The sequence below is a fragment of the Diadema antillarum genome, unplaced genomic scaffold (assembly GCF_040938485.1).
Source record: "Diadema antillarum isolate AM-2024a unplaced genomic scaffold, OU_Dant_1.0 seq00001539_RagTag, whole genome shotgun sequence".
Classification (NCBI taxonomy): Eukaryota; Metazoa; Echinodermata; class Echinoidea; order Diadematoida; family Diadematidae; genus Diadema; species Diadema antillarum.
The window spans coordinates 606,574-671,541 of NW_027272270.1; the positions used below are offsets into that span (position 1 = coordinate 606,574).

The 64,968-nt window shown below is 39.4% G+C and overlaps 1 protein-coding gene across 1 annotated transcript; it reads right to left on the bottom strand.

The window, feature by feature from the left end:
• Nucleotides 1-950: 950 nt before the first annotated feature.
• On the bottom strand, nucleotides 951-18,230 carry LOC139710546 (trace amine-associated receptor 9-like). Its single transcript, XM_071622481.1, has 4 exons — nucleotides 18,095-18,230; nucleotides 8,558-8,740; nucleotides 3,708-3,791; nucleotides 951-2,059 (listed from the first exon to the last, which is right to left on the bottom strand). Exons 1-4 carry the CDS (start codon nucleotides 18,228-18,230, stop codon nucleotides 951-953), a joined length of 1,512 nt encoding a protein of 503 aa, XP_071478582.1.
• Nucleotides 18,231-64,968: the final 46,738 nt, after the last annotated feature.

Genomic DNA, 64,968 nt, shown 5'->3' on the forward strand with positions numbered 1-64,968 from the left:
TAAGAATGAAATATACATACATATAGGGATCCATCGAATTTCCAAAAAGGTTCTCTTTTGGTGGCCCAGTTGGACAGTTAAGATTTGAAATAAATTTATATATTTGCTTTTATTTCGGGCCACCATGCAGAGAAAGACAGTGTTTAGCCCGGATGTATGTGTACATTATGTAATATATATATATATATATATATATATATATATATATATATATATATATATCATATTCATTTAATCTATTTATTTATATATTTGATATGTGTTAGCTATATAGCACGCACCTAATTTCGTAAAAGCGTGACTCACAAAAGATGATCTTATCAACGTATAGAATGAATGAAAATGAAAGTAATCTTTGAGCTGCATTGCTTACTTATACGTTAATTATTTCAAAGACCTCCCTGCAACATTATTATACATATGCTGCAGTTAGGTAGTATCTTTGCTAATGTTTTTAGAAACAAATCAGCGAGATTGATATATTGATATTATTCTTCCTACTTTTTAAACAGATATCATATGAACTTGGGTAGACACAATCATGATGCATATTGTCTATATATTAGTCATGTATGATCAATTGTTATATTATCATCATTTATGTTATTAAAACACTTGCTCACTGCATTTAAAATTCCTGATTAAGACTCTTAACCGTTCAATCTAAATATATGTGAAAGTATAAGTGTTTCAGTTTCATCAACATCTAACCATGTAAGAGAAAACAAAAATCATTAAGACTCAAGTGATGTGATGAATATATAAATATGCAAAATCACCATCCACTTGATTTGTATTGTGTTGATTCATAATGGTCGATTGTTCAAGTACATATCTTAGGGCCTGTTTTTTTAATTTATTTTCCTGTATGTTTGTTTGTTTTTGTTTGTTTGTTTGTTTGTTTGTTTGTCTGTTTGCTCGCTTTTCTTTTTTCCTTACCCCATGAGAGACTATGACTCCTTCATAAATACCGGTGTCTTTGAAGCTTCCTTGCTTCCGGTGAATAGGGCCTTAATGGCATTTCGAAACTGGCGGTGTTGAATGGTATAGATGATGGGATTTGCACAGGAGTTGCAGAAGGCAAGGACTACAAGTGCCCTGTCAAACGGACCGTACAGAAAGGATGGGCCGAGGAGACCCAGATTGAAGGCCAGATAGGCCGACTGGTTGGGGGCCCAGCAGATGATGAACGTGGCGTTGATGATGAAGAGAAGCTTGATGACTCTCTTCTTGGCGAGGATAAGACGGAAGGATGGCTGAGATTTCATCTTTTGCAGCGTCTCCCCCTGGAAACGCTTGGCCTCGACGTGGAGCTGGTAGGCGGTCAGACCCTGCGTAGTGAGCATGACGACGATCGGAATGACAAGGACCAGGAAGAACGACACGATGCCAAGCACTTCGCCGCCGTTGGCCGTAGGAAAGATGATGACGCACCGGTGGGCGTCCGCGTCCACGTGGAAAATGAAGAAGGCGAAGCTGTTCATGATGACAGCAAGGAGCCACACGATCAGAATGTAGGTCACCGTCAGCTGTCTGGAGAAAAGGGTCTTGAACCGGAACGGGTAGGCTACGGCTACGAAACGCTCCACAGAAATCAGGGTTAAAGTGAATACAGACGCGCTGACGGAAATCCACATGAAACGAGCAGTGTACATCACCTTGCAGTAGAGCTCACCCAGCCACGTAGAGGGTATGTTGATGACATCCGGAACGGGGACCAAGAAGAGAGAGGTCAGGAAATCGGCTACCGCCAGCGACCCTATGAGCTTGTCGGTCGAGTTCCGCTTCGCCTTCCTCTGGAAAACAACCAGCATGACGAGACCGTTGCCGAAGAAGCCTATGAATGCCGAGGCAAGCTGGAGTATGGACCACCACATGAAGGCGACTGGCTGCCATTGCCAATAATCTATCGAATCCGATTCCTCCAGAGGCATCGTAAAAGTGGAAGACTCGGTGTAGTTGCCATCTTCCGCGACGAGATAATCGACATCAGTAGCAACCGCTTCATTGGTGCTCGTGAGGAACGTTGTGCCGATGTCGATGTCTAACTCGGTAACTTCTGTCATGCATTGTTGGAGTAAGAGACAGGCGATGAACAACCCCGCAAGGTTCATCCTTGATCTGCAATTCAGCGCCATGTATACGTTTTCCAACGAAGTGAGAATTCTAGATAAGGTATTGGAAGACAGGTAAAACAATATCAATTTACCATAGACTGAGCTTTGAGGGATAACAAGCGATTGGAATGCTACTGCTTAGTTGTTATGGCTTCTTATGATTTGCAGCAATTACTCATAGTTTCATGATAATGACTAATTTCACTTATATCGTGAATCATAGCGTTCAGCAAACACAAAGTGTATCATGTCAATATGCGCTCAAGATAGGTAAGAGAAAAATGCAAGATCATTATCACAGTACCCAGTGTCACGTTTACTTAAACTGCACAGAAATGCGTTCTCAAAGCAGATTTGAATTTATGAATGTTGGGAATTGTCAGATAGAAGCATCACATAAAACTTATCGTTCTCCATTTAACTTTATTTTTCTGTTTAAGAAAAATAAATCTTTGCTTTCTGATTGAAAATTCTCTTCTAGTGAGTGAATTTGAAGTAGTGCTCTCGAACAATACCGAGCAAAGCAAATAAAACCATTTAATTGCTTGTAGAGATATCTTAAACTGTATATAAATTTGGACTGGAAGCAAGTGTGATATGCTTCTTAAAACTAGTGAATTTTGTTCATGTTTTTTAATTTTGAATAAAAACTCTTGCAGCATGCTGAGTTTTGCATAGCCTGCAATATCTATATCTGTTTGACCGGCAATCCACAGAATCCATTACAAAAATCAGCATAGCACATGAAGAAAGCAAAACTCAATCGTTCTGCTGTGTGTTTGATATCAACGATTTTTTTTTTTTGGACATTTACTTATTTTTTGTAGTAAAAATGAGGTAGAAAGGCATTTTGTCATTCAGAAAAAATAGATTAATTTCTACAATGTTTTGCTGCTTGAATTGAAGGAACATCTAAATCAAGATACTATTATGGATTTTACTAACCAAAAAATCAAGGAGAAGCAGAGATAGTAAATAATTCTGTTTTTGGCACTATTAGTATTGAACGAGTCCATTGAATATCGACTAATTCTCTGTCGCTTTGATACAAGGTACAACATGTGAGATTCTATCCATGACTTCAGAGCTTGTTTAAACTATTACTTGGGCATCATTCCCATAAAATTTCTTCTTCGTTTTCTAGGAATAATTTTACAAGCACTTGCCCTTTCTTAAGAATACGAGTAATACACTTTGGGACACTTAAATAGCAAATGCCTGACAGGAATATTGAATAGAATTTATGAAGACTAAATGTTTACCAGAAAATCCGATTATCAAAAAAAAAAATGAATGTATCGTAAAAATAACATTTGACTCGGCGCTTCTAAAACTATCCATAAATATTGTGATGCAAAATCATTCGTAATCAATCTGGAATTTAATGACTCAGTGAAAGAGTAACTTGATGACATCCAAAGCACGAGAAGGATACTCATTCCTACAATATTATTATATTATTGATGATAAAAGAAATGTAAATGTATATGTATGCTAATCATATGCATAAATCTAACAATTAAAACTCATTCTTAGAAAACATGCTTTTCTCGTAAAGTGAAATAGATATTCAAAATTGATATACTCTACCTCTCTTCGGTGCCTTCAGCGGCTCTGCTCCTGACGAATAAGCACTCCTGGCCTTTGACGCACTTTGATCCGGAACTGTCTCGGCTGCAAAGAAAAGATGGTTCAAGATGCTTCGACGAAGACGCGCATGCGAATTTGAGTGGGTTTCAGAGATGGAGGAGAGTCTTTATAGGACGATCATCTGCAAAGTTTTTGTAGTATTTCAATCGCCGTCCTTTCTGGTGCATTCTTCAGCCATTTCCGCCGGTACCGTGAGGGCGCTATTTTTTTTTTATTTTTTTTTTTTTTTTGGGGGGGGGGGGAGGGGTGGCGTTGACCTAGGACTGGATATGCTTTGTCCGGTTGACGCACATGCACAGACACGATGCTTTTATTTTTCTTCCAAATGATTCTCCCAGAAAGAATCACCAACCAGCAAAATGTGAAGAACAAAAGGGGATATAGTTAGCGAGAGTGATCATTAACCTCGTCAACCCATTCGCTCTTCCCCCATTTCGTCATCATGAGTCAATCCTGCTAATGATGCCCTCCGGACCATACCCCCCCCCCCCCCCTTCTCCTCATATGGCACTTTCCGCTCCATCTTGATATCTCTCCGTAATTTCATCCTTCAATTCTTTCCATTCTCATCTTCTTCCCTTTTCCTTCTGTCATTCTTTGCAATTGCTTCTCTTTTCCCTTCTTCACTGTTTTGTAACATAAACACTTCATGGCTGATCTCTGCAGCGTTGTACATCATTCTTTCTTTTAGTTGTATACATAATAATTATTGTGTGTCCATAGCAGGATAACGTGGGCTCGTAATTGTCTGTTTGCTTAAGTATGTTTGTGTGTGTGTATGTGTGTGTGCGTGTGCGCAAGATCCATCTCAAGGTTAGTGGTTGTTCTTCCTTGCCTCTGCCAGCTAAGTAATGAAATGGGGAGGGTGTATGGAACGACAGACAATAGAACCTGGAGCGAAATTGTTAGGTATTGAAGAAAAGACCTCCATCAGGACCTCATAATTATTACTCTATGATACACCTACTAATGCCCACCATCCCAATCCCTTTACTTGCGTGCTGCCAAGGCGTTTCTCTGTTGTCGTCGATTGTTGTTGTTGCTTTTACGACATTTTGACACTACCCTGTATCAATGGAAACACATGTTGTTGTTTGTTTGTTTTTTTCAAAATAAATTCTTCTTTTACAAATTAGGAGGCATAGAGAACATCCGCAGAACATCGCAGGCATCATGAAGATAAGGTACTTTGATATTGATTATTTTATGTCATAAGTTTACCAGGTTGGGATATCATTCTAGTCATGCTAGTCAAGCTCTGCTTACGAAGGTGTTTCTGCATGTCTAAATTTTATACAACATGTATATTAATTTCTCTCTCAAAACTTACTATTCGAAGTGTTCCCTTTGGTATAATAGTGTGCCTTGAATATTGCATTGCTTTATATTTTCCCCTCTGTTTGTTTTCCTCTTTTCGATTGAACTCCTTAACGTACATGGATGCGTAGAACAGTGAATACAATTTATGACATTAAATTAAATTCTCTTACTGTATTGAAAAGGGAATGAAAAAAAAATCGATGGAACTGAACACTATCTCTAAAGACTTCACAAGTTTTACTCTTCATTGGGATAAAGATAGTTATCCTATAAATAGATTTCATGTTATTTTTTTAAAGTTGTTTTGTGCTAAACATACTTTCTCGGGGACTCGACCTTCACCAAGTGACGTCATCAACAGATCCCAAGGCTACCACGTCGACACGGGTGCTCTATAATATGCCGACAGACTTTCTGATATTCCAACTGTCACGTCATTTGAAAGAATGGTATGATATGTAAATAGGTGAGAATTCAACTTTTAACTTTTTGAAACCACTTTATGAAATGTTAAAAGTCATTTAATTCTATTAAAGAGGAATTCAAATTTCATTGGATGAAAATTGTTTTTGAAATGACTGAGATATTAAAAAACAAAGGGAAACACAATGATTCTAATATTATGTCTGTCTCACCTTTTATCAGGACTGCTTTGTTTTGGATATCTCAGCCATTTCAAAGAGATATCAGGACTGCTTTGTTTTGGATATCTCGGCCATTTCAAAGAGGTTTCTCATTATCTTAAAAAAAAAATCATCATAAAAAAAGTTGTAAACCTCAATCCCCATGTCAACCGAAACTGTACTATGTCTGTAATATCGATATTTTCATACAATACGCAGTGGGGACCACAATCCTTACGTAAGGGCAGCAATGAAATCAAGGAAAGCATGCACGCGTACATTTGATATCCATTATAATTTTGTTGGTGGGTATTTTTTGTCTTCATTTTCCCTCTTTTTCTTTGCTATGTAGTTTCTAATGTCAGAAAGACTGCATTAGTGTTTTTTTATGAGTAAGGCAACAGCAAAATAGAGAGTTATAACCAATATTCAAGATTTCCTTATTCACATGTTTATAAATTTAACGAGAGTGATTAAACTGGATTTGGTGATGGATCGTCCAAGACATTCGCTCAATTCTTATCACCATTATAATTTTTCTTTTTTTTGGGGGGGGGGGCGATGGGGTGTCCCACTGATGCATTTCTATAGATAGACAGAACCTCATCAGAAAATAAAACCAGCTCAACGGTGTCCGGAATGGCGTTGAATTCAGATTCCATTTATCAATGCTGGGAAGACAGTCCTATGGTATCCAAGTGAGATGATCAAAACGCTTTGCGCTAATGACTGAAATTTCCTTCGGCGATGCACGACTTCATAGTCCACTGCAACACTGCATTCTAGCTGTATACAGCTCTTCTTTTTTTTTTTCACCCCCTCAAAAGAAAAAAAAAGTTTTATATTCTTCTCATTTCTTCTCTCCTTGTGTGTGTGTGTGTGTGTGTGTGCGCGCGCGCCGCGTTTTCAGTCGTTGTAACAGGCAAAGAAGAGCTACTTTAAGCGTACTCCGCTTTTTAGCCTCAAGACCAATGGACGACCCACTTATACATTTATGTCCAATGTTATAAAATAAAACGACATGTTCACCATAGGTGGACTGAAGAAAACGTTCCCACGTAGTAATTATAATTCTACAATAACAAGAATGAATCATTCTTTGATGCATTTCTATTGCTCTATCTATGTTTTGCTTCTTCTTCTCTTCTTCAGTAAAGGCCGTTGCTTCTGCAGAAATTTGACGAACATAGATCACAGTCACAAGCGTCTCATTGCCATCGGTTGTTGTTGTTGTTGTTGCTGTTGTTTTTGTTTGATTTGATGACCACTAAAGTCTGCCATCAATTTATTTCTTTATTATACAAAATGTTGCATAGACATTATTATCATTGAAATAAATGAGCTCAATTCGGATCATGATGTATCGTGGTGATTAGCTGACGATTATTAAAAAAACAAACAAACAATGACGCGCCTGAGATCAAGTTATCAAGACAATGGATTAAACTCGGCGAAATACAGCATATTCCCACTTGTGTAATGACGGTATACTTTCATTCTTCTGGGACAACACCCAAAAACTTATCGGCATCAAAAAGCATTGCACATTGTTTGGCAACATGCATTGGAGAAAAGAGGTGAATAGATTTTACTTCCATGCTAATTAGCGCGTCTCTCGCGAAACACTTGAGATCGCTCATCAGAGACGAAAAGTCTTCATAGATTATTTCCCTGTTCACTGTTTACTGTGTCACCACGAGTAAGTTTTTCCCTATTGTCTGTGTTGACAATAGTACCCTGATCTCTGTTGCGGTTCATTAGAGTCTAAGTCGAAAACGAATAGTCAGCCAAGAGGGAATAATGGTCCTAATGCATAATTTCTGAAAAGAAACACTCCATTGGGAACTAATTACTTAGTAAATCATCTCCAAACGAAGTTAGTTTCGTGAAGAGATAGGGAGAGAGATGACGGAGGAGTTTTACCTAAATGAAATACTGTGTAGTGAATCTTTGTTTTTCCTATTTTATATTAACCTTGGATCCTTCTTTTTACTTAGTTCCTATAATCAATATTCCCTGAGACATCGCTGTCGTAAGCAACATTAGTTCAGAAGCCAAATCAGCTTTTTTCTTCTTCTCCTCCTCCCCCTCCTTCTTCTTCCATTATTTTTTCTGCCTGTTCGTTATACTTCGTTATCTTCGGCTTATTTTTAATATTTTTTCGTTCCTCTTCCTCTTCTTCTTTTTCTTCTTCTTCTTCTCCTCATTATCATCATTATTCAACTGTTTCTCATACCTCTGCCTCTTCGCTTTGATGCTCCATCTTCTGCTTTTCTTTATTGTTTTCCAATTTCCTTTTCCTCCTCCTTCATCTCTTTTTTCTTCTCCTTATACCACTCTTGCAGACACAACTGCTATTTCTAACTCTTCCTGTAACCGCTCCTTCTTTGGTTGTCTTTCCTTCATCCACTCCTACAACTTCGTTCCTTGTTCTTCCTGCATCTTTTTTTTTCTTTCTTTACCTTCATCTCCGAGAGTTACAACTTACTTGACAGGTTCACCTTGGTGCTTCGGAGGTGACTGGTCAACGCCCGCATCACCATCATCATATTTTTCTTTCTTTCTTTTTCCTCTCTTCTTCTTTCTCTTCTTTAACGTGTTTCTATATTTCTTTCTTCTCCTTGTTGAATATTCTTCTGCTTGTGTTTTTTTCTCTCCAACGTCTTTTTCATTCACTCTTTTTTTTTTCAATTTCTTTTTTCTTCTTTATTCTCCTCCTCGTTATGAGGCCTTCATTGATCCTGATTCTTTTTCTGATACTGATGCCTATACAGTCTTATGGATTATACACTATAAACCGTAACAAAACTGTACGCTATGTCATATACCTGACGTCCTTATACTCACTCGCGTGAGAAGATGAATTGTCAAAGGTGACAATGAAGCTACTGAGATTGCTAACTACTTCTGAGGAGTGGTCTGGTCTCTGCATGACGTCCTTCATCTCGGAAATGGCTTGCACGAATGCAACCTCGTTATCAAAGCACTCCGCCTCGGAGGACGTTGAGAAATGATACACCAAAATGGTATCTACATTTGAATACAACGAAAGATCATTATACACAATGAGTATATGATAACCAAAAGATCTCTACTGTAACAGTTGAATAATCGATAACTGTATCACCTTGTATCGCGTATTTAATTTCATTCATGAAAGTAGAGAAATGATTGAATTTGAAGTGAATTGTGAAGGATTTCTAGTCTTCATTTTTCCCCTCTGTATAATGTTTCAAGTGATGCATTGTTTTCCTGCTTTGTATTCAATAAGGGGATCCTTTATGTATAAGGGGATTAAGGGGGAATCATTATCACTCCATCAGTCCATCAGCTTGTATTTGGAACCATTTCAGTCTCATCTCATAGAAATCGAGAAACAGCCGCATTGTGATATATAAATGTACGAAGTCGATGTACGACAACGATACGAAAAACGATAATTTGAGGATACCTGCAGAGACATCATAAACACATTTTTGTCTAAGGGTGCGTTCGAGCGCTCTAAAAGCGAACCAAAGCGAACTGAACTAAAGCGTACCGTACCGTACCATGCCAGTGTTGGAGCGTTCTTGTAGCGTACCCTTAGCCCCCGTTCCACTATGCCGTTCTCGCTACGATTTGACAATTTTCTCAGGTCGGGAAGGATCGGGTAAAACCTGAGCCGATCTGGACACAGTACGTTGTTAGAACGCTCTAAGTACGCTGCAGTTACGACTACCAAGTGCTTGCTACGCTCTTACTACGATGATCGGGAATTAGACATTGCGATCTCTGCCGCTGCCGGTACGCTTTAGAACGATGTAGCTACGCTGTTAGTGCGATGTTGCCGATGTTATCCGATCAATGCACGCTGTATCTACGCTCTGAACGATCTATACGATCTTATCACGCTGTTACCCCCGTTCAGAGAGCTGAAAAGTGCCCGATGTGCCCCGATGTACCCCGATTCGACTGTGGGTCAGCAGTCAGTCAACATATTAGCATGCAGAACCGAAGAAATATACTGTGGACCTCGAAGATTCATTCTTCTTTTTTTTTACTTTTGATTTTCAAAGTTGTTGTTGCTTCGTTATTCTCACTACTCTTTCTTCATCAGCGAGCCCGTGCTTCTGTGCCTCCAGTGCCCTGGTTATGACCCACCATTTCCCTCTCCTCTCCCCTCCTCCCCCCCCCCCCCCCCCTTGTCCACCTCGGACTTACTACCTTCTTCACTACTATATCTTTCTATCCTCTCATCAATTTTTTCCTTACAAGAGAGCCGCCATGTGTTTGTTAATGTGCGTCCGTATGTGTGCATGTATGTGTGTATTACTCTGTCTGTCTTTTTTTTTTGCTACCGCTTAGGGAAATTTGTTGTTGTTGTTTTTTGCAATTATATATTTTTCTCTATGAGGGGACTGCATTCTAATACTACAAACTCTGCTTTTTAGCAGTCCCGTCCATTTCCAGCAATATTTTGTATGCATTTACCACAGTGACGTAACTGTTATTTGTATCTCTGTTGATAATTTGCCTGTATCTCTTTTACAATGTTATTCTGTTCATCGCATTGTGGTACTGATTTCATGACGTCTGTGTATATGAGCGTTTCTTTGTATTTTTTATTATTTGTTTGTTGGAAGTGAAATAAATCAACTTGAACTTGAACTTGAAGAGCCTCCTCAACTCACGGTTCTTTTGCAGCAATGCATTGTATAAACGAAGACGTGCTGATTTTTCAAAGGATTTTTCTTGATGTCCTTGCTTTTATAGTCCGTCTTCCTCCAGTAAACTGTTGTAGATGATTTCATATTCTTCAAAATTCTGCTATGTCCTCTTCCTCCTCTTTCAGCATCACGTGCAGTCTCTCTTTCTTCGCCTTTTGGGTAGCTGCTTCGCTGCTTTCTTCTCTTCTTTTTCTTCATCTCTTCTTCTTCGAAAATTACAGCTAAAATTACTTCCCGTTCTTGTGCCGATGTTACTACGCTCAGAAAGACCTTGTTACGCTCATCCCGCTGCGTTTACGCCGTCATTACGCTCTCCCCGCTGCGTTTACGCTGTCACTACGCTCTCCCCGCTTGCCGTACGATTAAAAATATGTCAATTTTGATCGGGGAGATCGGGAAGAAATTTTGAACCGGTTCAAAATTTCTTCCCGATCTGAAAAACTGCCCGCTCCAACCCCGACCTCCACACGCTGCTGCTACGATGCTTCCGATCCCCGTACGCTTTTGCCGCTCTCTCCCGATCTGCTAGATCGGGACAGATCGGGGTCCAAATCGTGATAGTGGAACGGGGGCTTAAAGGTTGCGTTCGAGCTCTCTCCTAAAGCGAACCGTACCGTACCGTACCCATTGGCGGATCCAGGGAGGACCGCAACCAGACCGCAACCGGCGCACGCCCCCCTTTATTTTTTGTTGAAACAAAAGAAATAAACAGAAAAAAAATGGGGGAGGGGTGCGTGCGCCCCCCCCCCCCTTTAATTTTGTAAACGCGCCCCTCTTTACGGAATTCCTGGATCCGCCCCTGGTACCCGCGCCAGAGGAGCGCTCGAACGCTCCTAAAGTGTACCGTACCGTACTGTACAGAGCCAAAAGTGGACTACTCGTACTTCCCGATGTGCTCCAAAAGCGTACCAAAAGCGTACCAAAATTCCTTGTAAAAGCATGCGCGTATCATGCGCGTAGGTCACAATGCAAAGACATCATTCTCTTTGTTCGGGACAGCTGTATTAGCGCCAGGTGAATGACAGAGCTCAACTCAACAGAGCTCTCGAACGCTTCAAATCTGGCACAGTTCGGGACGGTACGCTTTGGTTCAGTTCGCTTTGGTTCAGTTCGCTTTGGTTCGCTTTTATAGAGCGCTCGAACGCATCCTAAGGTATCTCGGGTTTCATTTTCAGACGCATTAGGCAAAAGAATGTTACTTCTCTGTTCGCTCTGAAGGACTTTGCTTGCAAGCTGTAAACGAAGAAAAACAACACACACATCACACTCACACGCATCCACACACACACACAACACAGTCACACACACACAAAACACATTCACACACACAAACACACACACACACTCACTCGCACACACACAGCGTGCGCGCGCACACACACACACACACACACACTCTCTCTCTCTCTCTCTGACACACACAATCGCAATGGGTCGCAGGGCTCCAAGCGCTTTGACCTCGAGGACTCCAAAATGTGCTTGCGTAAAAAAATCTCGACTACTATAAGTAATCATGGTCGAGATGTCAGTATACATAGTGACAGTGAAGGTAACATCTGTAAGAAGAAAAAGAAGAGATAGAAAAGAAAAAGCAGAAGATGGCGCATACATTTCACTCTTATCTCCAAGCTATCTGACTATTAGATAATCATGACAGCATATAAGACCTCCTCCTCTCGCCCCCCCCCCCCCCCCATCCTTTTACGGGCAGGTTTGTCCTTTCATATTTGCTTTTTTTTTCCCCCAGGGACTTATGCTCCAGAGAGAAAACATGTAAAACTTATGACATAACGCGTGGAAAAAGTACCGAACAAACAACATTGGGGCATCTCCGAAAGCCATAGTCATATTGAGGAGTTCCTTTTATTGATTGTATTGGTCTGCTACACCGAACTTTTATTCACCATTTTTTTTTTCGAAAATGCTTGTGAAACAGAAGCCCAGCTGTGCAGTGAACATAGTAAGCAGCACAATGAACCTCATATGCTCCCTACCACCAAAAGACGAAAATAAAAGATAACATTTGACTTGAACTGTAATGTTTGCCTGTATTTTAAATCCACTGTCGGCGATAACTTACTTTTTTTTTCATGAATCATATTTCTTTCTATGCATTGTACTAAAGGATAGTATGAAATAGAAGAACACGAAATAGCAACTACTAAAGAATACCTCCTTCATATGCATTTTAGTTTGTCGTTGACAAGACAACCCCCGCGTTGTCCAACATCAAAAGGATACTTGTTGTCGATAAGATGTCCTTGCCGATTCATCACTTAAACCAGGATTCTTTACGTCATCTTCTACGTAGTCGTGTTTCTTCCGCGTTGCGTTTTCGAGACTGGCGAGTTTTCGCAAGCACGACGCCAGGCGGTAGTTGAGCGTGCCGTGTGCAGAATTTGCTTCTGTGCGTGATCAAATCACAGAATAGAGTTCTGTGGATCAAATCCGAGAAGCGTCCCGTCCTTTGGGGAAAACGAGTACGGTACTCGGCCAAAGTAGCGTTCGGTCCTGATGCTGGGCTAGTTCCGATGTAAAAAGTCACGGTGAGGTTTCAAGGAAGTGTGTATGTGCGCGCGCACATGATACTTGAGTGTCCGTTCGTGCGTGTGTGTGTGTGTGTGTGCTATTGTATATTATGGAAGAATGTGTGTTGAGGTGGTTTATATGCATCATAAGGATTTGTTTGAATGTTTGTTTGTGTTTGTTTATAAACACGTATGTATTTGCGGTGTGCATATGGCAGTTCGTTTGTGCTGAAATCAACTAACGATTGAGAAATTATTTACGGCGTGTCGAAATTATTCGCTCATGCATAAAGCATGCCAAACTTATTCTGGGACAAAGAATAGTGATATGGAAGTTGAAGTTAAGACTGATGGAAGAATATGACTGCAGTGAAAAAATGATCAAAGACAGATAACATTTAGGGAGGGTACCTCCCTTGTATGCCTTTTCTCTCGGTCTCTCTCTCTCCTAGCCCGCCTCACCGCTGAAATTGACACACCCATACTATTTTGAAATCAACGCCGCTGTGAAATATTGCATATAAACACGTGCTCATACACGTTGAAAGCATTTTCATTGCCACAGAAGAGCCTGCTGCTGCCCAAAAAGTTCGTTCGCACAAACATCAAAACACAAACACAAACAGACACACGAACGCACACAGGCACACGTATACACACAGACAAACAAACCACTACCACCATACAACCACTACACATGCACAGTTTCCACATATTGTATTATACTCCAAACACACACACACACACACACACACACACACACGCACACACACACAGCTATGCGCAAACGCATACACAAGCCGGTAATACGCACCTACATATCATACACAGCACATACCATGCAGCCCCCCCCCCCCCCCCCCACACACACATACGCATAACTTACTAGTCATACCCACCCCACCAAAGCATAACACCGGAGCAACCATACAATTCACAGTGCATGGCCGGCGACAATTTGTGCAGCTGCGTTTCATTTTGCCATCACAAATTGTCGCCATCGAGGTCAAAAAATTGGGAACTGCACAAGCATCACAAATTGTCGCCAGACGACAATTTGTGACGGGGAGACAATTTGTGATGCGAACTCCGTCGCAAATTGTCGCCCCGAGCCGGGGCGACAATTTTTGACGGGGCGACAATTTATGTCGCAACACACGGTGATCTCGCTACGGAAGTTTTGGACATGTATTGTTCAAAACTTGGCGGCGACCATGGCGATGGTGGCGACCTTCCGCGCTTCTAAAACGTTGAAGATACGATGGAGACGATTTAAAGCGATCAAGCCACGATCCGCCGCGCTTTGTCGGGTTTTGATGATCGTAGCGGGATGATCGAAGGGGGTAAAAAAAAAAGAAAAGAAAAAAAGATCTAGGCTCGCATTCCTACAACGCCATCAACGACGAAATCTTGCTATATTCTCCCATTGACTACTGTGTGGAAAGCAGGACGAAGACAGTCGAACTTTGAGGTCGCACAGTGGGCATTGGGCTTAAGTGTGCAGAGAACAGGACATGCAAAGAAAGATCATTAAAATGTAAATTTGTAAGTGTAAAATGCTACTAAACACGCATTTGCCAGTTTTAATCCGAAAGATATATCATTTAGTTGTTGAGACTTGCGAAGAAAACACTTACAAATTGTGCGCAAGATGGCTATTTAAAATGATCACTTTTTACGACGTTTTAGTATTCCCTCTTCCAGTCCTGAGGTATTAGTAACAAAAAGATCGGAAAAAACTGAAGGATTTTTTCCGTGTCACATTACCACCAAGTTTCATACAGGATTTTAATATCTTCTCTGCGATACAACTTCATTTAAGATCACAACCTTTTCTTTGGTCTCCATATCCAAACTCTAAATCGTATAGCAGCTTGGAGCATGGAATATCACAGCGAGAGAAATGCTTAGTATTCAGTTTTATTCTATTGAAGCTACGCATAAATTTGAACAAATTGCGAAGAGATTCCACTCCTTCTCAATACTTCCTGATCTCGAGTCGACTATCATTCTCATTATTAATATCAGCATCAATATAGCTATCAAATTATATTTTTCCAAATTTCTAGTGGCAAATCCCGGTCTCTTTCCATACGTGATCCCCATAATTGCTGATCTTATGTCTTCACTGTAATCTCGTGCAGGTTATTTTTGTTGGTGGTGGGTTTATTTTTGCTTTTTTTTTTCTGGGGGCTGTTTTGAATCATCATCATTAATTATGTACAACACAACAAAGCAAGCACTTTTCATATTGGCACCGTAGAATCATTCGATAATGAAAACTGCTTATGGGGCGGATCCACGTAATATGAGACTCGCCTCCAGCATTTGAACGCCGATTGAAATGTGCTGAAGTATAGCCAGGGAGGTATTAGAGAAGTGGAATCTCTTTCCAGTTTGTGCAAATTTGTGCGAAGGTTCTATGCATGATAATTAAATGCTTATGCCCAAGTCACATAGACATCCCGGATCATCCCGGACCACCCCGGATCTGAGCCGGGGTGATCCGGGGAGAGATCCGTGTTGACGCCTTGGACATCCTTGGACATCCGTGTATGTCCGTGTAGTTCCGGGGATATCTGGGAGGCCAACACGGCAACTTTTGGAGGTAAAAAAAAAAAACATCCGGCGTCATCGTGCTGGCAAGAACCATTTAGATAATGCCCCAGTCACATATAAACACGGAAGCTCAAGGATCTACACGGTGATCCGGGGAGATCCGGGGACGTCCGGGGAGATCCGGGGAGATCCGGGATTTTGGTATGATTGTACACACGGTATCAACACGGCAGCTACACGGATAAGGCCGGAAGAGCGCGGCGTCTACACGGACAAACACGGCATCTACACGGATCAACACGGCAGCTACACGGCAGCCACACGGACCACCCCTGATTGCTCTGCCCACACGGCAATCCCCGGATGACGCCGGATGTTTTTGACCGCCAAAAGTTGCTGTGTTGGCCTCCCGGCGTCAACACGGATCTCTCCCCGGATCAGATCCGGGGTGGTCCGGGGTGATCCGGGATGTCTATGTGACTGGGGCATTAGGATCACATGAATAGTCACACGTCACAGACGCGTATCCCAGTGAATTTACAAACCAAAATGCATGTTGGTACAATTGACCTATTTCTGCTCATGCGCAAAGTGGTTATTACGAACTGGCTTATTGTGGTATACATTGTATAGTTTCCAGCTGACTCGGCTGGTGTACATCTTGCAACCATGTCCTAACACGATAGGGTGACGTAACGTCCATCATCATCATCACCATCATCATCATCGTCGTCGTCGTCTTCGTCGTCGTCGTCGTCATCATCCTCATCATCATGGTCGTCTTCTCTTTTGTTGTTCTTCTTACTTTTTTTCTTCTCCCTCTTCCTACATCCCGGATACTGTTTATTTCTTGTTTGTTTGTTTGTTTTTTGATATTTGATTTTATCATTTTATTTATTTCAGTGATATAACTATTGAATGACTTTCCTAAATCATCACATTGTTCATCGTGAATAGTGGTTCTCATTCGGACCTCTCTTTCTTTGTTGGTTTTTTCATCGTAGTTTTTTTTTTTTCCAATACAGTAGAATTGCACAGAGATTGTCATTCAGCTGGACAATTTCGGTTTATGAGGATTGAGTCGTGGAGTGCATGTGCGCCATCTACAGTTGACTGTCATCAAAGCTTGAGGGATAACAATAGAGTACTTGTATAGCATTATGACTTCATAATATACGTCTACTGGGTGACGCCATAACACGAACAAGGATGAAGACGACTGTGACGTAGGCTGTACGAAAAATTGTTCCTACGATATTCTGCATTATTATATCTTTATTCCGCCATTACCACCTTGGTATCGCTCTGTGTTTAATACAGACGAAAACCGCTTGTGATTACCAATATGATAGAACTTAAAAGCAAAAACAAAAGCAAAAACAAAAACAGTGACGAACAGAAGTGGGGCGGTGCATTATCTAGCAAGTTATCAGCGAACTATCTTTTATTTTCACATTATAATCATTCCATGGGCTGAAGTTTAATGTTATATAGGGAGTTTGAGTCATACGTTCTCCTCAAAAAGTATTTCGTATAGCCGCTAATGACTTGTTATTTGCATTCTTTGTTAAAGTTCAATATCAACAATATAGAAAAGACATTGTAAATATTGCAGACTTCAGTGAAAGTAACAAATACAAATTCCAGACGTTGCAGTTTTCACAAAAATACGCACGTTCAGCATTTCTCATGGACAATAAATTACACTATCATAGTTTTCAGCGTCATTTAAACATTCCAAAATAATTGCTTATAATTATACTCATGCAGACAATATAATATTAAACTTATACAAGTTCATGTAGAATGAGAATAACACGGGAACTCGGCTTCCTCCATTGCCAAATTATGCAATTATGTTATAGATACACACTTGTGATTGTATATTGCGATCTAACTATGGATGGTAATAGTGGCATTTAGGGAAAAAATCTAGGCACACGGATGGCAGTAGGTTTCTTTTTTTTTCTGAAACAAAATTGTATGCCATCTTAAAATAAGCAATTTGCAGCAACACACTGATAGGAAAAAGGAAGTTAATACGCTATCATCGTGGATTATATGTATTTTTTTGAATGGAAGGTATGTAGGGTTACTACTCGAAAATTAGATGAGAGCTGAGAAAGGTTGTACGGTCAGTCGAAATGATATAACGAGTTTTATCAGTTTACAGACATTTAGTAAACTGATGTTTAAAAAAATAGAGAAGTTTGTCTGCTCAGGATCGAACGTGTTCTATATGAAAGTACAAATGGTGAATGAACGTCGTCTTTGATCGTTCTGGGGTTGCTATCTCAAACGAAAATCATACATGTGTGGCATAGAATGATTCGTATTGTGTTGAAGATTGAAGAATGAGTGTGTTTGTGTGTGTGTGTGTGTGTGTGTGTGTGTGTGTGTGTGTGTGTGTGTGTGTGTGTGTGTGTGTGTGTATGTGTGTAACAGTATATAAGAGCATAATATAAGGCTATTAAGCCCACATTGAAGAAACATATAAGAATCCTTGACAAGGGTTTTGGTTTCACACAGCCTGAGGCAGAGGGATGTGAAAGAGAGCTGTGGTCAGTGGTAACTGATAATGAAACCGTTACCATGGGAATGGAGCCTGTCAAGCGCAATCTCCATTACCATTGGCACCACGATCTCCATAGTCTTCACAGTAACTGTCACAGTCACAACTATGTCATTGTTATCATCATGGTCATCGTCACCATCACCATCAATCATGTCTATTCCATCGTCACTATCAACACAAATTCAATATACCAGCACTGCTGTTAACACCTACACTGTTGTTAACACCATCACTATCACAATAAACGTCATAACCACCACAACAATTATCACCACCACCACCACCATCATCATCATCACCATCATCACCATCATCATCATCATCATCATCATCATCATCATCATCATCATCATCATCATCATCATCATCATCATGACCATCACTATTTGTCACCATCCACATCAACATTACAAGCACCGTCGTCATGGTTGCCACCGCCATCCTCACCATCACTTGTGTCTATTATCATCATCACCACTACCTCTACCCATTACCACCATCACCATGTCCATACCCATCACTCTTTTTTATTGCGCACTTCTCTTTGCGATTTTGTTTCTGAATCTGCCAAAGAGTGCTGTGTAATATTTTAGTTGTTTTTCTCATCTTCTTATTTCATTGTGATTGATATATTGTGTATGTATTATCTTACGTTGATTGTATCACTGCTTTTGTACATCATACAGACTTATTGAAACACAACCAAACGGCTGAGTGCAAGTATTTTAACCCGTGTATAAATAAAACAAAACAATAAACATCCACCACCATCAACACTAAACAATTACCGTCACAATCACTGTCACCACCATCTAACATCAACATCGTCACTGTCATCATCTCTGTCACCCTCATCCCATCACCAGCACTAATGATCAGCCTCGGCGGAATCACCATCCTCATTTCCATCCCTATCACTATCACCCATCATTATCATCATCACCATTATCATCTCCATCACCATCACTCTAAAGAACACCATCGTCACTGTCGACATCACCATCAACTTATCAGCTTACCATCCCGTCTTAATCATCATTGTCATCATCTTCATTGCTGCCATTGCTATAACTGTCATCAATACTACGAACATCATTACCATGACTACTAACAACAACACCCATCACCATCATCAGCAGTATCAGCATCATCATTGCCTTCACTATCAACGAGGTGATCATTGCTACGACAAGGCCTCCATCATGACTTTTAATAGATCCCATCGACAAGGCGTACGTCAATGGACAAGATCTTTCAACCCACGTTGTCCCTCTCGAGCCATGTGTTAAACTGTGTACTGCAGTGGCGGATCCAGAGAGAACGCACGGGCAAACAAACAAAGAAATAAAAGAAGAAAATGTCGGAGGGGTTCGAGCGCCCCCTTTAATTTTGTAAAGGCGCCCCCTCTTTACGGAATTCCTGGATCCGCCCCTGGTATTGTACTTTGCAATGCTGGGGTATAGTCATTACGTGGCAGGGATCTCTGGCAGAACAAGTGTCAACACTGAAGAGGCAACCCTGGGTAAATAAGACCATATCATTGTCATAACATCTTTGTCACCGCCATAAGTCATGTCTGTTATACTTCATCATCTATGCCAGAATCTCTCCATCACACGGTGCAAAATCCTACACATTGCAGTTACACTGCGATTGCGAAACTACACTCAGACTTCCGAATAAAGTGGTAGAATAGAGATCTTGAAGAGGAGGGGGGGGGGGCATAACTTGCGAGACAGCTTGACCGAATAGAGATGGAGTCGAGATCGTGCCTCAACCATGTTCCTCTTCTGCCCAACATTTGGATACCAGTTTTACTCTGGAACCAACGATCAAACAAGTGTATTAACCGAAGGCTGGACGTACAACCAGCAATGTGTTTGCTTGGAGGAAGTGGTAGGGGAGGGGAGGAGGGAAGGGGGGATGAGTGGGATGGGGAGATGAAAGAGATGGAAAGACTGAATGGTGGAGCAGGGATTGGTGCGCACCCAGGAAAATTACTAGCAAATATGCGCAGTCACCGCCCCGCTCAATGGGAGATCAATAAAACATTAGAAATACGTGACTGTGTGGGTATCCCCGTACTTGGCAGTTCGAAATGGGTTAGGGATCCACCCTCCCCTCCAAGAGGCAGGATGCCACTGTGTTTAATTTCTCTTCGCCCTATCAACACAGGTGACAACATTATTTGTGGCGTCTCGTTTGCCTTGCGCATACAGACACAGTTGCCATTATCGTTGCTTGCACAAATATAAATTGTTGTGCGGCCTCTCGTTCACCCTAGAGTATTTGTGTATACAGTAAGCGCAAGCGTAATGTAAAGACGCGCCTATAGTTGTACTAGTAATCTGATCAAGCATTAAGTAACCAACGTATTTTCGGGAAAAGTGCAGTTGCCAGGAAAGAACGTGACTGTTCCTTCTAAACCAGTGATATTTTTATCCATAACCAGGACTCTGCTTGCAGTGTCGCTCTCGTTTTTAGATGTCGTCTTTACAATGGTTGATATATTAATCATCATTGCCACTGATATCTTTAACACACACACAAACACCCACATTATATTTAATTTAGATCATTAGATGGCGTTGATAGTAAAAAAAAAAAGATGAGTTGTTCATAAAAAAAACAAACACTGAGTTAACAAAAAACAAAGACACTGAGTGCCACATGGATCTGGACTGAATTGTAAGGGTTGCACACGATTTCTTTCTGCAGCTGCGAAGAAAGTTGTTAGTTATCTGTACATCTCGCATACGAACAATTTTAAGGGAATTAACTTTTGTTTATATAATATGTGTGAGGGTGTGTGTGTGTATGTGTGTGTGTGCGTGCACATGGGTGTGTGTGTGTACGTGCGTGTGCGCGCGTGTTGTTTGGAGAGGTAGGAAGATATGTCATTATCTGAGCGTCTTAATGTCCTCCCTATACCTATTGTGAAAAAACGCCATCTTCGGCAAGCTCGCGCAACCTCAGCCGAGTTAAAGGGGATGGCTAGTAACTGATCAGTGGGAATCAGCCCACTTCCGGGTTTCATGAGCTAACAAGCAAAAAAAAAAAAAAAAAAAAAAAAAAAAAAGAAAAAAAAAAAAAAAAAAAAAAAAAAAAAAAAAAAAGGTCCTCAGCTCATCTCTCTCCGTCCCCGCGTCCACTTCCGGGTTTCTTCAGCTGACAAGCAAAAAAAAAGGTCCTCAGTTCATTCTCTCCCCTCCCATTTTAGTGCCGCTTACGTACTTCCGGGTTGAAAAAAAGTGTGGGGGCCAAAGTGATGACACCTTATGTATTCCTTTGTATGGTGCACAAAAAGTGTGGGGGCCCGAGCCCCCACGGCCCCCACGGCTGCGCCGCCCCTGGGAATCATAGGGAATGCTGGGGGATGATTGTTCCAATCCTTTTGGGATTCATTTAAGAGTACATTTCTATTGTTGTGTGAAAATTATTTGCTTCAGAATGGTCTCATATTCAAGTAATGTGCAGTTTAATGTTTCCAGGTTAGCATGCCTGTACAGTGACAGGGCATTAAACTGCACATTACTTGAATATGAGACCGTTCTGAAGCGAATGATTCTCACAGTACACAACAATAGATATATAATGTACTCTTAAATGAATCCCACAAGAATTGGAACAATCATCCCCCAGCATTCCCACTGATTCCCACTGATCAGTTACTATAGCCATCTCCTTTAAGTTCCAGACCGTTTCGACTCAACGCCAGTCTAGCCAGTCTCGCCACCAATGTTTTAATGCGCGTTTGTGTGTTATTTATATGTTTGGTTACATACGTGTGTTCGTATGTAAGCATGCATATATGTACCGGTATGTATAATTCTATGTAGGAATATGCTTTTCGTTTCTCCACCAATTTTGTCTGTTGGTGTTTTTGTCATTCCGTTTAGCTCTTCTGTCTATCCGTCTAATTTCCTTCCTCATAGTGTCTCTTGGTTACCCACACCAATTTGCGGATCTCTTTCCTTCCCGAATTGATAAAGATATTTTTTGGTCTGTTCATGTATCCTAAACCTTGTGTTATTTTTTCTTTCAGCCAATTCCATTTCCTCCCAAAGTCGTTAGCGTACTCCGTCTCTCCGCATTGCCGCTGAGAATGACCATGTCCGCTCTTTCACACCTTCGCAAGATTCCATACACCCTTCGCTAATTAGTGTATACCAATGATGCCATCTTCATTTGTGTAAAATTCTATTTGTTTCAATCTTCGTTTGTCTTTGACGTCCATCGCCTCCAAAAGAGTGTGTTTTTCGTTGTAAAGCCTGAAATGCATCCTAACTGTATATGCGTGCATGCTAACTACAATGTTCTGGTGATCACCGTTTGATTTTTCCGTACTGTACGCGCGAGGGGTCCATCATTTCATTATTCAAATTTCGCAATTGCTATTACGCAGTGATAGCAATTCATTCTCATTGCTACCGGACGAAAGTTACGCTCAACTCACTCTTTATATAAGCACTAATTCAACGGATTTGAGGTGGCGTAAATGAAGAGAAAATCAGCACAGCGTGAGCCCCCTCTCAAAATGTTAGGACACAAGCTTGACTGGAAGTGAAAATATTTGTTGGGGGGAGAGCATCACAGCGTTATCACCATGAGTTAATGTGATAGCACGCATCTGCATCCATCAGTTAATACCATCAAAGCCGGCGCCGGCTTCATCATTAACTAGCCTTGGCGGAGAGACGCACGTTCCCGGCAGAGCGCAGTATTTTGCCTCTACTAGAATAACATTCTCCCACGAGTTCGTTGCCATGGTGACGAGAATCATCCCTGAATATCTAGTGGCAGGTATGAAGGATGCTGGGGCAGATTGAATCGCTAATGGCCATTTGAAGCTATTAGGTATAAGAGAATCGATCGTCTTGTGAAGATATTGTATTATTTTGAATACGTTATTTTTACTGCGATCATACCTTGATTTTGCATGATAACGGAATGTAGAATGAATACATAGGTCATAAACGAGAATTTATACAGAGTTGTCAAATATCTCCAGAGTATGAGAACATAAAGCTAACGTTTTTACTCATCCCGGTGAAAACGCAATGAAATAAACTATAGATGCACCTGCTGACGTTTCACTCATTCACAATTCAAAAATATCTTTTCGTCCTTTAACGTTGCCTTTAAAGGGGAAGGCTAGTAACCGATCAGTGGGAATCAGTAGAAATGCTGGGAGATGATTGTTCCAATCCTTATGGGATTCATTCAAGAGTTCATCGTATATTTATTGTTGTGTGAAAATGATTTGCTTCAGAATGGTCTCATATTCAAGTAATGTGCAGTTTAATGCTTCCAGGTTAGCGTCCCTGGTCAGTGGGCTACGGAGCATTAATCTGCACATTACTTGAATATGAGACCGTTCTGAAGCAAATCATTTTCACACAACAATAGATATACAATGAACTCTTGAATGAATCCCATAAGGATTGGAACAATCATCTCCCAGCATTTCCACTGATTCCTACTGATCAGTTACTAGCCTTCCCCTTTAACGTTTCCAATACAACGTTCCTTTCCCCCACCCCTTTCAATTCTTTAGCTCTCTCTTGTTCCGTTTACTGTCCATGTCAGCCATTGCAGCTAGAGTGGACATCGGTGAAATAAAAAGAAATCATAATGACTTTTGCAATTAGACTTACAGTTTATGTTGTTCTGTTCTTCAGTATAAATGCATAATAATGTTTAGATGTATTAGATGTATGTATGTGCATGTGTCTTTGTGTTCGTACATAATCATGCATCTGCGTTCCTTTCTCTCTACTTTGCAAACAGTCTTGACTTTTATGCGCGCTCTTTTCTTAATACTCTCGGGATTTCACCCAACAAAATTTCCCAACTTCTTTTCAACTGCCATGGTTATATTCCAACATTTGTTTTTATTCTGAACTACATTCTGCGTAATTCTCCTTGGGTGTTATGTTCTAAATTTTGCATCACTATCATAGAAACGTTTCTCGATGTAACTGTATTGCCCATCTCTCGATCACTGTTACAGGCGGGGTTGAACATGAGACTGTAGATGCGCTAACATACATGCCATTTGATCTCATTCAATATTGATATGGGCCATGTTCTAATCTCCTGGAATGTTGACGTCGAACAAGTCTAAAGGCACGAGGTACATGACCAATTGAACTTCTTCTTGAATATCAAAGAATGATATGGCAAAAAAAAAATGGAACCAAAGCCTGGATGAACGCCGAGACAGCTGTAGCAATACTGGGGCAGAGCAAAGGGACCAGCTAGTACAGTGCCCTCTCACGGCGAAGAAGTAACCTCCTTAAGCCTTCCCGCCGGTGAAAATGTTTTACCGTAACTAGCTGCTACAGGTAATTTGCTATTTTCGGCTGCGTCAACTTATAGGGCACGTAGTGAGTCAGCTGTGTGAGTAATTAAACGTACACGCTTATTTCAGTCACGTACGTTTTTTTATTTAGCAGATTACCAAACGTGACACCACACACGTGCATTTGTTTGAACTTGTAATTATTGTGTCTATACAATGTCGCGTAGTGCAGGTGATCTGAAATCCGACAATATCAGGAAGAGCAGTTAAGTTTGGAGTATTTGTAGACACTCATATTAGGCTTAAGGCCAGGAAATCCTGTCACAGATCGCATGCGATTAATGTTATAATTTTGGCGCCAGACAGGTGGGACCATTATTATTAGTTTTTAGACAAAAAAAAAATGAAATAAGCACACAACAGAGCAAAACATAACAAATACACCTGCCAAACATACACAGTCCAGAAATATTGTCGTTTAATGATTGCGATGAAAAAAAAAATGTATCCATGATATCAGAAACATTTGATGTTTGATCATGTAATTACGCTTGACATAATGGAAGTGACTATTCATCCCCTCACCCTTCTTCAGCTTAAGGTTTACTTACATACTCACATGTACTGTCTATTATTATATCACTCACTCTTCGGTTTACCACGTGTGTGCCAGAGTAGTCAGCGTGACATTACATTCTTGGAGATTGTTTCTTTGTTTGTTTGTATTCACTTCCTAGTCATATTAAAAAAAAACACATACAAAAATAAGTATAATATCAAAATCATGTACATCAAGATAAAATACGGAGGATGGCCAAATTTCAGTGATATTGTTAAAATACCACTGTTCTTCCTTGGGGTCCTTCGATTAGTTCAGTTTAACAACAAAAAGTGCATGACTTCAGACTTAGCAGGAAATAGAAAACAGAAACAAAAACGAAAACAAAAGTCGTTGGAGATTAAAAGATGGAATACAAAAAAGACACAATATAGCCTTTAATTTCTTAAAGAGCATACTCTAAAATTTGCCTTTACGCAACCCACCTGCTCGCCTCCCATCCCTCGAACCTGTTTTCGGGGTTTTTTCATACTACTTTAGAGAATCTGTTTAGCCTTGGGGTGCCTGAATTTTGAATATTTGTAGGACTTTGCCGAGAAAACAGTATAATGATTTATTTAAATGGATGAAAAGAAAAACCCGACCCACTCAAGCGTATACATATTTTCTTATATCTTCAAAGATATCAACGTGAAACCATTACCGACATTACTAACTGTGACGTTGGTGACTTTGAAAATTTAAAATGTGATTTTCCTTCCTGAGCATTTACCGATCACTTGTCAAAATAAATATTTTAAAGCTTCGGTAGCATGTGACGCTATCAAAACTCTCTTCAAACATGCCTACACTATAAACTTGCCTCTTGATATCCTACATTCCAGAGGATGCATACACACATGCCTATATATTACTTTATACATTATACACGCATTTATACTTATAACATTTCGATTTCAAAAAAGGTTCGAGTTATCACATTAAATTTTGATGCATATGTGTAGGTCACTTGTATCACAAAACATCCTACCATATTATAAAAATTTTGCAATAAGCCTGGAAAATAAAGAAATATCACCATTTTTCTCACTAAACCATAACTGTAGACTGTTTAGTCTAGAAACAATGTTATCATAACTATTGTTCACATTTTTTATGTTTAACAATACGTAACATTGATTATACGGATTAACTTTTTTACACTGGTTGTTTCTATTCCTCACATTTCAGAACTATTTTTAAGAACTAAAGCTGGGTTTTTTTTTTGTCTGCAAATGGTAAAAATTAATAATGCCTTCAATGCGCCCTTATAGACTCAGAGAGCTTCTATTTCGAAAACTCCCAACATGTTCTAGCTATCACTGCGAAGTGGGATTGAGAAGTTTTACTTCCAAGGGTACCGAGGAGACTCACGCGCCCTGTTATACAAACTCTGAAACCCGTACAAAAGCCACAAGACCATCGAGAGTGTCACGAGAAGTCCCGTTTAGTTACTGTGTACATAGGGGATTCAACATTGTCCGTTCCTCACAAGCCCTTATTTGGAGAATAACATACTTCGAGACTAATGTAAGGTGCACTCAGAGGCGTTAGGCACCACTCGACTGTGTCAGATACTTTAAAGCGGCATTCAGGTTTAGATACTTTTAAGTGATACTTGTCGACTTTGAATACCTCAAGCAGCTCTTTTTAAAACACTTTCAGTTGCCATCTCTAAAAGGTTGTGGCTACCCCATGAAAATGAAGAGACCCAACTCCCTTATATAAGCATGCGCGGTTTTTCATTTTGTTAAGCACTTTGTTTCAGAGGGGGTTTTGCAGCGTTTAAATGATTTTAGCTGCACTGCCAGACGATGTCAATCAGATGTCACAACACCTAATGGTCTAACATTATTTAGACTCTAGTTCACCTCTCCTTCTACGTACAAGGTACACCGGCACTGTCATTATGTAGAATGGTTACAGTTCGTTATTCCGAAGGTTCGTTATTTCGAAGGTTCTTTAGTCCGAAGGTTCGTTAATCCGAAAATGTGATAAGGTTTGTTATTCTGAAGGTTCATTAATCCGAAAATGCAATAAGGTTCGTTATTCCGAAGGTTCGTTAATCCGAAAATGAATCAAAGCTCGTCATTCCGAAGGTTCGCTACGGACCCTATTTCAATTTCGGATCAACGAACCTTCGGAATAACGAACCCTATTTCATTTTCGGATTAACGAACCTTCGGAATAACGTACCCTTTTTCATTTTCGGATAAACGAGCCTTCGGAATAGCGAACTCTATTTCATTTTCGGATTAACGAACCTCTAGGTATAGGGAATTTGTGTGTTTCGGATTAACGAACCTTCGGAATAACGAACCTTCGGAATAACGAACAGCACTCGTGTAGAATATATTGTTTAGGTGTGCCTTCTCCGAGCGCAGGATACAGTACTTCGTAGCCACCCTTGCAAAGTTACAAGCGCCCTTTTTCTATGTTTCATGTCAAGATACCTTCAATGATGATAATTAGAAATGACGAGTACTTTACGGTGTTAAATCATACCATCTTGCTGTTACATTCTGTTACAGTCTGCTCACAGAGTCACGTACTTCTCATCCAGAAAACGAAAGGCTTCCCGATAATCATAATGAAACTCACAACAAAGACAATAATGATATCATGATTATGGCATTGACGAACATGATAGTAATAATGAAAATGATCATATCATTAGTGAAAATGATATAATCAATGGTGATAATAATGACAACAGTAACAGTTATAGTAAGGAGATGTAGAAAAAGGAGAAAAGCAAAGGAATTGCGATGACAGTAACAGAACCTGACAGAGTAAAAATCAATGTGTGTATCCCTAAACAATGCGCAAAAAGCAATGCATCACCACTATCGAATGGTTCTCGACAAAACTGCTATGCTACATCATGCTGTCAATGTCCTGGTCCTGTCTCGAATACAATGATAATTATGCAAACGCACACTCATTCATGAACATATGTCGACGCACACGCACACACACACACACACACACACACACACATACATCGTGAGTCACGTATGTACTCACAAAGAGAGAGATAGAGAGGGAGAACAAAGAGAGAGAAAAAGAAAGAAAGACAGACAGACAGACAGACAGACGGACAGACAGAAAGGAAGAAAGATTGAATCGACAGAGTGAAGGAGTGTGAGGATCTACGGGAGCACAGAATATATCGCGGCCCAGGACGAAAGACAATACCACTGACTCAGGTTCGCCCCCCGCGGATGCGGGAGTTGCCTCAAGGACAGAGATGTGGCGCGCGCACGGAGGAATATAAATTTTGGACACATGGGGGACACACGATTTCTCCTCTCTTTTCCTGAGAGCGTTGCATTCACGGCGCACACCTAACCGCCGAGTGTGACACAAGTCCGACATAACCTTTGCGAGTGCGGAACGAAATCTTCATTACCTTCCTCCCGGCAAAAATTGAGCATGGTTGAGGTTTAGAATTGCTAATGAGAAGGCTCCTCTCCTCTGTTGATGCAACATGATAACATATGTATATTTCTCTTCTTTTTTTTTCCGAGATATGACAATGGAGAGGGAGAACCTTAACCCGTTTGTAACAAGTTTGCCGTGAAGCGGACCTGGTCTATGGGGGAAAGTGTGTCACCACAACCCAAGTCGTTTTCAGAGGGTTAAGAACAGACAAAAGAAACATAACTAGAAAATTCTGTGATTTCATTGTTGCTTTAATGCGTGATAGACATTTCAGGGTTGTTGTTGTTGTTGTCGTTGTTGTTTTAGGGAAATAATTCATTGTTAAAACAAGAAAATATATCTTTCTCAGTTTCACGAGTAGATCACATGATGTATGCCACACCATGAGATCAATTACCACCAAGAAACCCACACCCCCGACAGTCTTTGATGTCGCACGGTAATTTCTCTGTAAGACACTTCGTTGTGATATCAAAGCAAGAACATTTCAAATGGCAACAGTTAATGTCAAGATTGACCACACACGTATACACAAGCATTCAATCACACACTCCACATACACAAACACACACACAGGCAATGACACTTGGAGTAGTCAAGAGGAATACAATTTTCAAGGAATTTTCAAAAATCCTATCGACTATTCTCTGCCTTATGATTTGCTTCTACGTATGAAATAAGAGAAAAGATCAGTATACCGGTGTATGTCTCCGGGTGATTTCATATCTAAGGAAGAAGTGTATATATATATATATATATAGGTACTGGTCAAGAAAACTACAATGAAGTTCGATGAAGGCATTATACACGTATCTTTTTAAGAGTGAACAAAGCATTCACGGCTGAAAGAGAATGATGAAAACAACATATGGACTGACGAGTAAGCAAATCGGTTAAGCATTTATTGACAGTTAAGCCCATTGTAAATGTAATCAGTGGCGCAAGCCTTATACTGTTGGCGTTCATCGAACAGTTCCATTCATAAAAAATGCGACTTAAAGCTGTTTGTGTACACTTTCTTCATTTGTTTTGTCTCCGAAAAGTTCCGAATTTATACGGTTTTGATTTCATGTTCTCTCCGCAGCTATATTTAATCATGAACTAAGGATCCCTCAGAGGCAAATCAAATTAATTTCTTTCTTTACACAACCTCGTGAATGTGTTCATTATGTTGACATATGGACATATTTTCTAACACATTCCTCAGATGGGGACGACACGCATAAACAGAAATATCAAATTACGGGGCAAACAGAGCAAGGTACATGTATGTGTTCATGGAAAAGACAATAACAATGTACCTTGAGTTGTGTTCGATTGCTTCTTTTTCATCATCCAGCATAGTATGTGCGTATGCGGGCAACTGCATCATTTTGATCTGCCGCATTGCGTCTCCTCAGAAGATCAATACAAGATGAACAGTTCAACCCATCCTTACTTGTTCTTCTATTTCTTGATCTTCCTTCTTTTTTTTTCCCCTTGCAGACGTTCTCGATAATCTCTACATAATGACTCAAGAATGTGCAGGGATTTTTTTTCCGGGAAAAAGAGGATTCCATCCTTGAGAATAAAGGGAAGGGTTGCCATTGGAAGATTGTAGTGATTTTTGTTTTTAATTGAGGGGACATGTCTTTTTGGCAGGTCTTCTTTTTTTTTTCCTCTGACGAATAGCGCATCTACGACATAGGTTGAATGGCTGAGAAAGTATCCTGATTGATCGCACCTTGTCACCATTTATTTACAGTAATTCCAAACTTTTCTATTCGTGCCAAAGCAACAGCAACAAAAACAAAAACAAGAGTAAAATATCATAATTATATTTGTATGAGTGGCATTTATAAGGGTTTCATTCGGATGACAAAGTAGATAAGAAGTATAAAACATGGATTTAAATCTTCTCTTTCTATCGTGATTAATACAAAAAGAAGTTCGTCGACTACCCTCTAAATACTCTGTCTAAATTTCTGTAGCCAAAATGCTAAACAACATGAAGGCTTGGATATCGGACCCTGATCTATTATTTTTATTTGCCAACGAAACAACATTGGGATTCGTCTCGAGGCGTTACACAACACGGTGCACAAAAATGAGCACACCGGATGAAATTTGAGCAAATTCGGACATTTTAAGGACATTGCTGTTGTTTTTTTAAGGGAAACAAATCATCGTTTTTAACAAGAAATTGAATCTTTCTCAGTTTCACGAGTACATCACATGATGTATGCCACACTATGAGATCAATTACCACCAAGAAACCCACACCCCCGACAGTCTTTGATGTCGCACGGTAATTTCTCTGTAAGACACTTCGTTGTGATATCAAAGCAAGAACATTTCAAATGGCAACAGTTAATGTCAAGATTGACCACACACGTATACACAAGCATTCACTCACACACTCCACACACACAAACACACACGCACACACACACGCGAGCACACACACACACACACACGCACACACACAGATAATGACACTTACAGTAGTCGATATAAATACAATTTTCAAGGAATTTTCAAAAATCCTATACGACTATTCTCTGCCTTATGATTTGCTTCTATACGTCGTGAAATAAGAGAAAAGATCAGTTTACCGGTGTATGTCTCCGGGTGATTTCACATCTACGGAAGAAGTGGGTTAGTGTAGGTAACTTATACTGGTCAAGAAAACTGCAATGAACCTCGATGAAGGCATTATACACGTATCTTTTTAAGAGTGAACAAAGCATTCACGGCTGAAAGACAATGATGAAAACAACATATGGACTGACGAGTTAGCAAATCCGTTAAGCATTAATTGACAGTTAAGCCCATTGTTAATGTAATCGATGGCGCAAGCCTTACATAGTGTTGGCGTTCATCGAACAGTTCCATTTAAAAAAATGCGACTTAAAGCTGCTTATTTACACATTCTTCATTTGTTTTGTCTCCCAAAAGTTCCGAATTTATACGGTTTTGATATCATGTTCTCTTCGCAGCTATATTTAATCATGAACTAAGGATCCCTAAGAGACAAATCAAATTAGTTGGTTTCTTTCTTTTCAAAACTCATGAATGTGTTCATTATGTTGACATATCTTTTAACACATTCCTCTGATGGGGACGACACACATAAACAGAAATATCAAATTGCAGGAAAAACAGAAGAAGGAGAATGCATGTGTTCATGGAAAAGACAATAACAATGTACCTTGAGTTGTGTTTGATTGCTTCTTTTGATCATCCAGCATAGCATATATATATATATATATATATATATATATATATAGTATACATTTTACAGTAACTCCAGAACTTTTCTATTCGTGCCAAAACAACAACAAAAAACAACAAGAGCAAAAATATCATATATTTGTATGAGTTGCATTTACAATTAAAGGGTTTCATTCGGATGACAAAGTATAAAACATCGATTCAAATCTTCTATATTTGTATGAGTTGCATTTACAATTAAAGGGTTTCATTCGGATGACAAAGTATAAGACATCGATTCAAATCTTCTCTTTCTAACGTGATAATACAAAAAGAAGTTCGTCGACTCCTCTCTAAATACGCATTCTGTCTAACTTTCTGTAGCCACAATGCTAAACAACATGAAGACTGGGATATCGGATCCTGATCTGTCATTTTTTTTTACTAAGGAAACAACATTGAGATTTGTCTCGAGGCGATACACAACACAGTGCATACAAAATAAGCACACCGGATGAAATTTGAGCAAATTCGGATGTTTTAAGAACATTCGAAAGTTATCTCAACATGACGCCGTTAGACGCCCATGACTGTGACATTGGAAAGGAAGGACAGTTCAGTGTTTTGTCAAAACACTGAACTGTACTTTTTTTTTCAAATATCACTCTCATTTCACGGTTACCTTTTTCCCCTCACGGAGAGACAATGTTGCCATGATTAAAAAAAAAAGTAAAGAATATACAGTCTTTTAAGAATACTCCTCTCTGATTACAGTTACGTTTCCATTACATCCAAAGCTTTAAAAAAACGCTTGAAAAACAACAACAACAACAACAACAACAACGACAAAGAAAACAGGGGGAGCACACAAAGTGTTCGTGTTGTTAGAAGAAAGCACGTCGTTGGGCAAGAATGACATGTTATGCTTACAAGATTCCTAGTTTTTTATGATGCAGTCCTATTTAAGTGAAGATTAGTTTTCAGCATCACTTTTAGTTTCGTCTGCCATATTCCCTTTGGATTGTGTACCCATAATGTAAGATTCTGTCGCTAAGAATGATACTATATAGATATCATTTTCTCTATGAGAATCTCGAGACATATTTTTGTGTCACCACTTACATGCTCTCCCTTATTTCTACTTTACCTGGGAGCAGATTTTTATGAACAGAGCGTAAACAGCAGTTATCTTTTTTTCTGCCCTCAGTAAGACCGATATTTTGCCCATTTTTCTCAAAACAAGCAAATAGAAAATGTGAATATGTAACATACATGTGGTTTTGTCATTGCTCTTCGTATCAACGGATGAACTTTACAATTAATCCCAATCTACGGAGAGATTTCATGCCGACAACTTCGGGAGACTTGCCCGCTGCTCAAATGCCACAAATTATTACGTAATAGAAGAAGTCGATTGAGAATGATGAACATTGTATATACTTAGTATATGTTTGCACATTAATGTTTGTGTTGCGCAAGTCTGTAGAAACCGTTACAGTTGACATGATAGTTCTGTACTGATATTAATGTGCTTCGGAATTGCGATACAAATACGAGTCCATTTCTGTATCCCTCATTCGTGATATTGCTACCGTTGCTAATCCAGCGATTCAATAAAGCTTTAGCAACTTAATTTCTTCTCAGATTTCTCTCTTCTGTTTCACTATCACTCGTTTCTATGAGCGCAGTTCATCAAAAGAACCAACGCAGCATTATAACCAGGTTTGATAACGGACTGAAAATCTATTGCCCTCTATTTTTGGGAGCCGCCTATGACGACGTAGAGAACAAAATGATAGCAGAAATAATTCTTTACAAACAGAGGCGCCAGCTTTAATGAGACTTTGACAAATCACAATCACTAGCGTCATCGCTCAATTAGAATCGAAGGTATATATATATATATATATATATATATATATATATGATTATAAGTATGGGAACAGAAAGGTTGCTTACGAATCGAAAATAATGATAAATAAATAAATAGATAGCAAACATATCAAATATCAAATCGAGAAGTGGAAATGTGCGTTTCCAATATGATATTTTCGTGCAGATATATACACCCCGTTAAACAGGTGCAAGAAAGGTATCATAATATATTATAGTCCCACTGACTTGACTTACTTAAAAAGAAAGGTATCCTCTTCTCTTTCCTCTCTTTTGCTTTCTCTCTCTCTCTCTCTCTTTATTGTCCTGTTTATCACACACACACAAACACACAGTGTGTGTGTGTGTGTGTGCGTGTGTGTGTGTGTGTGTGTGTGTGTGTAACAGGTGGTAACCCCCTAGTACTTAAGTAGGCCTAAATTTCGACGGGAAAATTTTAGGAATTTTGTTTTTGTTATTACGATTCAATCTATCATTAATGGTGAAAAAAAAAATAACGCGTAAACATTATGCTGTATGCACACTTCTATACCACAAGAAAGAGGAAAGGACCGAATATAATATGCAGAGCTCGATAACAACGGTGACCCGGTGCCCGAAGACACTAAAAATTGATGTCGGTCACTAAATTTTCAAATGAAAAAATATCTTTTGGTGTCCCGATAGGACAACTAAAGTTCACAATGGATACATGCTTCCTTTTATTTCGTGCCGGCGAAATATCAGTTTTGAAGATTTTAGTGACCCAGTAGGGGCAAATGGTATATGTATATGATATGTATATCATTACGTGTATATAACACACACACACACACACGCACACACACTCACACACACACACATATATATATATTCATAGATATATATATACTAGTATACATATATACATATCTCTCTTTCTCCCTTTGTGCATTCACTCTTTCAATATGAGATTTACAAGACATATCCTTAGACACGTTAGATAAAAGATACTTTCTCGAAAAAATAAACACTGCGAACTCTTCACTACTAGTATCAAAATATTTCATTCACTTGATCAGTTCGAAAGCTTTTATTTCCATCAATCAAATCAAAGCCTTGCCCTTGGGAATCGAGAAGTCCCTGCATGTATACCCATCTGCAACTCCCGGGGAAAATAATATAACCATGTCTCGGACATACGTAAAGAAAGCCGTAAGCTCTGTTTGTTTTATTTTTCTTTTCTTTTTTTTTTTTCGCGTCGGGTCAATTTGTATTCCGGAGAGGGGGGGGGGGGGGATAGACCAGTTGGAATAAAGTATAGGGGTGCATAAAATTATGTATTTTGAACTTTCCTGTAGGTTGATAGGAGTCGTTGCCTTCTGTAGAGTAATTCATCATGAAATATACGCGATTTGAATACAAGAGGAAGGCGTTGCTGCAAATCTAAGTTTCTCATAGAGCCATTTTCCTTTTTTTTTTTCTAGAAGTCTGCCATGTATCTTTGGTTTGCGTGCGGTGGTAAAAAAGTACTTGTATAACGTTACGGGGTCGCGTAACCCAAGAATATGTGGCGATTCATCAACATACTTCAGGACGATCGTCCTGCAGGTTGCCAAAATGTATAGCTGAACTGTGTCCGTCCGGTCGCCTCGCTCAAGCGCACGTCCCAGGCGGTTCGCTCAGCGTTATCTCACCTGTCAAAAAAAAAAAAAAAAAACTCCCACCTTCGCCATTCAAATTCGAATCGCCAAATCGCCCGCAGGAACGCCATTCAGTACGAAGAGAATGAGATCCCAGGGGCACTTTCCACGAGATTTATATAAATTTCCTCTCCCTCTCCGATCCTTTTGATATCCCGGCAGCCATGGCGGGCGTTAAAGGCAGCCAGCATTATTTTTTTTCTTCCTTTGAATTTGGGGACCCAAGAGTCCGCGTTCCTCTCACACCTCCTGTCTACCCGACAAGCGAAACCTAATCTTGATCGATAAAAGTTTGTAATCTAATCGCGGCTATTCCATTTTGTTTTCAACTGCTGGGTGTCTGGCTTCCTCTATTTTTGTTCTTTCTTGTTGTTGTTGTTGTCCTTATTACAATCCTCCCATCTCTTTTGCACGTCATTGTGTGTGTGTGTGTTTGTGTGTATGTTATATGTTTATAATATGTGTGTGTGTGTGTGTGCACGCCTCTTCTTCGCTTACGGAAAGGGGGGGGGGGCTGACTGGTGGGATGCATATACTGTAGATAGAAGTGACTCTGTCAGCGTACGATAGGAGTTAAGTTCCAGCTTTCATTCCACTCTGTGCCTGACACTATACTCACGTATCTCCATATAACAACCCTCCCTCCATTTCGCCTGTTCTTGAATAAATCATATGAACCGCAAATTTTATCGTCATGGTTGCTGAGTGCGGGTCAGAAGTCGAATCATCTTTTCTTTTAAATGTCTAATGTCTCGCCTCTCCTTGTTTCCTCCGAAGTTTTAACCGAGTAAAAATAGCCACGTCCCCCTCATGATTAGAAAAGAAAAGTCCAGGTGTTTTGTTTGCTTCGACCGGTTTCGTCAAGACTCCAAAATTGTCGATTGCTCAAAAAATAGGAAACTGAAATAAGGTTCGATTATCTGAAAGCTGGTTAATCAAAAAATGAAATAAAGTTTGTAATTCCAAAGATTCGACATCAGGCAAATAAGGCCCATGAGTTCGACGGGTCTAGGGCAATTACCCCCTGGGCAAGTACCCCGGACCCTCCCCGTGGCCCTAATCGTAATCGTAATCCTGAACCTAATCGTAACCCTAACCCACACTCCTAACCCCGATCCTAACCCTAACCCTAATCCTTACTCTAACCGTACCATTAACCAGTATTTAGCCGGGGGGTAATTGTCCTTGGGGGTAATTGCCCGGATATGGTTCGACACTAACCCAACAAGGGACCGACGAGACCGACACATTAATCCCCGTGTTGTATCTGTCGAACTCGTGGGCTGTTTTTACCTAGTGTCGAACTCATGGGCAGTATGGCTCGTGGGTGTTGGTCTCGTGACGTGCACCCTTTTCTACACCTGTTGGCGTATATAGGAGGAAGATGTTGGTGTATATAGGAGGAAGATGTTGTTATGACCTCCACCCCTTACCAGAGTTAGTATCTCTCACTTGTGGAGCGATCCAGCCCAGTCCGCTGCATGCGCGATGATGATGATGATGATGATATTGCCCCCGGAGGCTCTGTTGAATGATTTCCGAAGATGTGCCAGGTATGGTTTGAGGATACATGAGCAAATAAATGTTGCCGCCGGTTTCCATGGGGTAGGCTCGTCCTTCACCCTGCATTGTTTGCTCAAGATCCTTCCGAAGCGAAAGGTCAGGCGATTTCTTGACAAAGGGGGTGCCGAATGCTTTCTGAATGTTCCATATACGGCTCCGCCGAAGGGGGCGAGCAGCTAGTATGTTTGGTTTAGGGCAGGTAATGGGCAAATGACACGTGTGATGATCAGAAACTGAAATTGAGTTTCACGTCAATCCCTTAAATCCTTTCTGTATGTATTTTGTCCTTTTGTTATCATCATCACTGGTTATGACTTCATAATATTCTGTAATTAACAATTCTGTTTGCTGTATTATTACTTATGTTTGGTTTGTTTCTGATTACCTCCACGCTTTTAACGTTACGCCATTTTTTAATGTTATTTGTATTACAATTATTTTTTGCACAGTGATTGATTTGTCTTATCTTATTGTTTGAGCATCATTTTTGAACTACAAGACTTTAATCATAAAGCACTCTAAGTAAGAGAAAAAAACTGTCTGGAAAATATAACGTGGTACTCACAAATCAAAAATAATATACATTCAACCCACTTGAAAAGAAACCAAAGCAATGTTATTACAAGCTGCAATACTGCACTGTGGCTATCAAAAAGGCGTGTTTTTTAAGTGTCTACGATAACGTGACATCTCGTGTATCTCCTGTCGGTGGATGGGGCTCGATGTTGTCGCAACGAATTAACCTATTTTTGCGTGAACACAGGACGGCCGCCGGGGCAGTCAAGTGTTTTGCTGGGCGCGTTGCCGGCAGACCCTTACTCTATCGATTATGCAGTCACATAGTTGGTGGCCCTGCGAAATACAGTATCATGTGCATACAACGAAGATAATTTTTCAAACAAGAGGTTATTTCTTTTTTTTTACAACTTTAAATCCGGAAAGGGTGTTTCCCCATATTGCTATACCCGTGACAACATGAAATTTGCTTCGAAAATGTACAGCAGACACGCCGCTGGGCATCCTCAGTTCAGGGGCGTCACCAGCTTTTTTTCAAGGGGGGTGCGTTTTGACACTAAATGTTTACGAGATTTTTTGGACAGACATTTGGAATATAGGAAGCTCTCAATCCCTAGACTTTTACTGTTTTTTTGAGGGAAACCAAGCGGGGAAAGGGCACCGGCGCGCCGGTAGCTATTAGGATTTCATCTTTGGGGGGGGGGGGGGGGGGGTAGTATGCGAGGGAGCGAGCAAGCTAGGGTGGGGGGACGGTGTGGAAGTGCCGGAGAGGGTTGTACCCCTTATGAATGGATTATTGAATGACGGTGTGAAACGACAATAACTCGCAGCGATATCAGGGGAATGGCATCACGACTACATGCGAGCGAGCGGAGCGACCGAGCTTGAAAATTTTGACATTTGACAGTCCAAAAACTGCCGTTTGTAGCCATATTTTTTTGCTTTGTAAATTAAGGGGGGCGCACCGGGTGCAACTGCTGGCAATTACTGGCAGCATCATCAGGTGAATGGCATAATAATCAAATGCGAGCTAGCAAAGAGAGCGAGCTTGGAAATTTTGACATTTTACAGTCCAAAAACTGCCGTTTGTAGCCATATTTTTTCGCTTTGGGAAATAAAGGAGGGGTGGGGCGCAACGGGCGCAACTGCCGGTAATTACTGGCAGCAACATCAGGAGAATAAATTGCATAACAATTAAATGCGAGCGAGCGAGCAAGCGAGCGAGCGAACGAGCTTGAAAATTTTGACATTTTACAGTCCCAAAACTGCCTTTTTTAGCCGTAATTTTTTTTTTTTTTTTTTTTTGCTTTGGAAATTAAGGGGGGGCGCACCGGGCGCATCTTACTGCTGGCAATTACTGGCAGCAACATCAGGTGAATGGCATAACAATTAAATGCGAGCGAGCGAAGAGAGCGAGCTTGAAATTTTTGACATTTTACAGTCCCAAAACTGCAATTTGGAGCCATATTTTTTCGCTTTGGAAATAAAGGAGGTGGGCGGGGGGGGCGCACCGGGTGCAACTGCCGGCAATTACTGGCAGCAACATCAGGAGAATTGCGTATAACAATTAAACGCGAGCGAGCGAGCGAGCGAGCTTGAAAATTTTGACATTTTACAGTAAAAAACAAACAAACTGCCGTTTGTAGCTATATTTCTTCGCTTTAGAATTTAAGGGGGCGCATCGGGCACAACTGCTGGCAAATACTGGCAGCAATATCAGGAGAGCATAATGATTACATTCGAGCGAGCGGAACGAGCGAACTTGAAAATATCACATTTAACAGTCCAAAAACTGCCGTTCTTTTCTTAGCCATATGTTTTTTGCTTTGGAAATTAAGGGGGGAGGGGCACCGGGCGGAACTGCTGGCAATTACTGGCAGCAACATCAGGTGAATTGCATAACGATTAAATGCGAGCGAGCGAAGAGAGCGAGCTTGAAAATTTTTGCATTTTACAGTCCAAAAACTGCCGTTCTTAGCCATATTTTTTCGCTTTGGAAATTAAGGGGCACGCACCGGGCGCAACTGCAGGCAATTACTGGCAGCAACATCAGAAGAATGGCATAAAGATTAAATGCGAGCGAACTGAGCGAGCGAGCTTGAAAATTTTAACATTTTACAGTCCTCAAATTGCCGTTTGTAGCTTTTTTTTTTGCTTTGGAAATTAAGGGGGGGGGGGGGACGCATCAGGCGCAACTACCGGCAATTACTGCCAGCAACTTCAGGAGAATGGCATTACGACTAAATGCGAGCGAGAGGAGCGAGCGAGCTTGAAAATTTTGACATTTTACTGTCCAAAAACTGCCGTTTGAAGCTATATTATTTTTTTTCGCTTTGGAATTTAAAGGGGGAGGGGGGGGGGGGGGGGGACGCCCGGTGCGCCCGGTGCGCCCATCTCCTGGATCCGCCACTGGTAGTCAAGGGTGTGGGTTTATGTTCATGACTGGGGGAGGTATGACCAGCGAGGTGGCGTCGAAGTGACCAAGCGGGGAAAGGATGTCCAAAATCTGCACTTTAGAGCATCCCCTAAACTAATTGTGCGTGTTTGTTTGCGTGTGTGTCTTATATGTACATGGAAAAGTTAGGAATTAGCCCAGGTCAGGTCTTTTTATTGGCAATGCAAGACATTTTTACATAGACTAGTATGTAAAGCAACACTGCAAAATCAATGATCTAGCTTTGATATAACGAAGCGTAAGGTACAAAGGTGTTCTACATCACATTGCGCAACATTGTAGCGACTCTTCGTTCGGATGTGCTGAGTACACTGCGCAAATCCTGCTTATATGCAGAATGCCAACCAGGAATCACGCTGAATCACAATATTTTGTCGGGTCCGGGCTTTTTGAACAATGTTTCACACTATATATACCTATCTAATTATGGTTAAAAGAAATCATAGAAAAATGTCTTATTTCTTGATCACCCTTTCATTCGAAAGCAGTTTACTAACACTTGAGGAATACTATTTCGGTAAGTCTTTTTTTTTTTTTTTACCAGCGGATTGGGAGGGGGGCGCACCCCCTCCCCCCCCCCCCCCGCTCCGTAGTTACGCCACTGCTTTTGGGTGAAATAATTGGACAGATTTCTTGAATTCTAAAAAAAAGCAAGAAGATCTTTTCATCGCGGATATTATGATTATGTGGGATGGGGCAAACGTGTATATATACAATGGTCATGCTCCGTATCGTACGGATTTACAGTACGGTCGATAAATAGTAAACACTATACTAATAGATATGTACAAAATCAGTGCTGCCAGAAACAGGGGTGCGAATTGATTTGTGTGTGTGTGTGTGTGTGTGTGTGTGTGTGTGTGTGTGTGTGTGTGTCCCTGGTGCAAAATATAAACAAAATTAGAAAAGAGTAATTATTTAGCGTCCGCCGTTGAGGTCGCTCGCAGACTGATTTTTTTTTTTTTTTTTTTTTTTTTAAGGATCTGAAGGGGGTGCGTTCGCACCCAACGCACCCCCCCCTGGTGACGCCCATGCAGTTGGTGTGCTTAAGCAGGCCGCGCAAATCAAGTTTGCATTGATGGCCAGCGACATGACTCGGTGTCATATAGTTGGAAATGTGTGCTTCAAGGGACAACATAACCAAAATTATGCCCCTCCCTTTATACCTCCCCCACCACCCTTCCTCCTTACATCTTAGCGCCGTCCCACACGATGCAGACAACCCGTTTTTTGTCTCGCGTATTTCCTTTCAGCTAGGTTCCTGCACAGTGGGAACTTAATGGAAAGTAATAGCTACAACGGGATTCATAATCTAGATTCTGACTCTCCATTTTTTTTTACAGTTGCCATCCCAGACATTATTCTCTCGACGTGTCCGTGCAACACCAGCCTAGTGTAAGCTCTTTAAGCGCACATGTTGTCCCCGATGAAAACGAGACTGGTAATCTCAGATTGCGCCGTAGCTTCAGACTTATTACGCTGGGAATACCAAGTACTCCTAAGAGCTTGCATTATTGATAGAAAAAAAAAAAGAATAAAGTCGAGAATCTAGAGTGAGGAATTTTGTGATTACAGAGCAACATGTCAGCATTGCTTCTACTTCAATATTCGATTGACCTACTCTTGAAAGTACACTGGTTGGCCGATCTACACGTCTAGCCGTGATTAAATGCTACTTTATGTGACACTTTCGTGCTAATAGGTCTTTGTGCGGAATTACGCACAAAGTATTTTTTACTTTCTGATAGTTCAGACTCTCATTTTCATGGGCCTTTAAAGCCTGATGTATTTTCTCTCCATTCGTTGTGTGTGTGTGTGTGTGTGTGTGTGTGTGTGTGTGTGTGTGTATTCTTTCTCTCTCTCGCTTTCTCTCTCTTCGCTATTTCTACGTGGCAACAGTCGTGCGATCCGTTACGAACGCAATGATTGGTCATCCGTATACCAGATCGTGGAAGTATTCCTGTATGCTTACATTATCACCAGGGAAAAGGAAGGCAAGCAGCAGCCAGACCAGCCAACCTCAGATAATCCCTCCTATAATCCAGAGAAAGATTATCCCAACTTTGACATGCTCCACGATTACTCCGCGATCAACTCCTCGATTTCAATAGTGGCGCCACATTGTTATAGTGTGAACGCAGCATTTCCGGGGGGGGGGGGGGGATGGGCTCCTCACCTTTTAAAGTTTTAAAACGTCGACGCTAATTTCCACGCCCAGACACCTCTGCAGAATTGGGGGATAGGAAATATGACATTGATAGACAACATTTACGGAGATGGTAAATTCAATCTCTGCGAGCTGCAGATTAGATTTATAAGGACGAGCAGTGAGGGTTCGTCATCTCAAGTCCTTGGGTATCCGTGCCCGGAACATTCGGCGCCTCGTAGCCCCGGCTGTACGGTGGCTATGATGTGTCAAGTTACGCGCCTTGGCGATATCACCCGACGTTGCGGCTGACACGCAATGGAATATGCCTCTTCTACACTGCATGCTAGTGTCATTTTTTTTTTCTTTTCTGATTTGCATGCCAGAAGAAATGTGTAAAGTTAGAAAAAGAACACTTGTGCTCCAACTCACTCCCCCCCCCCCCCCCCGTCATCCTTCGCGAATACTGCACACTTACGATGTTGGCCCAATGTGTCAAATCGTTACATTGCCCCTGTGTCGCCGTTAGTTTTCACTCTCGAGATTGAGCGAGAGAGAGATGAATTGCAGTCTTCGAGGAGTGAATCGTTAGAAAGAAAAAAAAAAATGACGAAACTGAACCCAGCGTAGGGAAAGAACTTCATTAATGTTCAGGGTTTTTTATACTATTCACGTGGAATGCCTTATAGCTTTAACTCTATATCAGTTTCTGTCTTTTTTCCCCAGTGCTCATAATTTACTTTTTCATATTTGTATCATTGTCAACATCTTACCACAGTACTGTGACATATCAAACAGACAGTGATAAAGGTCATACATTTAACATAATTAAAGGAAACGATAGATGAAGATCATGATTAAGCAACAGTCTTCGATACAATGACCTGTTTGCTAGCAAAGCCAGTGAAGGAAACGAAACGTTATGACAGCTATGTAAAGAGAACTTATACAGCAAGGGTATCTAAAGAGATATAAAATAATACCAGGTTTTAAAAGTGGAGAAATCATTGAACATAGAATGCTCCTATACAGTGAAGGATGACAAACAAAATCGGACAGCTGATTGACACAACAACCACAATCGGCTAAAGCGTGGAGTGCTGTTGATTGGGATTGACAAAAGCAACCACATAAATTATTTGGATAATATATAAGGCCCTACCAACTTAGAATGTGATTGGGAGCAAAGGTCAAAAATATCTGAGCGAATTTCTTAACTATCTCATGACCACTAACTCAAAGTCCCATCGCGCTTTTACATGATTCATCAAGCATCATAGCCCTAATAGCGTAAATACGATACTTTAAATACAGTACCCAATGCCATTCAGTCAATTTCTTCCTTATCGTTTTTACGGAAACATAAAGGAACTGCTGAATAACCAATATGTACAACAACAAAAAAAAAACTGGTTTATTTTGACTTACTTGACTTACTGACTTGATTGCATAGGACAGTGTGTCCCTTTGCTCTCCTACGATTGATCCTTCTCCAGTTTGGTCTTCCCTGGGCTTGATGTTCAGCCTCTTTCAGGGGAATGCCCAAGTCTCTTTCAATTTGGTCTCTCCAGCGGGCAGGAGGGCGTCCTGGTGGTCTTTTCCTGAGAAAGTTATTCTTGAAGGCTTGGAATGGGATCCTATGTGAGGGCATACGAATTACATGCCCAAACCACTTCAATCTCCTTTTGGTTACTTCATCACGGATGTTGTTGGTGAGACGAAGCCTCTGCCTAATTTCCTCATTCCTTATCTTGTCAATGAGCCTCACACCAAGGATTACTCGTAGGCATCTCATTTCAAAGGTGTCTAATCGACGCTGGTCGGCTTTGCGTAGTGTCCACGACTCAACACCGTAGATGGCAATAGGGAGGATGAGTGTTTTGTAAATTCTCACTTTAACCCGTTGAGAACGAGTCCCAAGTATACTCGGGCAGGTGTCTATGGGAAATGCGTGTTGTAGCAAAATCAAACCGTCCTCAACGGGTTAAGTGATCTGGGGATAATCTGGTTCGTCCATATGGTGCTTTTCAGTTTGCCAAATGCCCAGGCCGCTAATCTGGTACGACGATTCACATCATTTGCCACCGTTCTTTTAATCTTTCAATGTCTGAACACTACATACATTACTTGAATTTTCAAATGCGAAATTGAACCTGACTGCATAATACTTTCAGGGCCCCGTTTTATCAAAAGATAAAATCGATTTTGAATTTCCTTACCACACAGACTGCCATAGACTTACAGTTGAAATCAACTATATAATCAATTTTAACTCTTCATAAAACAGGGCCCAGGTCAAATTCAATAGGAGCACATTCGAATTCCTATCAACATAGGTCAAGCAATATCCACTTCTCCTCCCCCGTCCCCATCCCACCACGCCTGCCTTCGCACCGGCACAGTAGGATAATTATGAAAATTTTGATCAGTTCACTAAGCATTTATCACCTCACGACTGTTAGCATGGTTAGGTTTACAAGCAAAGCATTATTGTAATAATTTGAATGGTAGAATACAATATGAGTCATGTTAAATGTATCATGTTAGATTCATTAATCAATTGAGGTAGATTATACTGATTGGTTTATTTTTTTGGAGGGGGTTGTTTATTTGTCGTTATTTTGTGTCATGCAACGAATGGAGTGAATGTTACCTATTTTCTGTGGCATGTACTTTGTATGGTTTTCTTTTTGAAAATATTGCAGAAACGAATTGGCCCATGACAAGAATTTTTGAAGGGTGGGTTCAAAATTGAAAGTAGTGGACCTCTCTGAAGGAATGAAGAGCCAGGTAATGTCTAGGAAGGATGTGGCTATGTGCAGGAATTTTCTCGAGAGGGTGGCAAGAATTTAATGTTCAATCTTTGGGGGAAAAAAAATCTTATATCTAAGCGCAGTAACAATTGAAGATGCAAAACAAAAAAGAAAGAAAATAAATTCTTTAATTGTTGCATGATTTTTCTCCTGTACGCGTTCTTCTGGAATACTGTCCGAGTCTAAAGAGAAAGGGGTTTTGACAATCATTTGAGGGCAACTGTATATACATCTCAATATACATATAGTGTATACCAAAGCTATCCAGGTATTCATGAATTGATTTATGAATTACAGCCACATAATGTTATCATACATATTATATTTATACCTTTATAGCAATGAAAACGGATTTGACAAAAGCAATAAAAGAGCAGAAACAATGAAGAAAATATCCATAAGGTTCTCAGACTCTTTGGTGTCCATGACCTCGCACACTTGACGTAAAAGATCATCCACGCTTTAAAACAGAATGAGTCATAGCGGCGGCCAAGAGAAAAAGAATGAAGCGAGTTATCATGACGTCAACGATTTCTGACCCTGAAATATTATTAGACTACGTGAAACAAAGAATATCTCAGCATCCACACACAACAAACATAAATAAACAACGAACCCCCTCCCCCCCCCCCCTCTCAAAAAATAAAAGACCTCCGAAAAGCAGGCAGGAAACAATGTGACTGACATAAGGGTTAGAGATAGAACGAGGATAGGGTTTCAAAATTGGAATAAGATGAGGCAAGCGGAATGGAAGATCACAGAAAACATAAACACAAACAAACAAAAAGCATGATAGGAAAGTTACCAGAAGCGAATGCCCCCTCCCCCCCCAAAAAAAAGAATATGATATGTTTGTCACTGCAATTCAAGTCGTGAGCGTCAAAAATCACAGGGAAAACACTTTTGCAAAGAGAGACAGAAAAATGCATTTACCCCCTCCTCCTTGAAACTATACATTCTGGTGACTCTCTACGGCCAATATCGGAGGTAACACACACCTGATACATTGATGGGAGAACCGAAAGCGATGCGCATTCTATTACAGCAGGCAGGAACCTTAAAGGGATAACGAAGTGGGAAAACTATCCGAAATGACAGTCGAGATCATTGACTGTTGAACCGATGAACGTCCGGTTTGCTCTAGTGAAATGGAGCGATCTCATAACCGAAGATAACCACGTCCATTCATCATCCGCCATTACATCTTTCCTTCACTTTATCTCTCCGGTTCTATTGAACGCAACCCAATTTCTCTTTCTTTTCCCCCTTTCTTTTTTTTGTCGAATTTTATTTTTCACTCGGATTTCTAGCAGATCTGCAATTTTCCAAACTGAATTTAGTTTCGCGCTGCCTGTGTTTGATTATGTAATACATATGCATATAACCAATAATGCAGAGTGGATGCAATACAATCAATTGAATACGTTTGCATATGACTGCGTAGTATTTAAAGAAAAATAAATGAGAGTAACTACAACAAAGCTGCAGCGTATCACCAAGCAATGTTGCAAAATTTACAACATCATCATAGCGGCCTAAGCTCGTCTTTTTAAAACTTAAAAGAAGTGCAAACAAGTGGGAATCTATAGGGTTAACCAATGTGACCATTTCCAGCAATTTTGTTTACCTTTACCATAATGATATTGCATATATTTATATCTCTGTTGATAATTTACCTGTGTCTTTATCGCATGTTACTATGTTCATCACATTGTTGTACTGATTTCCTGACATCTGTATATACGAACATTACATTGTATTCCTAATTATTTGTTTTGTAAGAAATAAATTAAATCAACAACGTACATCAGAGGCTCATGCATACTTATACAAGTGATGGGGGGTGGGGAGGAAAAAGGTTTTAAGTGTGATACTAGGGAATTAATCATACTCCGTTGACTTGCTGCAGCTAATGCACCCATCTTTACTACTGGTGCTTGACTACTGCTTAATTGTTCCACTACTCTGCTTTACTCCAGTGTGACTATACTGCATCACTGCTGCCTTCATATTGCTGTACCGTTGCTTTCGTACTGCGTTACTTCTGCTTCCCTGTTATACTACAGCTCCTCTACTGAACAACTGCTGCTTTATTACTGCTGTTCTTAGCTTCTGCATTACTGTGGCTTCATTATAAATTATTCCTGTTACATTGCAGCAATACCGCTGCTCCTATACACCGTAACTATTGCTTTACTACTGCTGTTTCTCAAATGCGGCGAAACTACTATAACATAACTGCTTCTTCGTTACTACGCTATTCCTGTTCACTGCAATTGCTTCCCTTCTGTATCTTGGTATATCACTGCTGCGTCTCTAATGTGTTTTTGCTGCTTTACCAAGACATCACTCTTAGCGCTCAATTCGTCCCGCAATTTTTCACGAGCAGTGTGCCTTGCACTGAATAAAAGCAGAACAACCCTCCACTCCCATGCACATGATGCACGCACGATGCCACCGTCCCGTCACGAGAAATAGAATGCTATCGGAAATGACCAGAAATATTTACGGGGTTGGGAGTCCTTCATTTTGTCGTCAGAATGACACGGAGTTTGAGGATAGTGACATGTCGTAGAGGTGATAACGTAAATGAGAGAGAAAAACAGATATATCTTTAGAATACGTGATATTGGCTCTCAACACACTTCCAACGGTCATGGGAGGAGAAGCTAACAAGTTCACTTATCATAACAGGACGAGATTGAAAGCATCGCGAGAGTGCAGTTCAAAGGCGTTGTTTATTGCTAGATATTGGGAGAAGAGAAATCGGCGTGTCATGACCAATTTCGGTTTCCTTTCATCATTGTTCACATTCCAAAATTATTTCTGAATTTTTTCTGAACATGGCGCATGAAATCAAACGCGGTAGAGGGTTGAAAAAAAAACACCTGTCTACAAAATCTTGGTAGGGAGGGTTTGACAAGAAATTTAGTTCATCGTTACTTAAAGCAGTAATTCATGTTGCAAATCCTGTGTCTGTACTGATAAAGATAACAGGTCATCATTTAATATTTACTTTAAATCAATTAGACACGTTGATCTGCAAAATGATAGAACGCAAAGTTGACACGCAAAAAAAGGTCTAAAACAGCTATATTTCAATATTTATGTCATAACCGATATCGTATCAGCCGTTCTTGTTGTTTTGTTTTATAACCACTGGCAGATATCTAAAGCACTCGAGACGAGAGAAGAGAGAGAGAGAGAGAGAGAGAGAGAAAAGAAAACTTGTAAACCAAACCTTAGTGGAAGAAAACTCACGCTCTGCCCACGTTCCAACTTTCAACTTCTTTATTCCCGTCGTACAAAAGGCGATACATAATACAAAATATATAAGTAAAGAAGTACAGTTTTCAGGGACAAAGTTTTAGTTCGCATGCAGCAGGAGTAATGATTTGTGTTATGTGTCCAACTTATACTTAGTGCCACATCTTACCTACTTTTTGTAAGCTGTGAGTTGGGCATTGTGAACTTTCAATTTAAGTCAATTCGTATTTATTTCATTCAAACAGATTTAAAAAAATCAGACATAGGTACAGATATATAGATTCAAGTTGACAATACAAATGTAATAGAATGTGGAGACAGCAAGAAAAACAAAGTTTTATGAGCAGCTTCCACCATAACAAAAAATAATTAAATGAAAGTCAAATTAGGTCGAACAAATACATGAAAATCAAAACCAAACTAAGTAAAAATACACATTAAAAGAAATACAATAGGCACACATTAAAGAATACACACACACACACACACACACACATACACACACAGAGTAATACCCGAATGCGTAGATTACATTTCTTTTCTTTTTTATAATAATGATTTAAATCTTCGTTTGAAAACGTTCAAAGATTGACTCATTTTAATTGCCTGAGGCAAGTTATTCCAAATTTGTTCTCCTCTATATGAAATAGAATATAAACCAACATTCGTTTCATTAGGAGGTAAATGATAATAAGGATTTCTCAAACAAGACGAATGGATAGCACTGTCCAACCGAAACAAGGAAGAAAGACTTGGAGGAATGCAATTTTTAAAACACAAATACATAAATACACCAAGATTATAATTGTTCAATTCAAAAATATCTGAGACATTACATTTCATGAACTTGAACGATGTCAGTCAATTGGTCATCTTCAAGTATGTGTAGGCACATCGAAGTTCTTCCATGTGACCCTTAAAATTATGGCCGACCCCCTTAAAGATAATGAAATGTTACACCTTCCCATGTCGCACAGGGTCGACGAAGAAGCTTTTCTTTTTCGTTCACATGGGTCCCTGCTCCAAACCCAAGCCGCTGGTTTGTTAATGTCTTCCCTTCTAATGATTTCTGCTTTCCGGTGGGCAGATGAGTGCCGATGTTAATGTCATTAATACGCGCAGGTATCCTCTTTGGGTATAGACAAAACACGTGTTGACTTTTATTACAAGGAAATGCAGAAAGTGTGTTGATAGCAATTATCACTTATTGAGAACGCTATTAATAGGCGACTCGTGGGCCGAGAGGTATCCTGGTGGTATACGGTGGGTTTTGATCGTTTTATCATGCACGCCTTTCGAGACTTTGCCGACGAAGTCTCCGTACAGAGGCATATGAATCGATGGTACCTCTCCTGTTGTCGAAGGACGAACTGGTGATTAAGATAAATGTTTCGTCATTCAATATGTCAAAAACAAAGGAGAGATAAATCTAACATCCTATATAGGCACTGCTTATACCCACATCTGGGTTGCACATTTATTTCTGTATATATTGTACATCACGTTGCTAGAATTGGTTTGCCTTTCTACAGTTCGAGGTTTGGTCTCTGGTTAACGATGCCTTGGCTGGGCTCACTTCGCAAGGACAACTTTCAGAAGGACGGCAACAGGTCAGCAATACAAGCACAAGGAAACAGGACACGCATCTCTAGGATGACAAACCTCACGTTCTTAATTTATTGCGCCGCACCTAGTTGAGATATAACAGAATAAACAGTTAAGAACTTTTATTAAAGACCATTTTTTTCCTACACTTTTCTTTTCAACAGGTTTTACGATAAGTGATATAATATTCTGGATAAAACTTTTGAATTTACTGTTTTACATTTACATACCGGTATGCAGCATCGAGAGAGAGGGAGAGAGGAAAGAAAAGTCCAGTTTGCGGTGCCATCGATACTGAACGTATGAATTATACCATAGATAGCAAATAGCGCTATAAATGTACGGGAAAATTCCTAAAGGCTTCTTGTGTAGTACTGTTTCTCAACAGGGAAACTTATTACTTGTAACATAATACACGAGTAGAAGAGAAGGTTGATCATAATATGTATAACTGAAATAATGCATTTTACTTTCCGTAATTCATAATCGAGACAGGACAGAGTCACGTCAAACCCTCATAGTCGTAAGAATAGGTTGTTACATTACATTCTTCTTGACTAGTCGTTTTGATACAGTAGTGATGATTTCATAACTAAATGTTGCTTCAAATCGTGTATTTAGCCACCGTCTTACTCGGCAGCTCATGCCGCAAAGACACTCATCCAGACTTACCTCACAGTCTTACCAGTGTAAAGTCATTGGCTGAATATTAAAACGAGAACAGAACCTACATTTCCAAGGTTTTTGATAGTGAAACATTAATTTTTGTTTGAAGGATACTCACTTGACATGTACCATGTATGTCTAACTTTCTTACTATACCAATAATTTTCCCTGGCTATTTCTCTCTTTGTTTTGTTCTGTTAGGTGACCAGGATATTTTTAAACATTTTTTTTTTGTTTCATTCTCAATTATTCCCACCTTGATAACAATCAACCGACTTCTTTTCCTTCTTGAATATAGGGATGACCAAAAAAAAGGAGATATGCAGGTTGGTCGTTGATTCACAATTTTTGCTGCTTCATCTCAATATTCCTTCGTTTTGACGACTTCTTCTTTTCCCTTTTGATGTTGACCTGCTTCGAAATTCGGACGACAGATATCGACGTCAGTTTTTTTATCTATCTTTTTATGGGGGGGGGGGCATCCCGAAATTCATTTTAATGGCTTGCTTATTGATTGTTGTACATGGAGATACAGCCACACAAAAGGACGCACCAACCCACGACATTATCTCTCCGTATGGCAAAACTCGGTCATGGCGCTTATAAATTTCGATTTTTTTTTCTTTTCCTTTCATATAGTGCGGTTACTCCTTCAAAAGACCTGGTTGACATATCCCCAGTCCAGGTTCCCATGGAGTCAGTTATCTGTCCTCCGAGAATTTATGAGAACATTTTTTTTTTCATCAAAAGGTATATTGCAATTGACTTTTATGGTGGAAGTGTACGCCTACATGAATGTCTCAAAATATTTTCAATGATGCCGCATCTATATATAAACACTCATTTTGATCATTGGTGGATCATTGAATACATGTAGAAGTATGATTATTGCAATTACCCCACATGTGAGTCGAAGGAAAAACTAAGAAGAAAGGAGAAGAAGAAGAAGAAGAAAGATCATATCTGGTTATAGGGCAAAACACGGCTAAATTTTCCTCGATTTGACAGAACTCTCTGTTGATTTGAATGTTAAACATGTTGAACTTTACAAAAGGTCTAACAATTCTCAAGAGAGATATAAGGGGAAAAACCATTGGTTGCTGAAACATTACATAGTCAAACCTGTCTTAGCGGCCACCTGTCTTTAGCGGCTACTAACCCCTGGCTCAGTTTTCAGTTGAAAGCTCATAATGGCGCCCTCTTCGTAATCACTAAATAATTCAACACCAGTATAAATATGAACATCTAATCTTTTAAGGTAACTAACAATTCAATGTGTTCCTTTTGTGGTATTATACTAGGAAACAGCTGTTCCGAATGGTGCAACATTGCTGAACGATCCTCCAGGATAGCCTACATTTCCACCATCAAACTTTGGATTTTTTTCCTGAATCTGAGTCAAAACAGTCTATCTATAAAGTCTATCTAAATACGAGAGTAATGTCAAGCCTTCACAGGAAGCTGATGTCACCAAGCAAAGCTAGTTTCGTTCTTAGTTTAGCTGGTATTCCTGACTTTAAAAAGAAATCAATCTTGCATGCATGCTTTATTTTGGTATCTGTGATTGGTGTGCCAGGGAGGAAAAGTTTTTTTGTTTTTATCAATGGGTGCGAAGCTATAAACAAATCTACACAAAGTGAGAAGAATTTGATTGTCTATCCAACTGTTCTAGCCTTAGGCCAACCATGGTTTCCCTCCATATTTGTCGAATAGTCTCTCATTTTCTGTCTGGTCCACAGATCGATCCTTGAAATAAATTCTTGAAGACTTGACAGTACCAGGTCAAAATTTTGAGTTAATTGAACTAACCTGCGTAAGTTCTTGCCAGTTGTCTTGTTTATGTGATTACACGTGGAATATTCCTTTCCGGACAAGCCCCCAGAATATTACTATCTAGAATATGGACATCTATTGGATATTGTTACCCAGACTTATTTCTAATCTATGAATACTGTGCTTGCAACCTATACGTCGAATTTATTAGGTGATACGCTATCAGCGTATCACCTATTGTGATTGTCAAAATCTCTCTTTATTAGGTGATACGCTATCAGCGTATCACCTATTGTGATTGTCAAAATCTCTCTTTATTAGGTGATCCGAGAATCCTCTCGGATCACCTTCTGTATCTGTACTGATTCTTTGTTAGGTGATCCGAGTATCCTCTCGGATCACCTTCTGTATCTGTACGGATTCTTTCTTCTTTTTTTTCTTTATTTCTCCCCAAAAGTTGTGCAGAGGTTAGCTCAGAAAGTGCATTGCCTATCAATGTCAAACTTATACCATATATGTATGGTGACCCAAAGACGAAAAATCTTGTAAAATCATTGTGATCAGTCAACCGTGACGTCACTATGACGTCATTATATGAAAACACATTTTCATTCATATCTCATTAATGGAATTGAATTTTTCAATCAAATTTACGTCACATATAGTTCAAGTCAAGCGCATTCTACTCACATTCTCAAAATTCATCTATATCTTAAAACGGGCGCGTACGCGCGCGTTGAAATATTTGTATGCTCAAATCGAGCTCAAATTTTTTTTGCACACGTTTCAGACCATTTGGAGCATTTTTTGAAAAATTGAAAAAATTGGACGGACGCGTACGCGCGCGCTCATATACGCACGCACAGCCCATATGCAATAGAAATTTCCCGTTTTTTCACACTTATCGGCTGCCTGAAATGTCAAGGAATATTTCTACCAAGTTTCAAGTCAATCCGACTCAATATGAGGTCATACGGGCCCGTCAAAGTTGAAATTCCGCGCGCGCGTCAATGGCGATATACAGTACAACTATGCCAAAAAACTGCCAATTTTAAATCCGATTTTACTCGTCAGGATGGACGGTGACCCTCCATTTTCTGTACATATTTTGAAAGCTGATGAGTTGTACATGTCATTTCATGGGGTGGCAATGCTGACAAAATGATGAAAAGATATCAAATTTCTTAATAAAGTAAAAAAAGTAAATTTTCAAAATGACGTCATCAAATTTCAAGTTCATTCGAGCGTATCTCACTAGTCCTTTGTCAATTTTCACCCAGATTTCAGTATGATGTAGCTCATTTAAAGTTCTTTCAAACCTAAAATTACAATATTTTGATTGGATAACGGTATCACCTCGTAAAAATGGATTAAAAGTAATCTCGTCAAATTTAACCAGTTTACGTGTTATCTCTATGGGAGTGCAGTTTTTCTGGAAATGAAAATTGACATGACTATCTTTATCGAGCACTAGCTCACTTAAGCTTCGGTAAATTTCTCCCAGATTTTAATATGTTGTAGCTGAGACTTTACCCTACCGTAAGTGTGCCCTTTGTTTTTTCATACGATGTCGGAATCACGTCAAAAAATTGGGTTGAAATTCAGGCTTATCTTCGATGTATTGAGATATTTCTTTCTTTCTGCAACTTTCTTTGCAATAACTCAAGAAAAACGGCCTCTATCACTCCTATATTTTGCACATGTTTAGTTCATGTCACGTACATTATTTCATAAAATAACAACTACTTGATCGGATACCATCTAGGGTATGTAAAGTAGGGTCAAAGGTCATAAGTGTTTCACCCTGTATCTTAGTGAATACATGTCCTATCTTTCCCATATTTTGCACACGCAAAGACCATGTTACAAGGATCATTTCACAAAATAACCACTTTTTACTCAGATGCCATCTTGTCGTTGCAAATTGAGGTCAAAGGTCATATGTACTTCTTTTTGTATCTTCGTTATGACGTGTTATCTCTATGGGAGGGAATTTTCTTTAATGTGAAAATTGACATGATTGTCTTTATCGAGCACTAGCTCACTTACCCTTCGGTGAATTTCTCCCAGATTTTAATATGTTGTAGCTGAGACTTTGCGCTATCGTTTTGTTTCCTTCCTTTTTTCATACGATGTCGGGATTACGATAAAAAATTGGTTGAAATTAAAGCTTATCTTCTATGTATTGAGATATTTCTTTCTTTCTGCAACTCTCTTTGCAATAACTCAAGAAAAACACGCCCTATCACCCCCATATTTTGCATATGTTTAGTTCATGTCTCGTACATTATTTCATAAGATAACAACTACTAGATCAGACAACATCTTGGGTATGTAAATTAGGGTCAAAGGTCATAAATGTTTCATCTTGTATCTTAGTGAATACCTGTCCTATCTTTCCCATATTTTCCACACGTATAGACGATGTCGCGAGAATCATTTCACAAAATAACCACTATTTCATCAGATGCAATCTTGGGAGTGCAAAGGTGGGTCAAAGGTCATATGTATTCATTGCTGTATCTTCGTTATTCAGTGTATACAGAATTTGGTACCAAAGATGGCAGATATGACTCCCTTTTCTAAATGAGAATGCAAACATCACACGGCCAATGTCTCTAAACACAGATGAAACTTGTATGGTCATGCCTATTGCGATCAGGACTCGAATCATTGATAAAAGAAAAATCGGATCACCTTAATTTGTCAGTGATGACAAATTACAATCTCTAGTTAGGTGATCCGAGTATCCTTCGGATCACCTTCTGTATCTGTACGGATTCTTTCTTCTTCTTTGTTTCTTTATTTCTCCGCAAAAGTTGTGCAGAGGTTAGCTCAGAAAGTCCGCTGCCTATCAATTTCAAAATTATACCATGTATGCATCATGTCCCAAAGACGACAAATCTAATGTATCATTGTGATCAGTGGACCGTGACGTCACTATGACGTCATTATATGAAAACACATTCTCAATCATATCTCATTAATGGAATGAAATTTTTCAATGAAATTTACGTCACATATATTTCAAATTATGCGCATTCTACTCATGTTCTCAAAATTCATATATTGTCTTAAAACGTGCGCGTACGCGCGCGTTGAAATATTTGTATGCTCCAATCGAGCTCAAAATTTTTTTGCACACGTTTCAGACCATTTGGAGCATTTTTTGAAAAATTGAAAAAATCGGACGGACGCGTACGCGCGCGCGCATATACGCACGCACAGCTCATGTGCAATTGAAATTTCCAGTTTTTTCACTTTGATCGGATGTCTGAAATGTTAAGGAATATTTATACCAAGTTTCAAATCAATCCGACTCAATATGACGTCATACGGGCCCGTCAAAGTTGAAATTCCGCGCGCGCGTCAATGGCGATATACAGTGCAACTATGCCAAAAAACTGCCAATTTTAAATCCGATTTTACTCGTCAGGATGGACGGTGACCCCCCATTTTCTGTACATATTTTGAAAGCTGATGAGTTGTACATGTCATTTCATGGGGTGGCAATGCTGACAAAATGATTAAAAGATATCAAATTTCTTAATAAAGTAAAAAAAGTAAATTTTCAAAATGACGTCATCAAATTTCAAGTTCATTCGAGCATATCTCACTAGTCCTTTGTCAATTTTCACCCAGATTTCATTATGATGTAGCTTATTTAATGTTCTTTCAAACATAAAATTACAATATTTTGATTGGATAACGGTATCACCTCGTAAAAATGGATTAAAAGTAATCTTGTCAAATTTGACCAGTTTACGTGTTATCTCTATGGGAGTGCAGTTTTTCTGGAAATGAAAATTGACATGACTATCTTTATCGAGCACTAGCTCACTTAAGCTTCGGTAAATTTCTCCCAGATTTTGATATGTTGTAGCTGAGACTTTACGCTACCGTAAGTGTGCCCTTTGTTTTTTCATACGATGTCAGAATCACGTCAAAAAATTGGGTTGAAATTCAGGCTTATCTTCGATGTATTGAGATATTTCTTTCTTTCTGCAACTTTCTTTGCAATAACTCAAGAAAAACGGCCTCTATCACTTCTATATTTTGCACATGTTTAGTTCATGTCACGTGAATTATTTCATAAAATAACAACTACTTGATCGGACACCATCTTGGGTATGTAAATTAGGGTCAAAGGTCATAAGTGTTTCACCCTGTATCTTAGTGAATACATGTCCTATCTTTCCCATATTTTGCATACGCAAAGACCATGTTACAAGGATCATTTCACAAAATAACCACTTTTTACTCAGATGCCATCTTGTCTGTACAATTTGAGGTCAAAGGTCATATGTACTTCTTTTTGTATCTTCGTTATGACGTGTTATCTCTATGGGAGGGAATTTTCTTTAATGTGAAAATTGACATGATTGTCTTTATCGAGCACTAGCTCACTTACCCTTCGGTGAATTTCTCCCAGATTTTAATATGTTGTAGCTGAGACTTTGCGCTATCGTTTTATTTCCTTTGTTTTTTCATACGATGTCGGGATGACGATAAAAAATTGGTTGAAATTAAAGCTTATCTTCTATGTATTGAGATATTTCTTTCTTTCTGCAACTTTCTTTGCAATAACTCAAGAAAAACACGCCCTATCACCCCCATATTTTGCACATGTTTAGTTCATGTCTCGTACATTATTTCATAAAATAACAACTACTAGATCGGACAACATCTTGGGTATGTAAATTAGGGTCAAAGGTCATAAATGTTTCATCTTGTATCTTAGTGAATACCTGTCCTATCTTTCCCATATTTTTCACACGTATCGACGATGTCGCGAGAATCATTTCACAAAATAACCACTATTTCATCAGATGCAATCTTGGGAGTGCAAAGGTGGGTCAAAAGTCATATGCATTCATTGCTGTATCTTCGTTATTCAGTGTATACAGAATTTGGTACCAAAGATGGCAGATATGACTCCCTTTTCGAAATGAGAATGCAAACATCACACGGACAATGTCTCTAAACAGAGATGAAACTTGTATGGTCATGCCTATTGCGATCAGGACTCGAATCATTGATAAAAAAAATCGGATCACCTTAATTTGTCAGTGATGACAAATTACAATCTCTAGTTAGGTGATCCGAGTATCCTTCGGATCACCTTCTGTATCTGTACGGATTCTTTCTTCTTCTTTCTTTCTTTATTTCTCCGCAAAAGTTGTGCAGAGGTTAGCTCAGAAAGTCCGCTGCCTATCAATTTCAAAATCATACCATGTATGCATCATGTCCCAAAGACGACAAATCTAATGTATCAATGTGATCAGTTGACCGTGACGTCACTATGACGTCATTATATGAAAACACATTCTCAATCATATCTCATTAATGGAATAAAAATTTTCAATGAAATTTACGTCACATATATTTGAAGTTATGCGCATTTTACTCATGTTCTCAAAATTCATATTTTCTCTTAAAACGTGCGCGTACGCGCGCGTTAAAATATTTGTATGCTCCAATCGAGCTCAAATTTTTTTTGCACACGTTTCAGACCATTTGGAGCATTTTTTGAAAAATTGAAAAAATCGGACGGACGCGTACGCGCGCGCGCATATACGCACGCACAGCTCATATGCAATTGAAATTTCCCGTTTTTTTCACTTTGATCGGATGTCTGAAATGTCAAGGAATATTTCTACCAAGTTTCAACTCAATCCAACTCAATATGACGTCATACGGGCCCGTCAAAGTTGAAATTCCGCGCGCACGTCAATGGCGATGTACAGTGCAACTATGCCAAAAAACCACCAATTTTAAATCCGATTTTACTCGTCAGGATGGACGGTGACCCCCCATTTTCTTTACATATTTTGAAAGCTGATGAGTTGTACGTGTCATTTCATAGGGTGGCAATGTTGACAAAATGATTAAAAGATATCAAATTTCTTAATAAAGTAAAAAAAGTAAATTTTCAAAATGACGTCATCAAATTTCAAGTTTATTCGAGCGTATCTCACTAGTCCTTTGTCAATTTTCACCCATATTTCAGTATGTTGTAGCTTATTTAATGTTCTTTCAAACATAAAATTACAAAATTTTGACTGGATAACGGTATCACCTCGTAAAAATGGGTTGAAAGTAATCTTGTCAAATTTGACCAGTTTACGTGTTATCTCTATGGGAGTGCAGTTTTTTTGGAAATGAAAATTGACATGACTATCTTTATCGAGCACTAGCTCACTTACCCTTCGATAAATTTCTCCCAGATTTAAATATGTTGTAGCTGAGACTTTACGCTACCGTAAGTGTGCCCTTCGTTTTTTCATACGTTGTCGGGATCACGTCAACAATTTTGGTTGAAATTCAGGCTTATCTTCTATGTATTGAGATATTTCTTTCTTTCTGCAACTTTCTTTGCAATAACTCAAGAAAAACGGCCTCTATCACTTCCATATTTTGCACATGTTTAGTTCATGTCACGTAAATTATTTCATAAAATAACGACTACTTGATCGGACACCATTTTGGGTATGTAAATGAGGGTCAAAGGTCATAAGTGTTTCATCCTGTATCTTAGTGAATGCATGTCCTATCTTTGCCATATTTTGCACACGCAAAGACCATGTTACAAGGATCATTTCACAAAATAACTACTTTTTACTCAGATGCCATCTTGTCTGTGCAAATTTTGGTCAAAGGTCATATGTACTTCTTTTTGTGTCTTGGTTATGACGTGTTATCTCTATGGGAGGGATTTTTTTTAATGTGAAAATTGACATGGTTGTCTTTATCCAGCACTAGCTCACTTACCCTTCGGTGAATTTCTCCCAGATTTTAATATGTTGTAGCTGAGACTTTGCGTTATCGTCAAGTTGCCCTTCGTTTTTTCATACGATGTCGGAATCACGATGAAAAAACTTGGTTGAAATTAAAGCTTATCTTCTATGTATTGAGATATTTCTTTTTTCTGCAACTTTCTTTGCAATAACTCAAGAAAAACACGCCCTATCACCCCCATATTTTGCACATGTTTAGTTCATGTCACGTACATTATTTCATAAAATAACAACTACTAGATCGGACAACATCTTGGGTATGCAAATTAGGGTCAAAGGTCATTTATGTTTCATCCTGTATCTTGGTGAATACATGTCCTATCTTTCTCATATTTTGCACACGTAAAGACCATGTTACAAGGATCACTTCATAAAATAATCACTTTTTGCTCAGATGCCATCTTGTCTGTGCAAAGTGGGGTCAAAGGTCATATGTACTTGTTTCTGTATCTTCGTTATGACGTGTTATCTCTATGGGAGAGAATTTTTCTAGATGTGAAAATTGACATGATTGTCTTTATCGAACACTAGCTCACTTACCCTTCAGTGAATTTCCCCAGATTTGAATATGTTGTAGCTGAGACTTTGGGCTATCGATAATGCTCGCTCTGTTTTTTCATACGACGTCGTCATCACGTCAAAAAACTTGGTTGAAATTAATGCTTATCTTCGATGTATTGAGATATTTCTTTCTTTCTGCAACTTTCTTTGCAATAACTCAAGAAAAACAGCCCAGGTGTCAAAGGTCACATGTACTTCTTTGTGTGTCTTCGTTATGACGTGTTATCTCATGGGAGGGAATATTTCTAGATGTGAAAATTGACATGATTGTCTTTATCGAGCACTAGCTCACTTATGCTTCCGTGAATTTCTCCCAGATTTTAATATGTTATAGCTGAGACTTTGGGCTATCGTAATGTGCCCTTTGTTTTTTTATGCGATGTCAGGATCACGTCAAAATACTTGGTTGAAAATAAAGCTTATCTTAGACGTTTTGAGATATTTCTTTTTTTCTGCAACTTTCTTTGCAATAACTCAAGAAAAACAGCTCCTATCATCCCCATATTTTGCACATATTTAGTTCATGTCACGTACATTATTTCATAAAATAACAACTACTTGATCAGACACCATCTTGGGCATGTAAATTGGGTCAAAGGTCATCAATGTTTCATCCTGTGTCTTGGTGAATACTAGACAGAAAGATCCGTCTGTCCGGAGGACTCTTTTATGTTTTGCCATTAACGCTGTCGGAGGGGATCCGTGAAGCCAGACGCAGTCTCCGCGGAACATTCCCCGACGGACAGATACAGACCGATCTTTCGGTCAAGGTGAATACATGTCCTACCTCTTCCATATTTTGCACACGCAAAGACCATGTTACAGGGATCACTTCACAAAATAATCACTTTTTGCTTAGATGCCATCTTGTCTGTGCGAAGTGGGGTCAAAGGTCATATGTACTTCTTTGTGTATCTTCGTTGTGCCGTGTTATTTCTGTGGGAGGGAATTTTTCTAGATGTGAAAATTGACATGATTGTCTTAAATATCGAGCACTAGCTCACTTACCATTCGGAGATTTTCTCCTTGATTTTAATATGTTGTAATCGTATGTGTTCCCTTTGGTTTGTCATACGATGTCGGGATCACGTTAAAAAATTTGGCTGAAATTAAAGCTTATCTTCGATGTTTTGAGTTATTTCTTTCTTTCTGCAACTTTCTTTGCAATGACTCAAAACACCCTCATATTTTGCACATGTTTAATTCATGTCACGTACATCATTTCATAAAATAACAGCTATTTGATCGGACATCATCTTGGATATGCAAATTAGGGTCAAAGGTCATAAATGTTTCATCCTGTATCTTGGTGAATACCGGTCCTATCTTTCCCATATTTTGCACACGTATAGACGATGTCGCAAGAATCATTTCACAAAACAACCACTTTTTGCTCAGATGCCATCTAGGGAGTATGAAGGTGGGTCAAAGGTCATATGTGCTTGTTGCTGTATCTTCGTTATAGTGTATGCAGAATTTGGCACCAAAGATGACAGATATGACTCCATTTTTCTAAATGAGAATCCAAACATCACACGGCCAATGTCTCTAAACACAGATGAAGTCTGTATGGTCATGCCTATTACGATCAAGACTCGAATCACTGATTTGTTTAAAAAAAAAAAAAATGTTTTAATACTGTAGAAGAATTTTGCTCCCACAAGCTAAGGTTCTGGACAATTGTGATTACCAAAGCAACATCTTTTGTGACAACACACACATACACACAGACACAGACACACACACAGACACATCACACACACAGACACACACGTTTGAAAAAACCCCAAAAGCAACTTGCCTTGCATATCTACGCCTCTGAATAGCTTAGGAAGAAAGTAGATTCTTATCATATTTTGATTGTTGTGATATGTTTCTTTATTGCATTCTTAAAAGATTCACCAAGGGTCAGCTACTCTGGTTACTCCATGGTCATGGTCATGGTTAATTCCATCTGCGATACACATAGGTGAACAACAGAAATATTCATATTCCATAAATAATGTTGCTTTCGTGTTACACAGTTTCTGTTGTGTGCATATTCTTTTAACACTTGCCTGTTAAACAATGTATAGCTCATACAACTGTACTTTGCTATTGCATATACAGTGTATTCCTTTTTATCCACCCACATACCTGTAGTTAGCACAATCACCATTGTGTGCTTAATGCATGCTCTTATGAATGATATTGAACCGGCTACTCTTATCATCTGAAAATTATCTTACTATTCCTATTTGATACACCAGATATTTGTTGTCACATGAAAAAAGCATAGTTTACTTTGTAACCACACATTCAACCTCTTATGTGCATACGTGTGTAAGCTTTTTTGCTCTTACTCTTGATGAATGCATGCTCTGACTCATTAAAATGATTGTGCAATAAAGTTTTATTCGAGACCTAATTTCAGGCTTTCTAACATTTTTTTTTTGGTAAGATAATGAGAAACCTTTTATGAAATATGAAAGAACATGTAAATCCATGAAAAATTCAAGTTTCAGTCATTCCAAACCTGATTTTCTTCAATTAAACTTTGAATTCCTCTTCAAATGGTAGCCTACATACTACTTCATAAGTTACTAGGTATCCTGCGAAAAGTTAAAAGCACGATCCTCATCTCCACCAATACTGTGCCATCCCTTTACACTGTCACATACAATGGTTGGGGATTAACAGCCAATGCACTTTTTGTATGTATTGCTGTATCTCTACGTCAAAGTGGCACATGTACAGGTATATTTTACTCCGCTGTTATATCACTACCTGCCTTGCATGCAATGAACAAAATGAACTAATCAAGTATTTGATCTCAAGACTTAAAAATATTGGTTACAGCTCGTTATTGTGTAGGTTCGTTATTTCGAAGGCTCTTTAGTCAAAAGATTTGGTATTTCGAAGGTTCATTGTTCCGAATTTCATTTCGGATTAATGAATCTTTGGAATAACAAACCTTAGGAATAACGCCACAAATGTTCGGATAATGAACCCTTTTTCATTTTCGGATTAACGAACCTTTCGGTGCAGGAAATTTCTGTGTTTCGGATTAACGACCCTTCAGAATAGCGAACCTTGGGAATAATTTTAACAAACAAGCACCCAAAATATCAACACTAAATACATAATTTATGCACTGTGTCTGTTCTCAAATCATGAAACTAATCCAATTTTTATTGAAATAAGGCTGCAAGTACACAATTACACTGTACGGTAGCTGCAAACTTTTGCATACATGTGCCGGTATTAATAATTTTACCACATTCTGAAGTGCATGTCAGCTTCAAACTGATTCATAGTTTGTGTGTTACAGTTCCGTTGACATAACACCTTCAGTCTTGCTCCAAGGGAAATATCTATCCATAATTTTCACCACTGTATGAATAAGCGTAGAACTCTGAAATCTGAACTAAACTGACACAATACAGCTGCATCAACTACAACAGAGCTTTAAATTGATTTCTGCAATTATTCTCAACTCTCATCAACTCATTCATTATTTATGGCTGCATCACAGGAAGTCTCATTTTTTTCCATTTCCATGTCTACAAAACATGCAATGTTCATGCCCTAATTTCTGTGCCATGTGACTTAACTTTCTTTCATGTCAGTTGCAAACTTGGTCAATTTGCTTCAACCCAACTTTGACATTTATGTTTACATGTGCAATTTCCAGCAATTATGGGTTTATACATGAGTCTTTATACCCTGTATGTAACATGAAATTGTACTTTAAATTGCAATTGCATGGCCAAATAAATAAATGAATAAATAAATAAGTAAATGAATGAAACAAATAAATATAACAAAAATAGTAACAATAACAATAATAATACCTGTGCAATTACAGTCTAAGCACATTCACTGACAGACATTTTTAGAATGGCATGTTTTGCTCACACAACATTCCATTGTTGCATACCTCATAATTCGCATCTGTGCAATTCTACATGTAACATTTACATACCAATATCAAACAAAAGACCCTTGATTTATCACTTCCATTTGCATATTTGGGGGATTTCCTTCTGTGACATGAACTTTCAACTGACACACATCCATCATACTCATCTGTTGAGAATGAGAAGGGCATTAAGTTGTCTTGAACATTATAGATTCAGTGGCACCTTAAAGCCCTTATCATTCTCAACTGACAATATGTGGCAGATTCCTGTAAAAAAAGGCTGAAAAAAAAAAATCAGCTTTCCCAGACAGACAACACTCGATGTTTTCCAATGAGGTATACAATTTTGCCCAATTAACATTAACCTCTGTTGTATCTTTCAATATAAAGTGAAAAACACAGCAAATAGTAACAAGAAAATTATGACACCCTTCCAGTTTTGCTCAGCCAAGAAGCCTCAATTTCATGATGTATCCCTATTTCCATAAAGATTGCTTCAAAACTGTAAGAATTCTCTACGCAACATTTGCAACAGACAGTCCAACTGGTCACACACTGATTTCTACTGTATAATACCCTGTTAATACACTTCATGTGATCTTCTCATTACCAAAATAACTGTACGTGAAAATACTTAGCTTAAATACGGATGTAGAGCTAGGCAAATTTGACTTTGACAAAAATGGTGACCATTATGAAAATGGCTATATATCTTTATTAGCAAGTTTTTTGATATTAGAGATTAAATACATTGTTGGGTGCAAATGTTTTCCTGTGGTATTTTCAGTCAAACATCAGTAATTTTACTGTGTGCATAACATCTCAGATTTGACCTGTGACAAAAATAGCTACCTTTCAAGATGCTTGCCAGCACCCTTTTTTTTTTTGTGGGTTTGAAACTCAGGCCAATTCCCCCTGCACAAAAAAAAAAAAAAAAAAAAAATCAAAACAAAACAAAACAAAACAAAACAAACAACAAAACACAACAACAACACAACAACAACAACAAATAAGGAGCTGCACACTGCAAAGTCACATTCTGGCATTGTCAACTTTAACACTCTGCATCTATTCTTTTCTGTTCAGCGACACTCCAACAAACTACAAATTGCTCCATTGAGCTGCATCTACTCCTCAATAGTATGTAAGTCTGCATAGCATAGAAGGCGCTGAATACGGTTGTGATTTGTTCATAGGTAGTCCAGGTACCCACGCAATCTTTCTGCCTTGTTACAAAAACAAGACGCTAAGCCACAGCCACTAAAAACATGAAACATTGGCATGGCAACACATCAGCCAAGTTTTGGTGATCCCATAAAGAAGCTATGAACCTGAAGTTCTTCCCAGCTCCAAAGGCAATCCACTGTTCATGGATATTCCGGTGATGGCTGCTGCTAGGACAAGCTCAAAGGGTGCAACACTTGTATGAACAGTGCATATTGGCACGTTGCTAATCTGCGAATGTACGGCATCCTATAGGTGCACAAGTATATGATGTACCAGTGTCTGCCTCCTCACACGTGCACGGTGCTATCATCTGACATGTCCGGACAATCGCAGCAAAGAATGTCACTACCTTGTGTGGTGATGAGATCTTTGTTGGTGCTAATGTCTCTTCCATTAGAGACCAAGAAGTACAGCAGAGTCGTCTGGTTTTAATTATGTTATGCAAAAAATGTTGCCATTTTAGTAACCACAGTTGATAGCTCAAATTGTCTCCTGCTCAGTTTGCTCT

Coding starts and splice junctions, on each gene's coding strand:
- LOC139710546 (XM_071622481.1), bottom strand. CDS start 18,230: ATGATTGATGGTGATGGTGACGATGACCATGATGATAACAATGACATA. Junction 3,792..8,557: donor CAATTCATCTTCTCACGCGA/GTGAGTATAAGG, acceptor TTTTCTTTGCAG/CCGAGACAGTTCCGGATCAA. Junction 2,060..3,707: donor GCTGAAGGCACCGAAGAGAG/GTAGAGTATATC, acceptor AATGCATGACAG/AAGTTACCGAGTTAGACATC.